Source organism: Bidens hawaiensis, unplaced genomic scaffold, assembly GCF_021521415.1.
Source record: "Bidens hawaiensis isolate Kalapana, Puna unplaced genomic scaffold, B.hawaiensis_p1.1 tig00011635_1, whole genome shotgun sequence".
In the NCBI taxonomy this organism is placed as follows: Eukaryota; Viridiplantae; Streptophyta; class Magnoliopsida; order Asterales; family Asteraceae; genus Bidens; species Bidens hawaiensis.
The window spans coordinates 353,074-425,162 of record NW_027491913.1 but is presented as its reverse complement, the minus strand read 5'-3'; the positions used below and the strand labels follow the sequence as shown (position 1 = coordinate 425,162).

Below are 72,089 nucleotides of genomic sequence, written 5' to 3'. Positions count from 1 at the left end.
CATACCTTCCAGTCTTACTATCATTTCAGTTACACACCCCCCTTCATCTTCTTACTCCACATCTATACATGCATGCACACTTGTTCCACTCAGCAACTCACCACCACAACAAACAAACAATGTCCTTAACCACCAAACCCCACCTCCTAACCCACACCACCTTCTCCCACCACCACCACCGCCGCAAACCACCCCATTTCCACCCTATTCCACCACCATTAACCACCCTTAAATTAACCCACAAACACCACCCAATTACATCATCCACCATAACCATACAAACCAAAGCCACCACTAATACACACCAAGACGACATAGAGTCTCTCTTTTCAAACAACCCATCGGAAACAACCGATCACCGGCCAAGAAGCAAACCATCAGCCACCGGAGCCTCATCAATATCCTGCGGTGTCAGGTTAGAAAACATAACCAAAACATATAAAGGCATTACAGTTTTAAAAAATGTATCTTGGGAGGTCAAGAAGGGGGAAAAGGTAGGACTAGTAGGCGTTAACGGAGTCAGTAAAACAACCCAGTTAAGAATAATATCGGGTGCGGAAGAACCTGATTTGGGTAACGTTGTAAAGGCGAAACCGAACATGAGGATATCGTTTTTGAGCCAGGAGTTTGATATTTCCGAGAGTAGGACGCTTAGGGAGGAGTTTCTGCATGCTTTTAAGGAGGAAATGTAGGTTTGGAAGCGGTTGGAGAAGGTGCAGAAGGCGATTGAAGCGCCTGTGGATGATTTGAAGTTGCTGCAGAAGAGAGCACAGGCTGTGGATTTGGATGTTGTTGATGTCAAGATTAATAAACTGATGCCTGAGTTGGGGTTTTCGGTTGAGGATTCGGATAGACTTGTTGCATCTTTTAGTGGTGGATGGCAAATGAGGATGTCACTTGGGAAGATACTGCTTCAGGTATAAATCAATTTCAAATTTTGGTTTGTTATAATATTAGACTAGTTGTATGTATATCATGCTTATAACTTTAGATCAGTCCCAGTGTTATATATTTATATACAGAACCTCTATGTAACCTTATTAATTATTGTACAATATAATCCTGGTTTTTGAAAACAGTTTGATTTCTGTTTTTTTTTGGTTTTCGGTTTTCATTGGGTTTTATCATTTGGGCTTGAAAATATTGGGCTTTGAAAAGATGGCCCAAAAAGGAATTAAAGTTTGAACCTTTGGTCCTAAATATTTATTGTTAACTAATGGTTAGTTTGCTGTTGCAAATTTGGACCTAAACTTTTTGTCCCACACCATTATTATTATTATTATTTTTGAAATACTTAAAATTTGTTTTTCGGTTTGGTTTTTTCTGTTTTTGGTTGATAGCAAAACCGAAGCTGAACCAAAAAATCTTTTTTTTTTAACATAAAATCAAACCTTCAGTTTGTTATTGGGTTTGGTTAAGTCGATTATGCTCATTACTGTTAAGTTATGCAGTTTTCTGTGCACCCTTACTCTTCTAGTGCTTGGATGTGAACTTAACATGATTTTGAATTTTTGATTATTTTGTGTCAAAATAGCTACATTTGGAGAAAATGGTAAATAGTTGCTTTAAGAAAAGATTATTAAGACAAATGTTAATTTGACTTGTTCCAAACATCAAGAACTTGATTATGCTAGCAACATATTGTTCAAGTCGCAATTGTAACTTTGAAAACACACGTCCAAACATCCCTTAATACAGGACATGAAAAAAGAATATCAGATGTATGCATGGCCATGGGGATTGAGCATGTTAACTCTTGCAGGATCCAGATTTGTTACTACTGGACGAACCTACAAATCATCTTGATCTAGACACAATTGAGTGGCTTGAAGGTTATCTTAACAAGCAAGATGTTCCAATGGTGATCATATCTCATGACAGAGCTTTTCTTGATCAATTATGCACAAAGATAGTGGAGACCGAGAGGGGTGTTTCTAGGAAATTTGATGGAAATTATTCTCAGTATGTAATTGGTAAGGCATCATGGATTGAAGCTCAGTTTACAGCATGGGAGAAGCAACAGAAGGAAATCGAGCATACACGAGGCTTAATTAGCAGGTTAAGTGCTGGAGCAAATTCTGGGCGCGCCTCTACAGCTGAAAAGGTTTCATTTTTTAAAAATTTTGACTGTTAAAACAAGTTTGATTAAATAATATTAGTCGTCTAAAAAGATTAATTATGTTGAAGTTGATTAATCGACTTCGCAGGGATTAAGTGGGCATAGGGCTGTAAACAAGACGAGCCGAGTCAGGGTGAGCTCAGGCTCGGCTCGTTTATCTTAACAAGTTGAAATGTTGACCTCGAACCAGCTCATGGCTCTTCGAGCCGGCTCCTTAATTTTTAAAATTGTTCCATTTTTTTTATTTACACATTGGTTTATATATGAACTAAAAATAAGATTTGTAACATATACATGATGCAGTTTTTATAACGTACATTATTCATAATTATATATAGAGACAGGTTCAAAAGGGAACTACAAAATGTGGGGAACGGGGGAACTCCCTTCCCAGCCCTTGATCATCTCCCTCCATCTTACTGTGCACCCTCGATCACATCATTTTTATAAGGCAAAATGTAGAGGATCATGTTAGATGTAGAGGATCAAAGAACACAAGCTTTTTGAACAACCGTAAGTGGACACTTGAGTAGTTGATAATTGATTAAGTATATAAAAATATAATTGCTTCTGATTATGTAAAAGCTAGAAGGATGAAGGTACTAATTCTTGTATAGTTGCACGGTTTTGTTACATATATTTATCTAAGTGACTAGTTAATTTTCGGTTTCATAAAAAAGTTGTTAATAACTACGTTTTTCGATCATTTTACATCTTTACACTTGTTGTATGAGAACAGAAACTAGAAAAGCTTCAGAACGAGGAACAAGTTGATAAACCATTTATCCGGAAGCAAATGAAGATTAGATTCCCGGAACGCGGAAGAAGCGGGAGAGATGTCGTGAGAATAAAAAATCTTGAGTTTAGCTATGAAGACAATGTAAATAAATAAATGATATAACCAACGTATAATGCCTTACTTTTATCTGATAAACATATGTTTGGTCATACAGGTTCTATTTGAAAAGGCTAACATAACAATTGAAAGGGGTGAAAAAATTGCAATAATTGGGCCAAATGGTTGTGGAAAGAGTACTCTGCTTAAACTGATTATGGGCATACAAAGGCCCGACAATGGTGAAGTAATTCTTGGTGAACACAACGTACTATCAAATTACTTTGAGCAAAATCAGGTAGTGCAAATTATTGGTCATATTATCAGCATTATTGTTATAATTTGCAGAAGATAATTAGTTGATCTTAATTTCAGGCAGATGCTCTTGATCTAGAAAAAACCGATACTGTAGCTGAAGTTGCAGAAGATTGGAGAATTGATGATATTAAGGGACTTCTCGGACGCTGCAATTTTAAGGCCGATATGCTAGATAGGAAAGTTTCACTATTGAGTGGTGGCGAAAAGGTGATCTATTATAATATATTTAAAATGCCTAAAATGCCCTTTTTAGTTTCTATACCAACGAAGTAACCAATTTGTAGAGGCAGACCAATATCATCGATGTACCAATTTGGTTATGTTGCAGGCGCGCCTTTCGTTTTGTAAGTTCATGGTTACGCCTTCCACGTTACTGGTGTTGGATGAGCCAACTAATCACTTGGATATACCTTCAAAAGAAATGCTTGAGGTTCGCGTCTCGCTTCGTTAACATCTTTTACATATAAACTTTTTACGAGTGACTGATTAGAACAAAGCACCTAGCGGTAACGAGCATTTTTTACAAATTGTGGACGTCCAAATGCATTGTACTTGACAGTTTAATGATCCAAAATTGGTGATTTTTGCAAACTCTGGTGTTTTTATATATCATGCTTAATGATTCCGTATGTTTGTTAGGAAGCAATTTCTGAGTACCAGGGAACTGTCATTACCGTATCTCATGACCGATATTTCATAAAACAAATTGTAAATAGAGTTTTAGAAATAAAAGATGGAAATTTGGAAGACTATAATGGTGACTACGATGTAAGTTCTCGTTTCAGTTTACTCAATAGTTATTTCTGCTCCTGCCATAAAAATATTTAGAAAAATAATCATTATTATTGAATGGATTATGGGACTTTGATTTGGGCTTTATTAGTATTATCTTAAGAAGAACATTGAGGCAAGAGAAAAGGCGCTTGAAAGAGAAGCAGAGCTAGAGGACAAGTCCCATAAAACAAAAGCCAAATCCAAGTTTACAAAGGTAACTAATTTTTTCCATTTTTTGTAGTTTGTAAATAAGTAATGTTTAAATAATGTTAAAAGAAAGTAAACGGTTTAGGACATTACAAAATCACAAACATCTGAATACACACTTTAGACTATTTTTTGACCTGTTTGATTTTAACTAGTTTTTACATTTGCCATGTTAGACAATTATAAACAAAATTAAAAATTACTTCATCTGATATAAAAATGCTGCCTTTTTGGTTTGTTGATATAAAGGCGGAAAGAGATGCTTGGAAGGAGATAAAGACGCAGGCATCTCAGGAAAAATTGGAGGCATTACAGCACGCAAAACAAAAATCAAAAGGAACAAAGAAGCTCAAGATGCAGGCGTTTCAGCAGGCAAAACATAAATCAAAGGGACTGAAAAATGCTAAAAGGTGGAACTAAAGAAGAGGGGTTGATTTGTGTACATATATCAGATATAGGAAATATAGGAGGAATAGATTATGGCAGGATGAATGAGTGGTTGGCCATGGTGTTTTTTTTTGGTGGTGTGGGCATGTTTACTCTTGTCAAACATAAATTTCAGTTTGCCTTCTTAATCATCTTATGTGTAAGAGAAAATTTCAAAATTATGATTTGTGTCCCTATGCTATATGAGCGAGCGTACTATACAGGTCTTGTTCTCAAATTGAGTGATCTATGCCATTATGTCATTGAACTTTTTCGACGGGCACACTATGTCTTCTGCTGTTAGTTGACCATCCATATACTTAATGTAACTACAGTATCAAAGAAGAGGGGTTGATTATTATTATTATTATTATTACTAGATTCTATCCCCGTACGGGTTGTTTTACGTTATTCGTTTTTAATATGTGTATTTGGATTTTAATTTTATTTATTGTAAGAAAGTTAATAATTCATATAATTGAGGTTTGATGATAAAATGGTTTCACAAATAAATAATATGTTATAATCCGGTTTAAAAGCTATCTGGGTTTGGTGATACCCATTACCCGTTTATTTTTCTTATTATAAAATTGTTTCTTAGTTATAAATATTATCTTTTTTTAAATAAATTAGGATATTAATTTTTAGTGTATCCCTATTTTATAGGATTCTCATATCAAATATTTAATGAGATTAATTTTTAATATAATGAGATGTTATAGCTCGTTTAAGAGCTATCTGAGTTTGGTGTGACATTTACCCGTGAATTCAGGTCAAATGCGTGAGAAGCCTTCATTTACAAATAAAGCAATCCGATGGCTTGAGAGAATGGTTGTTTTATATTTTTCGTTTTTTAATATTTATTTTTTGGATTTTAATTTTCTTTATTGTAAGAAAGTTAATAATATACTTAGGGTTTGATAATGAAAGGGTTTCATAAATAAATAATATGTTATAACCCTTTTAAAAGCTATATAGATTTGGTGATCCATGACCCGCTTATGTTTTTTACTATAAAATTGTTTATTGATTATAAAAATAATATCTTTTTCTTATTAAATTGGATACTAAATTTTAGTATATCTCTGTTTTATAGGATTTTTATATCAAATAATTGATAAAATTAATTTTTAATTTAATGAGATGTTATAACCCATTTAAGAGCTATCTGGTTTTGGTAAGACTCATACCCATGAATTTGGGTTAAATCAATGAGAGGCCTCCATTTAAAAATCAAGCAATCTGGTGGCTTCCATAAAAGGGAGGAGCGACCACATCGCGACACGCAGGATTTTAGGGGTTTCATTTATATATATTATAGATAGATTATTATTATTATTAGTGTCATTATAATTATTATCGAGGATAGCAAAATTATTGATATGCTTTTGTCGTCAATGAGTCAACTGATGGAAGGAGTTAAACCGTGTCCATTGAAAAAGTTTAATGGCACAGATCACTCAATTTTATAATGAAACTTGCATAGTGCCCCCCCCCCCCCCCCCAAAAAAAAAGCACAGCGGCACAAATCATAATGTTCTCTTCCTAAAAGTTCACAATAATCACAGTTTGAAATAATGCTGTAAACATCATTAAGCGAAACAGTTGAACCTTTAGTGGGAAAATTTTGAAAGAACTTGCCATAATGTATTTATTGATCTATTTGCAGTTTGAGTATATGCGTTATTATATGAATCTATTAAACATATTGTAAGGCCCCCGACCCGGGTGCCCTACTTTCTCGCTGGTTGGCTTTACTCATTCACATAATTCATAAAATCAGAGTTAATTAAAACATTTCGCGGAATTAAAAGTCATTCATTCGCTCATAACATAACCATCTTGTCTTAAAATATCATAACATAAATCCATAAAACATAAAACTTAAGACATAAAACATAAAACGACACGGGTGTCTTCTTCATAGCGATGCCAGTCTTCCTCTTATTGGTACGTGTCCCCGTCAAGCAACTTGTCACATTCTACTTGCCTGCGTGCATATTAAAAGTTAGCTACGCTGAGTGAGTTCTAGTTAATTAACACACATTACATTTACTTAGTCATCAATACGCGTCCGAAGATATGTATTAATACTTACATGTCCGTCTATCATTCAATCATACATACATACATACATTCATACATTCATACTTCTTATTAACCACATACCTCGGATACTATAAAGATCCAGTCCTAGCTTACCTTGGATATTATAAGGGTCCAGATCCTACATACCTTGGAATTATAAGGATCCGGTGTCCTACATACCTCGGAATTTATAAGAATCCGGTATCCTTCATACCTTGGATCTCCTTAGAGTCTAGTCCCTACTTACCTTGGATATTATAAGGGTCCAGTGCCCTACATACCTCGGTTATTATTAGGGCCCGGTGCCCTCTATCATACCATACCATTCTAACTTCGTTACATTTTCCTTTCTAATTCCTTCAATCATAACTAATATAACATTACGTGCATACTAGTTAAACAATCCACATCATTCACATTCATACGCAAACATAGATCTAATATACACTTACCATTTAAGTTAAGTGTATAAATCTAAACACATCATAGTATGCACACAGCCCCGAAAACGTAACACATAAAAGGGGCTAGAACTCCCCTGAATCATGTTGCGTTCACCGTCAATAGTAATTCCTTTCTTCAACTGTGTCCGACTAACTGTTTAACATATATATTCATTAATTAACCATGTACTAACATAATTAATTAAATTTGTATTTATTAGTCTAGCGTACTTGATAAGCTAGGCTCGTTTGTTTGGGCTAACAAATCTACCGAAATAACTTCATTTAACGACGGTCTTTATTTTGCGTTCATTTTCTCCAATTAGTGTATATATATTTCTCTCTTTTATTAATAATATATTTCTTTTCTTTAACGCATTATTATGTATACACACACACATATATTTCTTTGCTTTAACGGATTATTTATCTTAAAACCATATCGGGTTATACGAGGTTGGTTGGTTTATTTTGTTGGTTCATCTTGGATTAGCTAGAGAATAGGCCTATTTAGCAAGTCCATCAGAATTATGTTAGTATTTGGGCCAATTCCATTCGCTTCGCAGGCCCAAGTTCGCATAGCCCGCTTCGCATAGCCCAAGTCTGTTTCGCATGGCCTTCTTCTCATAAAAAGAATTCGCGCGAGCCAGGATTCGAACTCACGACCTCCGGTACACCCAAGCACGCCTTTACCAACTGAGCTGTTTGGGATTCCCACTTCATTTCCCTGATATTAATTGTTATAATCTAACAGTTCACCTATTTGCATTCAGGCTGTGTGAGTTGCTCGCAGTGAACATGTTCTTTCAACTCCATTATAATATATATCTTGATTTCTAGTTCAAGACATTTTCAACCACATGCATACCTCACATATAGGATAATTCATGTCTTTCCTTTCTTTGTTTTATCAATATTATTATTATATATAATATTCTCAATTATTATTATTTAATTTCTATTATTATTATTATCAGCTAAGATCTAGCTCGTTTATGATAAAGTTCGAACCTTTATCGATTTTAAAGCCCGGTTTTAGCTAGATCTATAAATACTAAACGATCCAAGCCTAAATCAACAAGCTTTCGTTATGAAACGTACCTTAAATGGTTCGTTTTAGCCTCGGATCTTGAACCACTTGGCCTAGCTCGATCTTTTGTCGCTTGATATGGACGAACACCAAACAACTTTGAATCTCTTGCCTTTGAATCCGAAATGCGACGTATAGGAGTAACGGCTATGTGTGTGTTTTCTTGAGGTGTTTGGCAAATATGGAAAGGTGGGAATATGAGATTTAGGGTTTTAGGAAAGGTTTAAGGGGTACTTATACCCTTAGCTTATGGACCTTAGGCCCATTAATTTACTAAGTCCATGTTTATTGTTAAGTCCATACCCATTTAAGCCTACCATCTCTCATATTAATTTATTATTTATTCTACGGTAATTAAATAACAAACTTTATTTAAATATTACTTTATCTTTTATTTTTAAAAGTCGGACGTTACACATATTTTAAAGGAAAGTTGGATTTTAATAATTACAACTTTCTGTAATTGGCTGATAATAATCCCAACATAGTTTATTCACACAAGTGGTCCCATATTTAAAAAAGTTGGCTCTCAATGGTCCTCCATTAAAAAAAAACCTAACGGCGTTAAGTTTTTTCCGAATTTCAAACTGATGTTTTAGAGCTTTTGATCGGAAGGAGGATACGAGTCGATTAACGTATAACTTAACTCAAAATGATGCTTCAAATAGCATGATTAGTGCTTCAAATCGGGTGTTTTAACTTCAAATTTGGAGTATTGTTTCGAGCTAAGTTTTATCGATCAAAAGCCCTAAAAAAATCAATTTGAAATTCGGAAACAACTTAACGCCTTTAGGTTTTTTTAACATAGGACCATTGATAGCCAATTTTTTTAAATTTGGGACCACTGGTGGGAATTAACTAAGTTGGGATTATTGTCGGTCAATAACAGAAAGTTGGGATTATTAAAATTAAATTTTCCTTAATTAAACCATTAATGAGTATGAGTTACAAAAAATAATTTATATATTTTACTTGCATTTAAATAATCAGAAATTAAAAAAGAAATCATGTGATTGGTTATAATCTCTTCTCGCACTAAGAAACACTTTTGAAATGAATCAAATCCTATATCTAAATCTATAATATATATATATAAATGAAACCCCTAAAATCCTACGTGTCGCGATGTGGTTGCCCCCCCTCTTATGAAAGCCACCATATTGCTTGATTTTAAATGGAGGCCTCTCATTGATTTAACACAAATTCATGGCTATGGGTCTTACCAAAACCAGATAGCTCTTAAATTGGTTATAACATCATATTAAATTAAAAATTAATTTTATCAATTATTTTGTAACAACTCGGGTTTTCCACATACCACTTAATCTAAAACCCGGCTCGTTTTATGATTCGGGAAGTTTTAACCGTGAAAAGAATCACGTTTATCGAAGAATTTTTATAAAAATTATATTTATTTAATATATAAATAACTTTGGAAAATATATATATTTAATCCAAAATACAAAGTTTAATCTTTATTGCTTCCACCTCAAAGCTCAAGGGACCAAAGTGCAATTTTTGCTTATTAGGTTCATAACCCATTTACCCAAATCCGTAACCCATAACCCGTATACCCAAATCCTACCCATTTAGATTACTTGAAGCACAATTGTCGTTCTAAATTAAGAATTGAATCGTGATTTTGATTCCCCGTATCAATATCGGCCTAAAAGACTCAAACTATTAGGAAACAAGATCAAAACAAACGCATAATGGATTTAATTTTGAACCGACTTAACCTAGAATCCAATATATAACCTAGGATGGATTATAATTCAATTAGTTTCGTCTGCAACTCCCTTATGAGCCGGCGACCAAAACCCCCACACCTAATTACATTAATTTTGGTTTTAACCTTCTGTTCGGATCTGTTCTTGCGGCCGCAACTGGACTCGCCGTTCACCCTGATTTCATCATCAACTGAGGTAATTAAGCTATGTATGTTGTTCGTCTAACAGCACCTAACGTAAGCCCTAACCTTAATCGAACGAACATTAAACGGATTGGTTGATTGATTGATCTAGGGTTCTTAATCAAGAATTGATTTAATCGTGTATGTATATAAATAAGTTTTTAGAAGCTATAGCCAACTGACGCACCAGAACAGTTGGCTGGTGTGTGTGTGTTCAAACTTCTTCGCCGTCCAAGGTCGCGGATTCGAGTCCTAGCGGCCCTACTTTTGGTATTCCTTTTTATTTTGATTATTTTAACCTATTTTAATGAATTATAATATATTATAATTAATATTTATTAATAAATGAACAATATTTTTGTTACACCGACATCATAAAGTTAACGTTTCTTGTCGACTAGTGTCGTTACAAGTTTTAATGCGTGTATATATATCTATATACGTATATATATGTATATATTTCTTATTAATAATAAATCGTTATTATCTTACTTAAAACCGACACCAATATTGATGATTATTGTTGTTAAAACATCTTTATAAGTTTGCTCATATTTACTATTTATATATTTATATATAAGCATGTATATATATATATGTATGTATTATTTTTAAACAAAACTATGATAAACATAATAAAAATATTAAAAGTATAATTATATTTTTGTCGTTGGTTTCGTTAAAAGATTTTAAGATATAAATTTATAATAATTATATATCTAAACGTTTATTATTATCGTAGGTCTTAACTCGTATTTAATTAATTGATTACTCGTAAACCCGATTTATGACAAATCATGATTTTTATAATTAAATAATAACAATAATCCGTAAAGATCAATCGTTCAATCCATAACGTACCAAACGTAATTGTAACTCAAATCATATCGAATCCGAAATTCATTATATATATTATATCATCTATAATTCACTCATCATATCATCTAATTAGGATTCTTGTTCTCGAGGAGTGTGATTATCGTCTTGTCGTATTCATTTCCGTTTGGTTTAATCGATCAGGTGAGTTTGATCATTCCCCTTTTTATACATTATTTTCAAATGTTTTGGGGACATATGCGTACTTAATCATATTTTCTATCTATATATATACACAAAATCGCAAATATAATCATTGTGTGAATATCAGTGGAATGCTATTTGCTACATGTTTAATCGTTTACTTGATAACGTTTCGGAGAGGTTCAACATATCCCCTTGTAGAGGGTTCTCATTAGTATGATCATACGACCGTCTTAGTAACCGGAGCCCGATTCGCTTGGCAAAGGTAAAACGACAACCTTAGTCATTGTAATCAATGCCCGATTCGCTTGGCAACGATTTCACTGACACACACAATTTGGTTATATGCATGATTGTTATGATTCGATTGATTATTATCACATGGTTGGTTTGCGCATTTATCATTTATTATTTATCAACTATTTACATATATATGCTATTATTTAATGATTCAAAATTGGTGATCATCTCACTCAACATGTGTTGTTGATCAAACTCCATTTTCTACGCATATGCAGGTATCCTGAGTTGAAGGACGGACACTTAGAAAGACTTTAGGGTTATATTGAAGACAAACTTAAATTTAATTGATTGTATTTATTTATTTGAATTGTATTGTTGTATTTGAATATTGTGTATTATTTAAATTAAATAATTAATTAGATATTGTCACATTTTATATATGATAGTATCTTCGAGCTGTGAGCAATCGGATCACGCCCTGACATTTCCGCCTTAGGTTGGGGTGTGACATATTGGTATCAGAGCCGAAGGTTATAAGATAGGTCGTTAGAAATTGTCCTAGACATATGTTAGGAACCCTATACGTGCTTATCTTAACTGCCTTATGTGCTATTTAATATATTGTTTACAGCTTGCTTGGATTAATTATTTAAATTGTATTTATCTTGTTTGTTTGTTGCACACACACACAAATCCTGAGGTTATGCCTCAACTTTTAAAATTTTTTTAATTCTCTTAATTTTAGTAGATTGTCTTTTATTGTGGGAAATTCCCTGAGAATCCCCGTGTTTTGCTCTTTCACCTTGAAGCGTGGGGGTATGACAAATCTCGTACCACCACATAACTTCAAGTGGTACCCATAATCGGCTAAACGGTTGCGTGGTAAACATAACCGGCTAAACGGTTATACTTCCAAATTTTTGTTTTTTAAAATTATTTTAAATTCTAAGTTGGGTGAAAAATCCATGGAAATCCATGGGCACTCCAACTATTCATTTCTTAAATAATTTTCGATTTGATTTTTGGGTTGGAACGTATCGTCCGGGGTGGTTCCCGAAATACACCAACTACTTATATTTGATTCGTTGATTTGATATTTAGTTGAGTCGGTTAAATACCATGTAACGCTCATGGTCCGAACAACTCCATTGATTCGATAATTCGTTAATTAGTTGGGTCAGTTAAATGCCATGTACACGCTCATGGGCTGAACAACTCAATTGTTTATTACCCGTTATTTTAATTGGGCCATCAAAATGCCATGGAACGCTCATGAGAGGCCAATTCACAAACTTATGTTGTCTATTTAGTTGGGCCATTCAAATTACCATGGAAAGCTCATGGGAGGCCAACTCATTGAACATGTTTCGTTATCTTATTCGGGATCTCGAGCTACCATGGGAAGCCCATGGAAAGCCCAACCCAATAACATTTTACTTTTGAATTTTTGTAAACATTAAATTAAATATCTCAAGAAAATTATTCACATTATTTTAAATCCCGACACGTCCTCGAATCTTCACTAGTACTAATACATATACGTACGCATCCCCATAATTTCATATCAACTCATTTCTACAACTCACCTGTCATCTTACATATTTTTATCCATGGTCCTCGTAGAATGTCTTCCTTAGGAAATCATGGTCGTAATCAACGTCGTCCGTCAGCTGCCTGTGATCACCGTTTGACTGCTAGGATCACTAAGGAAATTGCTGCTGCTATGCTTGGGATTGCTACGAGAATGCCATGGGAGGAATTCAAGGAAGCTATTGCTCTTGCTGCCTCACGTCTCGATGACCCTGTTGAAGATGGAACCCTACCTCGCACGAACTCTAGCCCTACCTTTGAAAACTACAAAACCAAATCCTCAACTGATGCTAAGGTTGAACCCAAACCCATTTCGCGTAATGACAACTCTTCTCGTCATAAACGTAAGTTCAACTTTGCTAACCAAACCAACCCTTCACCCTCCACCCGAAATGCTCCTAACAAGAAAACCTATATCGGACTTTTCCCGTTATGCTCTACTTGTGACTATCATCATCCGACCCAATCCTTGTGTCGTCTATGCACCCAATGCAACCGTTATGGCCACCTTGCAAATACTTGTCATGCACCATCTACTCCTAAACCTTCTACTACCCGTGCTTGCTATATTTGTGGATATCCTAGTCATCTTTGCAATGCGTGCCCTCGACTTATCCATCCACACCAAGCCCATGCTATGCCTGCCCCCTACTACATACCTAATGTGTCTCAAGTCCCGACCCATCAACCATATCCACTGCAAACTTCTAACACCAATGTGATTCTCCCTTATCCAACTCCATACCCACAAGTTCAAGTTTACCAAGCCTACACCACCCAAACCTCACTAGTGTCGTCATTCCAAGTTCAATCTGCTCCATATCCACCTGCATCGACTACTCAAGTTATTATGGATTCAACTACCTCAAGTGCTTCAAGTCAAGTGAATCACATCTACCGTAACTGAAGATGGAAGTTGGAAATGTAGATAAGACCTTAGGATATAATCAAGATAATCGTTATATGAATTCATATTTGTGTATTTGAATTGTTTTGTATGTTTGGATAATGTGTGTAATATTTGTAAATAATTAATTAGATATTGTCATTTATATTTATGATAGTATCTTCGAGCTGTGAGAAATCAATCTGTCACACCCCAACCTAAGGCGGAAATGTCGGGGCGTGATCCGATTGCTCACAGCTCGAAGATACTATCATATATAAAATGTGACAATATCTAATTAATTATTTAATTCAAATAATACACAATATTCAAATACAACAATACAATTCAAATAAATAAATACAATCAATTAAATTTAAGTTTGTCTTCAATATAACCCTAAAGTCTTTCTAAGTGTCCGTCCTTCAACTCAGGAAACCTGCATATGCGTAGAAAATGGAGTTTGATCAACAACACATGTTGAGTGAGATGATCACCAATTTTGAATCATTAAATAATAGCATATATATGTATATAGTTGATAAATAATAAATGATAAATGCGCAAACCAACCATGTGATAATAATCAATCGAATCATAACAATCATGCATATAACCAAATTGTGTGTGTCAATGAAATCGTTGCCAAGCGAATCGGGCATTGATTACAATGACTAAGGTTGTCGGTTTACCTTTGCCAAGCGAATCGGGCTCCGGTTACTAAGACGGTTGTATGATCATACTAATGAGAACCCTCTACAAGGGGATATGTTGAACCTCTCCGAAACGTTATCAAGTAAACGATTAAACATGTAGCAAATAGCATTCCACTGATATTCACACAATGATTATATTTGCGATTTTGTGTATATATATAGATAGAAAATATGATTAAGTACGCATATGTCCCCAAAAGATTTGAAAATAGTGTATAAAAAGGGGAATGATCAAACTCACCTGATCGATTAAACCAAACGGAAATGAATACGACAAGACGATAATCACACTCCTCGAGAACAAGAATCCTAATTAGATGATATGATGAGTGAATTATAGATGATATAATATATATAATGAATTTCGGATTCGATATGATTTGAGTTACAATTACGTTTGGTACGTTATGGATTGAACGATTGATCTCTACGGATTATTGTTATTATTTAATTATAAAAATCATAATTTGTCATAAATCGGGTTTACGAGTAATCAATTAATTAAATACGAGTTAAGACCTACGATAATAATAAACGTTTAGATATATAATTATTATAAATTTATATCTTAAAATCTTTTAACGAAACCAACGACAAAAATATAATTATACTTTTAATATGTTTATTATGTTTATCATAGTTTTTGTATAAAAATAATACATACATATATATACATGTTTATATATAAATATATATATAGTAAATATGAGCAAACTTATAAAGATGTTTTAACAACGATAATCATCAATATTGGTGTCGATTTTAAGTAAGATAATAACGATTTATTATTAATAAGAAATATATACCTATATATATATACGTATATATATACGTATATACACGGACTAAAACTTGTAACGACACTAGTCGACAAGAAACGTTAACTTTATGATGTCGGTGTAACAAAAACATTGTTCATTTATTAATAAATATTAATTATAATATATTATAATTCATTAAAATAGGTTAAAATAATCAAAATAAAAAGGAATACCAAAAATAGGGCCGCTAGAACTCGAATCCGCGACCTTGGACGGCAAAGAAGTTTGAACACACACACACCAGCCAACTGGGCTGGTGTGTCAGTTGGTTATAGCTTCTAAAAATTTATTTATATACATAAACGATTAAATCAATTCTTGATTAAGAACCCTAGATCAATCAATCAACCAATCCGTTTAATGTTCGTTCGATTAAGGTTAGGGATTACGTTAGGTGCTGTTAGACGAACAATATACATAGCTTAATTACCTCAGTTGATGATGAAATCAGGGTGAACGATGTGTCCAGTTGCGGCCGCAAGAACATATCCGAACAGAAGGTTAAAGCCAAAATTAATGTAATTAGGTGTGGGGGTTTTGGTCGCCGGCTCATAAGGGAGGTGCAGACGAAACTAATTGAATTATAATCCATCCTAGGTTATATATTGGATTCTAGGTTAAGTCGGTTCAAAATTAAATCCATTACGCGTTTGTTTTGATCTTGTTTCCTAATTATTTGAGTTGTTTAGGCTGATATTGATACGGGGAATTAAAATCACGATTCAATTCTTAATTTAGAACGACAATTGTGCTTCAAGTAATCTAAATGGATCGGATTTGGGTATATGGGTTATGGGTTACGGATTTGGGTAAATGGTTTATGAACCTAATATGCAGAAATTGCACTTTGGTCCCTTGAGCTTTAAGGTGGAAGTAATAAAGATTAAACTTTGTATTTTGGGTTAAATATATATATTTTTCAAAGTTATTTATAAAATAAATATATTATATAAAGTGAAATTGCACTAATTTTGACGTTATTTTACTAATCTCGTGAAATAACGTTAATAGTGGCGGAAGGTTAATCAGGCATCATGTGGTGGCGTTGATAGCCGAAAGACGAGGGTACATGCACCAATCAGCCGGTATCCCGATGATTGAGTGCTATGTGCTTTATGTCCAAGGCTTGATGCAAAACTACCATCGAGCCGGGGGTCTCACCGGAAGCAGCCTCTCTATCCCTATGGGGTAGAGGTAAGGCTGTCTACATCTTACCCTCCTCAGACCCTAACATAGCTTTGCTATTGGTGGGATATACTGAGTACGATGATGATGATGATGATGATGATGATGATGATGATGATGATGATGATATAAATATAATTTTTATAAAAATTCTTCGATAAACGTGATACTTTTCAAGGTTAAAAATTCCCGAATCATAAAACGAGTCGGGTTTTAGATTAAGCGGTATGTGGAAAACCCGAGTTGTTACATATTTGATATGAAAATCCTATAAAATAGGGATATACTAAAATTTAGTATCCAATTTAAAAAGAAAAAGATATTACTTATAATTAATAAACAATTTTATAGTAAAAAACATAACCGGTCATGGGTCATCAAATCCAGATAACTTTTAAACGGGTTATAACATATCATTTATTTATGAAACCCTTTCATTATCAAACCCTAAGTATATTATTAACTTTCTTGCAATAAAAAAATTAAAATCCAAAAAATAAATATTAAACAACGAAAAATATAAAACAACTATTCTCTCAAACCATTATATTGCTTTATTTGTAAATGAAGGCTTCTCATGCATTTGACCCGAATTCACGGGTAAAGGTCTCACAAAACTTAGATAGCTCTTAAACGGGCTATAACATCACATTATATTAAAAATTAATCTCATCAAATTTTGATATTAAAATCCTATAAAATAGGGATACACTAAAAATTAATATCCTATTATATTTTAGAAAAAGATATTATTTATAATTAAGAAAAAAAATTTATAATAAAAAAATAAACGGGTAATGGGTATCACCAAACCCAAATAGCTTTTAAACCGGATTATAACACATCATTTATTTGTGAAACCATTTTATCATCAAACCTCAAGTATATTAATTATTAACTTTCTTACAATAAATAAAATTAAAATCCATAAATATATATATATATATAAATTATTAAAAACAAATAATATAAAACAACCCCCGTAATACAGGGGATAAAATCTAGTATCTATATAACTATCTACCAAAAAATTCTACGTGTCGCTCTCAATTCGCTCCCCACCCCTTCTAAAGCCACCAGATTGTTTGATTTCTAAGTGGAGAGCTATCATGCGTTTGACCCGCTTTAGGTTTTTGGCAGGCATGGATCTAATAAACGGGTTATACTTCTCCCTTTCTTTATTCCTCTTCTATAAGCCATGGTTACGGAACAAAAACCTTAATCCTGTCAAATCAAATTCGCAAATTATCCTTCATTCCTCTCATTGCCTGTGGCCTTTACCTCTCATGACTCGCTAAATTTACCTAAACAAGAGGTTATTCAACGATTATCAGGAAATTAACTTTATTTTAGTTGTTAGGGTTACTGATTCATCAATCTCACAATTCAGTTATGTACGCATTGATGTCGTGATAATCTCATCTCCGGTACTTCTTTCTTCACTTATCTCATTAATTGCTCTTTGTATGATTATTTCTTTTGTTAATTAAAGATGTTGAATATTGCTTTTTGAGTTAACTAGTCTATATACCCGTGTGACACACGGGTTGAAAAACTATTTATAAAACATATTAATAAATATAATTTATGAAATTTTGAAAAATAAATATGACATAAAAGATGAAAAAATTTTAAAAATTATTACAAAGTATTTTGGCATCCAAGATTTTCAAGTATTTTGGTTGATCATATACTTAATCGCATATATATTCATTCAACTAATTTTGAAAAGCCAAATTAATACATAATCATAAAAGATGAAAAAACAAATATGACATAAAAGATGAAAAAATTTTAAAAATTATTACAAAGTATTTTGGCAGCCGAGATTTTCAAATATTTTGGTTGATCATATACTTAATCGCATATATATTCATTCAACTAATTTAGAAAAGCCAAATTAATGTTAAGTTCAAATATAAGTCTTTTTCTTTTGAGTTTATTTTATAGTGTTAAACGTGGAGCAACCAACAACACCGAATAAGATGAATAATTAATAACAGCCTGTTGGTATTGTAAATAACCAACACTAACAACTCATACATAATCATAACATTACCAAAACATAGACAATACATAATATGACAACATACGGGAACGGGAGGTTGCTCGAGCAAACTATAAGGTCGATGGCGCTCGGCTTTGACTTTAGAGCAAGTGAGACATTTTGCAACGTAGAGAGCAATGTCTTTCTTCATCCCGGGCCACCAAAAGACGGAACGAAGATCGGCGTACATTTTATCAGCACCGGGATGTACGGAATATCGTGACTTATGAGCCTCGTCCATTATGAATGTGCAAAGGTCATCACGATCAGGAATCCATAAACGATTAAGAAAATAAAGTAAGCCATTGGGTTTGGTTTCCAATTGAGATTCCGCACCACACGACATCTCGTCATACATATTGCCTTCGGTGATGGACTCGTGTTGCGCGTTAAAAACACGCTCTTCGAGTTCATTTTGAACGAGAACACACGTAAGCAACACGGATTTGACTTGTTTCTTAAGGCAAAGAGCGTCGGCCACAACATTCGCTTTACCGGGATGGTAGCGAATCTCGCAATCATAGTCGCTAAGCAACTCGGCCCAACGCAATTGCCTCATGTTGAGTTCCTTTTGATCGAAAATGTGTTGGAGACTCTTATGATCGGTAAATAATACGAATTTGGTACCATAGAGATAATGTCTCCAAATCTTCAAGGCGAATACGACGGCACCAAGCTCGTGATCGTGCGTCGTATAATTCTTTTCGTGAACTTTGAGTTGTCTCGAAGCATACGCTATAACCTTGTCTCGTTGCATGAGAACACAACCGAGACCTTGATTAGAAGCATCACAGAACACGATGAAATCTTCACTACCTTCGGGGAGAGTAAGAATAGGAGCAATGCAAAGCAAGTCCTTCAAAGTTTGAAACGCTTCCTCTTGCTTTGACCCCCACTCATAAGGTTTACCCTTATGTGTAAGAGCGGTGAGGGGCAATGCAATCTTCGAGAAATTCCAAATAAAACGACGGTAATATCCCGCCAAACCATGAAAAGAACGAACTTCAGTGGGAGACGTCGGTGTCTTCCAATTCTTGACGGCTTCGATCTTTGCGAGATCAACATGGATACCTTTGTCGTTAACGATGTGGCCCAAAAATTGAACTTCCTTAAGCCAAAACTCACACTTCAAAAACTTGGCATACAATTGTTCTGTCACACCCCGACTAGCACAATGCGGAAGAGTAAAACGGGAATGTAACAGACACCTCTTGTATCAACAACATTGTTTATAAAGAAACATTTCAAACTAATTTACATTATATTACATTGATATATCTTTGTGTTCAAACTAGGTGTTACAACAAAATACGTTCGTTAAACTATTCTATTCGTACTAATAACCTTGCATCTATTCACATAGCAACGAGCATGTTCCATAATAGATAGCAAGACATCACTTTATTCCAACTTCGAAAATCCTAAAAAAGTAGTTTAAAACGAGTCAACTACTGGAGTTTATGAGTTTCACGAGTTTCAAGAAAACAGTTATGAATATTCACAAGTTAACACTTGTAATCATGATATAAGTATGTATGTATGTAAATGATGTAATTATGCTAAGCTACAGTGAAGCCTTGACTGTATGTGCTGCGTGCATCCATATCCCACGCTCAATCAACCACTGTGGCTCCCCTTCCGCCCACAACATGCCCCGGTAGCTATGTCTAACACTACATAGCCTGTATATATAAGTATGGTCATGTGCAAACGGTGCTACGTGACACGGCAACCAGGCCGATTCCGTTTGGGTTTGTCAAACCAATAGTACTATTCACAAGCCACCGGCTCGAAATTAATCACTATGATCGTGGGGACTTTCGTGTGGCACTTGGATAATTCACATCATCACATGTTTCAGATAAGTATATAGATATAAGGAAACATGCTTTTCACCCCGAAAGTTCGTAAAACTGTTTAAAGAGTGGGGTCATGAAACTCACTGTTTAGTAGATAGTCAGTAGCACGTCGGTTCGAGGTTTGTGTAACTTGTAATCACGGTTTCCTATAATCAATATTATAATAATATTAATATTTTAATATTATTATTGTAACATCTATGGATTTTTCTTGCAAAAACGCTAGTCTTTTGTGCTCGTATTAATTTCATCGTCTACATTTATTAGTATTGAATTATATGTCATTTATTGAATAACATTTTCTTTATATGCGTAGTTATATGATCCTATGTTCATTTCATCATAACCGTGCTTAATCATTAATATAACACGTTGAACCGGAATGCCTAGATTAATATTTTATAACATGTAACAAAATATTTTGTTATTATTAATTTTATCCTAAGTAATTAAATTAATCATGTGATAAAAAAATGGAGCATTCTAGAACCTTGTATCTTAACCTTGTTTCTCAAATTAATTTATCTAGTTCTTTTAATTTTGAAAAAAAAAGAAAAAAAAAAGAAAAAATAATAAATGCAAAAGTGCCGTGCATTTTTTTTAACACATGCAAACACACATATTTTTTTTTTTTACTATTATTATGGTATATATTATTATTATTGTTGTTGTTATCATTATCTTTAAGGTATCTCTTAAGTTTTAAACAAGTTATATCTCAATCTCAATTGTATTCAAACCTTCCATCCTTCACTATAAATAGAGCCTCTCATTCTTATTATTTTTCACACCAAATCCCATTCTCTCTTTTCTTTCTAAGCATAATCAAGTAAGTTTTACATATTTTTCTTTGTTGTTCTTCATATATCTTTGATTTTGATCTTGTTCTTTTGAATTTCTTTTAGTTTGTTCCTATGTTCTTGAGTTTTCTTTTGAATCTTCATAATTGTTTATATACTCTCACCATGATCATCATAAATTGTTAATAAACCCTTACTTTTTGCTCTAAAAGATTATGATGATCATGTTATTCCAAGAAATCATAATTGTTTTCTCATAATCTTGGATTAAATTATAATTTTTCTATGAACAAATATGAATATTCTTATGATGATAAAAAAAAACTCATAAAGTTATCATAACTAAAAATTATATTTACATAATTGGTCCTTATACTTTCATAAATGTCAATAAATATCCTAAATTATAATATTTACACTTTAAACCCTATACTTTCATAAATGTTAATAAATATCCTAAACTATAATATTTACACTTTGAACCCTACACTTTCTTAAATGCCAATAAACACCCAAACTATATGATATTACACTTTTAACCTCGTACTTTATTATTTATGAAAACCATTCTAAAACATTTTGAGTTAGTATACAAATAGAGTATAAACCGGGTATGTATGTATTTGACAAGCAAACGGTTCTGTCTAAGGCAAGAATGGCGTAAATAATCCCATTGGACCCGTGACTCTTACCTGGGAATCAACTTGCTGGAGATCATGCTTTTGTTTTAGAACATTCTAGTATGCGACACTCTAACTAACTTAAAAATCAAACTTAATCTAGGGCATCCCGTAACCGGTTCAACAAACTCTTGCTCGTGTTCGTGTTCATCCGTCAAGCAAGGTGAGTTCATAGCCCCTTTTACATGCTTTTAAACGTTTTATACTTCGGGGTGGAAACATGCATAATCAATTTGTTTTACATGTTATTTGATTCAAGCTTTATTCATGATATTTATTGTGTGATTATTACAAGTGTATACTTAATCGCATGTACAACCATTAACTTGTTAAAGCCCGTGGTAGTATGATGATAGATCTATTGGCCCGACCCGCCCACTTAGGCCTCGGGTAGATGCATGTGTGTTCAACATCCGACGATCGTTAAACATTAAACATAATAGTCTAATCGTGGATTAGACGACTCGCTAAACGTGTCAAAGGTTTGGTTGTAATCACAAAGTATACAAAGTAACTTAACACATATGGAATGTTTTCAACATAAAACTTATTTTTTTTCAAAACCTATGTTCTCACCAACTATTTTTAGTTGACACTCTCACATGTTTTTCAGGTGATGGAAATTAAGTTATGAAGATTCTTGAAGTTTCATATAAGGCATGAGTCAGACTTAGAAGTTGAATGAATAAAGTGCTATGTCATATTTTCTATTTGGATTATATTTGAATAATTCGTTGGTTTCTTTTAATAGGAGTTTTTACATTTAATACCATGTGCATGATTTCAATTTACGCACGCCCCGGCGTTTCCGCCTTCGGCCGGGGGGGTGTGACAATTATAATCTCAATACTAAACTAGGCTGTATAACTAATCTGGGTATATTCGGAACGCCCAGAAAGTGGCAATAGGCTTAGGTTGTGATGTTGTTCAATGTCTAATACTTAAAACCGAACTTGGCTCGGATTCCCGTTTTCCCAGCTGGGCCATGTTGTTCGTTTACACGTTTTGAAAACAGTTATAGGGAAATGAGCTTGGATAAATGTGTTGGTTAATAAAATGATTAAGTTATAAAGAAAGATCACATATTGGGGTCCCGGATTAGCTACATGGCCCGTTTCCGTTTATTCAGTTTGATTTGAGAAGAAACGCGCATAATCTATCCAGATTGTCCAGGTTTCTCATAGCAAGGTTTATTTTTACTTAATTAATCCAAAAATATGATTTTTGATCACTCTTGGTGTTTTGATATTCCCGCAGGTTCGTTAGTCGCGAACTTGCCGGTTTTTATAAAAACTGAATTTGTTTAATCGTCAAATTAGCATAACTAATTAACCGTTAATCATTAAATTATGAAATTTTAGCCACTTATCAATTAAAATATGTAGATTTTTATAAAAATATTTCTGGAAATATTTACTAATTTATTAATTTATAAAAATTCATTTTATCAGCTATATTTCGCCTGAAAATCGTCCGTTTATCCCAAAAAATTTCCAAAAATTCCACAAAAATTCTTGAATACCCAAATTATGTCCCAAAACAACCTGTATCAATTCCAGAATGTAAAAAGCTCGTGCAATATTCTTTTCGGCCCAAATTCGGCTATAAAATTCACATGAACGCATATGCACAAAGCACCCCTAGACTTCTCCAAATGATCCCAAAATTCATATGTGATCAAAATACATTAAATCTGAGTTCTGTGAAAAATTTCATAATTTTTGAAGGATTTTAACTATTTTTCCCCATTAAACGTCCCAATTCGGTAATAAATTCGCCAAATATTCTCGGATGGTCAAAAAATTACCAAATTTGAACAGGGACTCAATGATATGTTCCCTGATGTCCCTGAAAAATTTAAATACCTAACAATATGCACATCACAACCTTAACCTAAACAGCCCGTAAACGAGTGTTTCGGCATTACCTTAGCGGATTTGGTTCGTTTTCGCCTTTCTAATCAACTTTTCAAGCTCTTGTGCTCCTATGTAAGCTAGATAAAAGTCTATGTCACAAACCAAGCAATTTTTCATCAACATAACAGCCCTTGAATTAGGGTTTCGGCTAGTGCACAAAAACGAACTTTTGAACCGTAAAAATGCCGTTTCAATTCTCTAATCCGTGTTTATGGCCAAAAAACCTATCAAACCAGGTTCCTTACCATTTGTATGATCAAAACATGTTTATGGACCATTTTTAGGGTTTTTACATGGTTAGGAATACTTTTTAGTAATCAAACTATGTTTACCTTGTTCTTGCTGGGTTTTGAGAGAACCAGGTTGGTGTCCAGATTTTTCCACAAAAAAATGATGTTAAAAATATCTTAAACTTATTATATATTTAAAGGAAACTTAGGGGGGGGGGGGGGGGTTTCCCCTATTACGGCCGCCCCAAAGGTGGGGTCCATGCCCCTCCCCCTCTTGTTCATTTTTCTCATGCCCTTATGTGAAATCCCGACCCCAAATTTATTTTGGGTTCGGTTTTTGGCGCGAAAAACTTATCGGGTGCGTCAAAAAGTGCGAAAACGAGTGTTTTTCGGCTAGTTTTGTGTAATTTATAAAAACATACTACATGTTTGTAAAAATCGAAAATATTTTCACGGATCGCTTAAAACATTTCAAATAAGTGTTTGGTAAGTCTTTTTCGGCTTAACGGATGATACAATGCTTGGTTTGTAACTATCTTTCGCGTTTAAGTCTATAGCGGGTAGTTAAACGAGCATGTTTTCGTTTAACTTGTTTGCTATCAAACTAAGGCCATATTACTAATATTTTAACTTATATTAAACGTATATCACTTATAGATGGCCCCCCGGGATATCTGGGTCATAACCCGACCCGTTCGGTTAATCGTTCGTTTGCTACGCAAAAAGCGTTTATTTGCTTAATCAATAAATACGTACTGAGGTGTACCTTGTTTTGGCTCAAATGTCACATGTTCCTTCCATAGGAGGTCAAGGATAGCATGTAGATGCTCTTTGTGATCGTTTTCGGATTTCGAGTAGATCAAAATGTTATCGATGAAAACAATTATGAATTTGTCCAAGTAGGGTTTACAAACACGGTTCATGAGATCCATAAAAACCTCGGGTGCGTTAGTTAGCCCAAAAGGCAAACACATAATTCGTAATGCCCATATCGAGTAAAAAAAGCAGTCTTGGGTATGTCATCTTCATTAATGTGAAGTTGATGATAACCCGAACGGAGATCGATCTTTGAGAAGCAAGCAGCTTCTTGAAGTTGATCGAAAAGATCATCGATACGAGGAATCGGGCAACGATTCTTGACGGTGAGCTTGTTGAGTTCACGATAGTTGATGCACATGCGAAACGATTCATCCTTCTTCTTCACAAACAAAACAGGTGCGACCCAGGGAGGAGAACTCGGGTGAATGAAACCCTTATCGGAGAGTTATTGCAATTGGCTTGAAAGCTCTTGCATTTCGGAAGGTGCAAGACGATAAGGTGCTTTAGCAAAGGGACTAGCTCCAGGTACAAGATCAATGCGAAACTTGACTTGACGAATAGGAGGAAGTCGAATAACGTCATCGGGAAAGACGTCGGGAAAATCGCGCACAATAGGAATATCTTGGATCTTCTTCTTCTCTTTATCTTTCTCCACCATGAGCGCCAAAAAGGCGACGTACTTCTTACGCAAATAACATTGAGCTTGAAAGAACGACATGAGATTAAGCTTAGAAGCAGGCGCAGTACCGAATACTTTAAGAATACGGCCATCTTGAAGAGGTATACAAAGGAACTTATCAAAACAAACGACCTCGACGTGATTCAAAGTCAACCAATCCATCCCAACTATGACATCAGAACTACCCATTTGCATCGGAATAAGATCTATACGGAACTTGACCTTATTAAGAACTATGACACAATCACGTATAACCGAATCAATAGTAATTGATTTCCCATTAGCTACTTCTACGGTAAAAGGCTTAGACAACCTATCCCGAGGCTTATCAATAATGTATGCAAAGTCTAACGAAATAAAGCTCTTATCGGCACCAGTATCGAATAACACGGAAGCAGAATGGTTATTAATAGAGAACGTACCATTCACCACGTCACTTGAGCTTTGGGCTTGATTCACATTCATCATGAAGGCACGACCATTCGAACCTTGAGGAGTTGGTGCAGCTTGATTAGTCGGAGGGGCTTGAATAGCAGGGACTTGCGCGGTAGCAGTCGGCGGAGCCATAAGTTGCGGAACTTGAGGAGCATAGGTGTGAGATGCAAAGCTTTGATGGATCGGAGGTTGGTATGTTTGGACTTGGTAGGCTTGGCTAGTTTAGTACGGTGCGGGAACAACTTGGGCTTGGTGAGCATAATACGGTGGAGGCATCATATGGGCTTGATTGGCACGAGCTATCAATGGGCACATACTGCGAAGATGACTAAGATCTCCACAATGGTAGCAAGCACGGGTATTTGGAACACCGGCTTGAGCTTGAGGGTTATTAGTAGCTCGAGGAGCAGACGGTGCGGGTTGTTGAGGAGCGGCACGTGCATTTGGAGGTACACGGCAAGGATTAGCAAGATGCCCATAATGGTTGCACGAGGTGCAAAGGCGGCAAGTGGTTGATGCGGGATGATGACGGTTACAGATTGAGCACAAAGGGTGCGGTCCATTATACGGCTTCTTGTTGGATGCATTTTGGTTAGGGGCTTGGTTGTTGGCTTGGTACACCGCATAGAAACAGCAAATTCCTTGGCGATTCTAGTAGTCAGACGGCGATCGTGAGAAACAGATGGACGACGTTGATCACGATGGTGAATTCTTAGGGAAAACATTCTACAGGGACCAGACGGGAAATATGATAAGAATTGGGTAAGTTGTGTAAACGAGTCAATGAAAGGCAATGAGTAAACGCGACTTATACGTGCTAGTGATTGTCATGACTTGAGAGCAAGTCGCGAGTTAAAATAATGTGATTAACTTTGAGATAGTTAATTAATAAAAATGTTTATTTCAAGTTTAAAGTGTAAAATGTTATTGGGTTGGGCTTTCCATGGGCTTCCCATGGCAGCTCAAAACTCAAAATAAATAACGAATCAAATCAAGTGAGTTGGCCTCCCATGAGCTTTCCATGGCAATTTGAATGGCCCAACTAAATCATGAAATTAAGCTTCAGGAATTGGGCCTCCCATGAGCGTTCCATGGTAGTTTAAAAGGCCCCAATTACATAACGGGACTTAAATATTGAGAATTGGGCTTCCCATGAGCGTTCCATGGCATTTTATTGGCCCAATTAAATAACGATTAACAAACAATTTGAGTTGGTCGGCCCATGAGCGTTTCATGACATTTTAACTGACCCAACTAATTAACAAATTATCAATTCAATGGAGTGGGTCGGCCCATGAGCGTTACATGGCATTTTAACTGACCCCACTAAATATCGAATAAACGAATAAAAAGAACATAAGTAGTTGGAGTATCTCGTGAACCACCACGGTGATATCCCCAACCAAATATCAAATTAAAACGGGTTGTGAAATGAATAGTTTGAGTTCCCATGGATTGTCATGGATTTTTCACCCAACTAACATTTAAAAATAATTTAAAACACAATTTTGGAAAGTTTCCGAATTTAGCCACGAACCACCGTGAATTCGGTTTATAAAAGGAATGCAACCGTTGATCGGTCACGTTTGATTCACTTAAGGTCTGGTGATATGACATGTTATCTAGCTTTGGCCTAGGGGCTCGAATATTGTGGTCAGGTTATCCTCCAGGTAAGGAATAGCGTCTTACCTTGGGTTCTCGGAACCGGTTTGCCAAGGCCCGACTCACAGTTATCGTACCCCTTACAATTACTACCGAACATGTCATACCCCTTGCCCTAAGGAGAGGGAGCAAAAACAAATCTTGGGAATTCTTAAGGAATTTCCCAAAAATAGAAAGCAAATCTACTAAAATTTATAAAAGATTTTTAAGGATTTTTAAAGATTTTTAAAGATTTGGAAAATGTTTTTTGAAAGTAAGACATAGCCTCATATTTGGTGTGTGTAATAATTACTAAAAATAAAGGATTATTTCCTAAAATAAAAGATATAATTAACTACTTTACTAATATAAAAGATTTAGTAAATATTTACCAAGGAATACAAGATATCCTAACATGTGAAATAAATAATTACCTAACATAAAAGATATCATGAATAATTACCTACATAAGCTATAAATAATTAGGGAGAAAATAACAAGTTCAAATAGGCACGTATGGGGTTCCTAACATATGACTAGGACAATTTCTAACCACCTATCTTAAACCTTCGGCTCTGATATCAATCTGTCACATCCCAACCTAAAGCGGAAATGCCGGGGCGTGAGCATGATTGCTCATAGCTCGAGGTAACTATCATGCAATAATTGTGACAATATCTAATAATTAATTTTATTCCAAATAAAACAAAATATCCAAATATAGCAAATAAATCCAAAACAAATAATCCATGACAAAACAGAAATAATCCAAATTATAACTTAATTATATTGTCTTTATGATTTCCTAGAGTCTCGACTAGCAATCCAATACTTCAATCCCTTAGTTCATGCGATAACCTGCATATACGTAGAAAATACAATAGTTTTGTCAACAAATATGTTGAGTGAGCAAGTCATTAAGTTTTGCAATAATGTATAATATGAAAAGATAGCAAAACGTAGGTAAAGTGGTAAATAAACCAAACCAATGAGCAAATAAAGTGTCAAGCGAACCATTGCCAAGCGAATCGGGCGCCGGTTAAAACAAGACGGTCGTATGATCATACTATAATGAGAATATGGTGGACCTCTCCGAATGCGCAAATTAAACAAGTAGTCAAATAGCAATTAAGTCTAGCAATTCACACACAATACAACGTTTGCTAATGATTAAGATATATCTAATACGAAATACTTTAAGTACGTATACGCCCCCAAAACGTTTGAAAATAGGTAAAAACGGGGGAATGACAAACCTCACCTTAAAGATTAAGCGACTTAATAGAATATCAAGGATAAATAAGAGGTCTTCCGATTAACGCGCCGAACGAGAATATCCAACAGAACCTGAAACTTATCAGTATGAAATTATAAGTAAAAACGAACCTAACTGCGCTGGAATCAATCCAAACGGATGAGTAGAACTCAAGTTATGTCAATTTTAACGTTTAAGCGAGTCGAGTCTGACCAGAATCCGAACTTCGAGTCGGGATTCGGATTTTGGTCAGAACCCTTAAAATTAAATTTCAAGAAGAAAAGTCTTCTGGAACGAACATTGAATCCGACCAGAAGTATGAGAAAACGAGAAGTCAAAGATGTTGACTGTTTTACCCTTTATCGGGTTTTAAAGCAATTGACCAGTCAATACCCTTCAATCTCATAAATTTATTGAAGGTTATCGACTAGAAGATGTTTATGAACAAAAACTCAGTTTACAACTTACCCGGAATATGCACGAATGATGAGATATAACGAGTCAAAGGTCGTTAAGCATGCAAAGTCAACCGTTTAATGAATGGTTCTTCAACGAAACACCAAAAACTGAAGAGAATTGAGAGAGGCAGAGAGAGTGACGTCTGGAGGATGATGATTAGGGTTTAGGTAAAGTTTTGTGGCAGGGTTTAAGATTAGTTTATATAAGAAAAGCCTAAACGAACTAATTAAGGACTTTCTGGCCCGTTTAAGCAAGAAATCATGTTTTAATGAAAGAATCACTGAATATTTCATAAAGATCTGATCTTGGTGAATAAGAAACGAAGTATAACATGTAATTCAGTTATATTAAGCTGTCTTGGCCCTTAAGTCTTGCGATTCATGCCAAAAATAGCCGATTTTATGCCAAAACGAGCTAATAAACGAAAAACGAACTCAGATTCTGCGCAAACTGACTGTGCAGCAGCACCATAGCGCTGTGTGGCCAGCTTCTGGACCACCACCGCGCGGCGCTCCGGCGTCCAGGTGGGTCAAGTTTTAGCCGTTGACAACTTTAGTCCCTAATGTTTGTATTTTGGCCATTTTATGAACATTTTAAGATATAATTAGGATTTAAACAATGAGTAAACATGAAGGGCTTGATGTGAATATAAAGAAACTAGATAACTCATAATGCAAGGTTTTTATTAATATTAGGATCCGAAATAGGTTCATACAATGATAAAGTGAAATAAACGAATACGATAAAAACCCGAAATGTTACATCAGCTGCAACCCTTGGTATTTTACTGTTGTTAAAGCTTTTAACCTAGGGTAATTTTGTAATAGGTAAGGTAAAAAACTAGTGTGTCAAGTTGTTATACTATAGATAAGATGAAATAGTAAGTTAGCATTCCTAGGTAGCAACTTGTGCAAGTTGCAAGAGCAGGTTTCTGCAGTTTTCAAGTAGTATGTTTAACTATAAATAGGTGGTTTAAGTGTCTTTGTAGATGTGGTGGTTTAATCCCTTTAATACAAAAACAGTTTTGTGCCTTTGATTACCAACAATTAGTATCAGAGCTGCAAGATCGAAGGGATGTTCTAGAAGAGAAAAAAAAAGAAACAAAACTGACTACCACCCAACCTAGAACTTGTGACTGGTTCAAGGGTTGTTGAAGAAGCGATCTGTGATAGATCGTTTGTGAAGAAGACTGTTATCAACAAACCTTGCTGTGCTCGGTTGAGGCTTCTAAAATTGATCTGTGATACATCGTATTATGAAAGCTGCTGGAAAAATCGGAGGGGCTGTGAACAGCTTCCAGAAGGTGTGCGTGAGACAGTTTAGTTGTTTGAAGCGACTGAGTCGGACTAGTTGTGTGGAACAACTGCCGAAAGAGAAGGCTTGAGTGATTCAGGTTGTAGTTTCTGTTCAGAGAGTGATCAGAATCTGAGCGAGGTTGTAGCCAAGTGTAAGTAGACAACAACCAACACTCTGCGTGGAGCAGATTTGTGACCAGTGGGTGATCAGGTAGTTTGGTATGGAGATGGCAGAAGGTGATAAGAAAATGGCAGAAGGTGCAGGTTCTGTTGTACCAACCCGTGAGCCGAGCAATGTGAGTTTGCAATGCCCAAAACTAATCACAACAAACTATACCGCGTGGTCAATTATGATGGAGACAATCTTGGCAGCGCACGGTTTGTGAGAGGCCATACATCCCGTGACGGGAGATGTGGTAGAAGAAAGAAGGAAGTTCATGGCAAATGCCATGATATATCAGTCGATACTTGAAGATGTTCTTCTTCAAGTATCAAAGCACAAGGATTCGAAAGATGCGTGGGAAGCACTACGGGTCAGATTTTTGGGAGCCAAGAGGGTTCAAAAGGCTCGCTTGCAAACACTTAGAAGTGAGTTGGAAGGAATGAAGATGACAGAGACAGAGACGATTGATGAGTTCGCGGGAAAGTTAAGCGGGTTGCAGTCAAAGTACAAAAGTCTCGGGTCTTCACTTGATGAAGAGCTAGTAGTGAGAAAGTTTCTGAATTCCATGCCAAAGAAATACTTGCCAATAGTTGCCTTGATTGAGTAATACGCAGACATTGAGAATATGGCGTTTGAAGAGGTGGTCGGGCGTTTGAAGGCTTATGAGGAGTGTGTGAAAACTGAAGACTCAACTGAAAGTGTTCGTGAAAAGTTGTTGCTCACTCGTGATAGAGAACAGATTAAAGGAAGATGTGGCAATTGTGAATGTTGTCATGGAAGAAGCCGGAATCGCGAAGTGGAAAGTGACCGTGAAAGCTTATATGGTTCGAGAAGTGAAGGACGGGATCCAAAAGGAAGACGTGACAAGTCACGGGTCATGTGTTATGGATGTGAGGAATTTGGTCACTATGCGTATGAGTGCCCAAAGGCAAGGCTAAATAGAGAAGAGGCCATTCTAGTCCAGGAAGATGATGACGCTATGCTACTGTGAACATTAAACGATTAGGGGGTGATTGTTAGTTTAATCGTTACATTCACAGGTTATGAAACGGGTCAGCTGCAACCCTTGGTATTTTACTGTTGTTAAAGCTTTTAACCTAGGGTAATTTTGTAATAGGCAAGGTAATAGAACTGGTGTATCAAGTTGTTATACTATGTATAAGATGAAATAGTAAGTTAGCATTCCTAGGTAGCAACTTGTGCAAGTTGCAAGAGCAGTTTCTGCAGTTTTTAAGTAGTATTTTAACTATAACTAGGTGGTTTAAGTGTCTTTGTAAGATGTGGTGGTTTAATCCTTTAATACAAAAACAGTTTTGTGCCTTTGATTACCAACAAAGATATAATGATTAACATTTAATTTATTAAGGTCAACACTATTAAGAGTATTACCAACAAAGATATAATGATTAACATTTAATTTATTAAGGTCAACACTATTAAGAGTTTAACTTACAATAAGATCATCGAACTTTTGACCAGAAAGTCAAAACTTTTGACCGACTGGAACAACACTTAGAATTGCCTGAAATAAATTATTTCACATCAAGCATTTCCCTTAAATTAATTAATCATCTAAGTATTATCTTCATTGTTAGTCATCCCTGCACACACAATATTAATAAATAAATAAATAAATAAATAATATGAAATTCACTTGATAAGACTTTATTTTTTTTGTTTACCTGCATTAACGAAAACCACTTTGCATTGCATTAAGTATTGCTGCAGCCAGTGAAGAAATGTACTCAGGGTCATATGTTGGTGGCATGTTCTCATGGGATGTATCGCTAAAAATTAAAGAATAATAAATAGCAATTTATATGTTAATAAATTTTTCCAATTGTAAATGTAGCTACTTCGTCCATACTCATAATAGCAAAAGGTATAATCCAATATTACAAAACCGAGCACAAGCATCAGATGACTTTTACTTAATCTCCTCTATTCACAAGGATGAATTGTTATACATAAATCACTTTCAAAACACACATCCAAACAACCTCGCAATGCATAACAAAAAAAATGTTATTCAACCCCCTGCCCACCCAACCTGAAAAATTACCCAGTTTGACCATTATTACCTAAAACGGGCTTAAACTGTTAGCCCTAGGACTCGTCACATTAGAGGCGGATTCAGACGTTAACATAGGAGAGTCAAAATCAATTGGATTCTTTGTGATAAGAAAATCGTCTAACACCACGTCGGCAATATATAGATCAATTGAATATTATGCAACAACACATACAACATGCTTGATGAGAAAAGGGCATTTTGGGAAGTAAAACTTACCTCTCCTAAAACCGCCACAGATATACAGGTTGCTGCCAACGGATGCAGCACCATGCCTTCCGCGCCGCATGAGCTCCAAAAAGGAATCTTTGGTTTGACTTTGACTGCCCTTGTTATTATTATTGCGTGTAAAAGTCAACCATCCTATATCTATTTAACCAAATACCAATAGCCGTGCCCAAAATTGCGTATGTATTCATGTTGAAAAGGATTTATATATTATTGTCAACAATTAGATAACAGTTTATGCTATGAAGTATTAATACAATAAAAAGTTGGAAAGTTTAACTGGTTAAACAGTTTTGGGCAAAATGTGTTTTAAGTCAACCCAAGTCATGTCTAACAATCAACAATAAGTGGGTGCTTGGAATTGCTTATTTTATCACATTATTACTTATAACTTATAAGTTAAAAGGTGTTTGGGAAAGCTAAAGATTGTGAGTGTATAACTCATAAGTTATAACTTTATAACTTATAACTTATGACTTAAATAAGTTATAAGGAGGTTAATTAATGAATTCCAAACACCCCTAAATGTAGAACTCAAGCTCCTTATTCTCCAAAATGTACATATGCAATTAAAAATAATAATAAAAAAGGCCAAATAAATAACTTAAAAAAAATATAACTGAAGACCAAGATGACAAACTCGTAACATGTCTTTCCTCTAATGGGTCAAATGGGTGTAGTTAACAAAAAGAGTGAAGAATCATGACTTGATTTGGTAAAACATAAAATAGATTCTTATACAGAGCTTATATTGCCAAAGGGGTAGTTAAGCTATGCACTGCATAAACTTTTGACATGCTACTCAGGGTTATTGCATTTTATAACTTATTTATATTAGAAGGTTTATAATTTAATTATGTCTAACTAAAAATGATGATGTAATTGCAGGCTCATCGTGCCTTCACAATTTATTTTCACTATCTAAGTACCCAATTCCTTGATTGCCATTTAAGCATACAACCTAATAAAAAAATACCATCTTGTTGATCAGTCATAAAATGCTCAAAACGTAAGGTTTAATTCCCTTTGTAGAGTAATCTTGCAGTCGATCTGTATTCCATAAACAAAACAATTACATGTTGATTGTTGAAAATAAACTAAAATAAGTACATTATTGGGGCAATATTAAGGTTACCTTTACATGCTCAAATCATCATAACCAAAATCACACGGAGTCAATCTGGTTGAAGAAAGAACATATACCAAACCGACCTGTAGACGCACAAACAACCAAAACCATTAAGTGCAAAAGAATATAAAAGTCCCCCCAATGATTAAATCAAAGAAACAAGACAGAATTACAGAAATTGTCCTTTATCTTTCACCCAAATTTCACTCGTTGTCCCTCATCTTCAAAATTGATCCTTTTTGTCCTTTACGTTTCAAAATCCGACACCCTATGTCCTTTTCGCCTAACCTGGTTAGATTTTCTTGTTAACTCATGTCAGCTGCTACTCACGCGAGGGCAATTAGGTCATTTCAGCTACCTTTCAAATTTCCCCCAATATATACCCACCTTAACCCCTGACCGATCATTTACTCACCTTCAACAATCCCTAGGTTCTCTCTGCAATCCAGAAACGTTCCGACCATGGTTCTCTGCAATTGTGGGAAAACGGCGATCATCCTCACGTCGTGGACCGACAGGAATCCTGGTCGGCCTTTCTATTCATGTCCTGACTAGGTAATTGATGATAATTACGGTTTTTTACATTCTTTGTCTAAAATCTTGTTTTTATGTGAAAATCCAAAATTCAAGATGTGGTTTCATTGGCTGGTACGATCGTAAGTGTCAAAGATGTGCTGACATCATTTCGGGCTTGCTTAGGGTTAAGGACAACCTTGAAGTTGGGAATGAAAGGCTTATGGGGAAACTGAAAGCAAGTGAATCCGACGCAATGAAGCTTAAGAAGTTGCTGATGGTTAGTTGGATAGGGTTTATTTTGTATCTTCTTTTGGTTCAAGGTGCAGACAAGTAATGTTGTGGGTTTGGCTGTTGATAGGTAGTCTTTTGGATGTGGGGTTGGCTGTTGATAGTTAAGTTGTCTTTTGGATGCTATCATCTTTTGGGGTTGGTTTAGGTTGGTTTTAGGTGCAAAGTACATGTCTTTTGTATCTCTTTTGTATGTCCAAGCAACATGATGTACAGTTTGTAGATTAATGAAAGTACTATAATGCACAAGTTTGTACCACAACCATTTGTCATACTCTGGTGCACAATTGCAATACACAAAGTCAAAATTATTCATGTCAAACTTAATCAAGTCAAACTTATTGAAGTCAAAGTATTTAACACAACCTCAAACATAACCAAATCAACATAAACCTCATAATTCACATAACATAAGTTGTTCACAATACATAACCATAACCAGTTACCACACCTAATAAAGTCAAGTGCTGCCACAAACTTTAAAATACACAAAATCATTAGAGGGTTCAAAGTACACAACCAAAAAACATTACTAAGGCAAGATAACCAAATGAAGATCTAGTGAAGCAGGATCCCATTAAGCTGCCTTTTTTCCCTTCTTCTTTAGTGGGCCTGTGCAAGTCCTCACATTATGGCCAGTGCTCCCACACCTGCTACATGCTCCAAAGGTGTTCTTCCTTGTCAATTTGCCAGTTGCTGGTATATCATCCTTTTCCACAACTGACCTCTTTCTTGCCTTCTTAGGTCTGCCTGCCATGGTGTGGTGCTTGGGTGCTACAATGGTTGTAGGAGCCTCACATTTTGTCCACAAAGTCATCCCATTTATTGGATTTACTTTAAAAGGAGTAAACCAACTTCCACCTGTCCATTGTGTGCACCGGGTGAACCCAACTTTCTAATGCCCCACCCTTCCTTCATTAACAGCCATGAACCAAAGTGCAGCCACAGCATGTCTGCAGGGCATACCTGTACCAAATACAAGTCTTCATATAAACAAGGCAACTTTCTACAATTAATTCAAACCAAATGTAATCAACATACCTGTAATTTCCCAGCCCATGCAACTACAAGTCCTCATTGCCAAGTTGACAACACGTGGATCAGTAGGTTTTCCACTCACCTCATATAGATCCCCTCCATTCCACTGCACACTGTAATGATTTGCTTGTTTCTGGATTGCTTCAAACAGTTGTGTGGCCCTAGGTGTAAGCAGGCCTTCATATTTATCAATAATCCCAAGCACAATCACAATCCTCCTCATTAAATACTCCCTTACATACTCAAGTGCAGATATGATGGGCCTGTCCCTGGCTTCCACAATCTTGCCATTGTATAACTCACACATGTTGTTAATCATTACATCAGAAATTGCCAATCCTGTTAAAGGATTACACAAGATAATAAGCAGACAGTCTAATTAGTATCGCAAACATACAAACTATTGATAAAGTCTTTAAATACTAACCAGAGTAGTGTGACCTGGACCAGGATTGAGGTACTATTTTTGACAACCACAAGTGTGCTTCCTTGTTGAACTCCTTTAACTCATTCATTACAGTAAGAAACTCAGGTTTGGTTGTTGAGGTAGCACATTTGTATAACATGTTTTTGTACAGCACACCTCTATATCCTGCAAGCTTCATATTCTCATGGATGTGCCTAAGACAGTATCTGTGCTTGGCACAAGGAAACAAAGTTTGAATGGCTTGAAGAAGCCCCTGTTCAACATAAACAAAGGTTAACAAATAACATAATGACAAATAGCAAGTGAACCTTTAATTTCTTACCTTTTTCCTGTCACTCATGAAAGTAAACCTTGAATTGCTTCCTATTTCCAGACCATCTGCCATAAGCTCTAAGAACCAAGTCCATGAGCTAAAACTTTCTGACTCCACAATTGCATAGCAGACAGGGTAGATTCCATTGTTGCTATCAAGACCCACTGTAGTAAGCATTTGACCAGGAAAGATGCCTTTCATAAATGCACCATCTAGACCAATCAAATTCATGTCTAATGCTTTAAACCCCTGTTTTAAAGCAGCCAAACAAACATATATCCTTTTGAACTGTCTGGTTGTAGCTTCATGAGCTGATGGTACTTCAACCTCAATCTTAACAGTGCTACCTGGATTTTTATCAACCAACTCAGCAGTATAATCCCTAAGAAAAGAATACTGTTGCTTGTAGTCCCCTTCAACTTTTCTCTTTGCTTTCATCTTGGCCCTGTATGCTTTCATCTTATGAACACTAACACCATACTTCCTTCTAAATTGATCTTGAACTGCTTTAACAGGGATGTTAAGGTTTTCTTCAATCTGTTCTAACATCTGTTCAGATAGAAAAGTGGATGTGAAAGCATATATATTCCTTGATTGAATGCATGTGTAGTTGGTATTTAATGTCCTAACAACCCAACTTTGAAAATCTTTTACTTTTGGAGAGAAACAAGACCCATGGACATTGATAAGCATGTGACTTTGTCCTTTTGCCCCTACCACTATCATGTAGTTCGGCTCTTGTTCCCACTAGCCCCTTCCCCTTTCTCTTTTTGTTCCCACTATCCCTTTTACTTTTTCCTTTTTCCTTTGCAGCCCCTTTGCCTTTCTCTTTTTTGTTTTTAGATTTCTGTTGGCTAGCAACATGCACCCCACAGTCATCAACCTCAAATTTTGGCTTAGAACCAGTGCAAACTGCCCTTACTCTTATGTGATCATCTTGTTTAATTTTAATTAACCTTCTGCTTTCAACTGCATGTTGTCTAATCAACTTCTTAGCCTCTTCTTTTCTTCCAAATACCTGACCAAGATAAAAGTTTGACATATTTTCATTGGATCTTCTTATACTGTGAAGAATGTTTTTCCTATTGCTGGTCTCATTCTTATCTGATTCTAACCCACTAAGAAACTTGTCATTGTCTATTACATCCTCAGCAAAATCTAGTGGTTCTAAATCATCCCCATCTTCAACATATGTATCAACATTCAATCTGTAATCACTTATGTCCACTTCAGGGTCTGTCATGTTATTCTCCTCATCCACAATATACGTATCATCATCATCCTCATTGTCAACCCTATTCTCTTGTATATCCTCTTTCTCATTCCCAAGCCTACTTTGCTCACTAATGTCTACATCCTCTTGATAATTCCCAAACCCACTAGAATGACCAACATCTATATCCTGATTGTCATTTCCAAACCCACTAAAATGACCAACATCTATGTCCTCATTGTCAGCCCCACTAGATTGCCCAACATCATGTCCAGCCCCACTAGATTGCCTAGCATCCAACCCAGCCCCACTAGATTGCCCAACATCTTTATTTAACTTTAAAGGCACAATAGAAAATGGTCCATGTTCATCAATCTCTTCAATAGTGATGGACTTAGACTTAGTTGGTGAGGTAAACAATTCCTTTATGTTTTTAATACCATGAGTGGTATAAACATGGATGATCTTATGCTCTTCCACATGTCTAGCTAACTCCAAACAATCTCTATCACTACTTAGGTGTTCAAGGCCATTGTCTAAGTTCTTTTCAAGATGCAAGAACTGGTAGTACATTGGCATTTTCCCATTGTAGCCTAACATATCCAACATCAGATCAAGCTCATGAATTGAAAACTTTTCTATGTCTATCAAGTCCACAAATGTTACCTTACCTCCAACATAGGTACGGTTTGGAGGTGTTGATAACCTACCACCAGTATGCAAGCACAAACTGAAATAACTAGGATATAAGCCTGCAAAAAAAAAAATTTAAGTTAATCAATGGTTAATCACACCTAGGGTTACAAATTGTTGCGGAAGACGCAACATTACCGTATAGAGCATCGAGGTCATATTCTTCGGTTGTGTCGCGTACGACCCAGCCCGAATCACCCATCGGAGTTGATGATCGGTCTTTTTGTGGCTGAACTGTAACACCCCGACCGACGGCGGATTATACATCGGGGCGCCACGTATTGTTTCATTACTCGTGACACTATTTGGGTGTCAATATTTAATAAATACATTTTCATTGCGCTTGCGCATGACACAACTCGTAAAGTAACATAAATCATATCATAACTTAAAATATTCAAATAACATAATTTGTCTTGTTACATTTTTAATCTAGGTCCAAAGAAAAAGAAACATCCTACGTGTCCTTGAGATTCCCAAAAGCAGCTACAGCAAACCTGAACATGTGTTAAAATAAAACGTCAACACTTGCGTGTCGGTGAGAAATCAAGTTTAATAGATATAAATGGATAATAAACAAACACTGCGCGCAACATGTGCTTAATTGGGGTTTAACATAGGGTGTAATCAGATTGTGATCAAGCCTGAATAGATCATAGCTCATAGTTCAATCCGTGCTCCCAATCGAGCACAAAAACGAATAAATACGTGCAAGTGTAAACAAAACAAGAAAACCGTAAACGATAGGTCTCCCGTGTTCATCTAATGGATCCATGAAAACTTCGGAATAGGCCGAACAAAGCGGTTAATGATTCACACATACAAATAAACAGCAAAGTAAACGTCCATAACACATGGGGTTTTGCGCACATAAATTTCATAAACAAGTTTAAGACTCGAGTTGTACGAACACATGAACATCCCAAAACGTTAAAAATAAAAGGGGATTAAGTACGAGATTACTCACCTGAAAAAGGTGTGTTGAAAGATAATGCAAGAACCAACTTTTAAACAAGCGAAAGTTAACCTATAAATAAGAGGTTATTGGTTTAACGATTGGTTTCTATGACTTGAATTTATGCAGTAAGTATCGATTTTAGTTAAACAAATTAAAACAAAATATATATATTTATTTTTACCGAGATTCTGGGCAGAACAGAAGAGAAGACGGAGGCAAAGAGAGGAGTTGGAGGCGCTGCCGAGAAACAAAGGGAGAGAGATTTGGGGAGAGTTTAAGTGTAGTGTGTGTAGTGTTACAAGAAAATAGTTTAATTTATAGGAAAACCCTAGGGAACACAATCCCTTAAAAGGAGGAAAAGATCTTAACAAATCAAGCAAAAGATATTAAAAAGCACAAGAAAACAAAAGCAAAAGATATCAAAAGATATGCCGGCAGCTGCAGGGGATGGGGAAAAGCTGACAGATTATAGGTCAAAGCATGGGAGAAGTCAGATAAACACTGTTCAAGACGTGCAAAAGAAGATTTCAAAAGATAATGTCAGTCACCTTTTCTGTCAACCAATAGGATTGGTGCGCATGCTGCGCCGAAAGTGGCTTTTCGGACAGATGTCGGAACTGACCTACAGTGCTCAAACCAAAGATAAGATATTTCAAAAGCATACAGGCTGACCTAAACTGAAGAAAAGACTTAAGTGTCTTAGCGCGAGAAGACTCGAGCGCGCGCGAGGGCGAAGGCAGACAGAGAACAATCCTTTGCGCGCCGCGGGAAGAACTACAATCCTTAGCGCGTCGCGGGAAAAACTACAATCCTTAGCGCGTCGCGGGAAGAACTACAATTCTTAGCGCGCCACGGGAAGAACTATAATCCTTAGCGCGCCACGGGAAGAACTATAATCCTTAGCGCGTCGCGGGAAGAACTACAATTCTTAGCGCGCTGTGGGAACAGTTCGCCTCGCGTATCGCAGGAACAGTTGGCCTTCGCGCAGGCTTCCTTGTTAGGAGTCTGGCGCGTGGAGCTGCGCAGACGTCCTTAGGCGGGAAGAACCAAAGGACAAACAAAGAGTTGAGAAAAAAGGGGTTTCAGGCGCAAGGGTTAAGCAGAGGGGCGGGACGGCGACAAGAGAGAAAAGAGGCGGGATGGCGACAAGAGAGAAAGGAGGCGGGATGGCGACAAGAGAGAAAGGAGGCGGGATGGCGACAAGAGAGAAAGGAGGCGGGATGGCGACAAGAGAGAAAGGGCGAGACGGCGGAAAGGAATTATTATTATTAGTAAGTAATATAAAAATATATAATTTATTCAATGTTAAATTTACAAAGATTAAGAATCAAATTTTAAATCATAAAAAGAATCGGATTCGAAAACGGGTACCTGGGTCGGGTCGGATTGGGCAGATGTCACATGAACCCTAACTTATCGAAGAGCGAGGATGAAGAAGATGAATTATTGAATGGTCAGGGGGTTAGGGTCGTTTATATATTGGGGGAAATTTGAAGGATAGCTGAAAAGACCGAAATGCCCTCACGTGAGTAGCAACTGACATGACTTAACGACATAATCTAACCGGGTTAGGCAAAAAGGACAAAAGGGTGTCGGATTTTGAAACATAAAGGACAAAAAGGATCAATTTTGAAGATGAGAGACAATGAGTGAAATTTGGGTGAAAAATAAATGACAATTTCTGTAATTCTGTCAAGAAACAATATGCAACAAATTCCCATTAAAAAAAGCCGATTAGGATTGATTTTAAGATAATGAATTGATTGGAAAATGAATAAGACCACAAGCCACACCAAGGTATAAAAGATTAATTAACAGAAGCAAATTGCAATGTTAACAGGGTTTCATTAATAGATAATCAAGAGAAGAGATTACTGAGAACATAAAACACCTAAACCCTAACCTGAATAAAGACGTTGAGTATCAGGTTAACCAGACTCATATCAACCCTAGAACATTTGATTTCTTTAAAAGGATGAAGTAGAGAGAAATGAAGAAGTAGATCGATTTGCATTTGAAATTTAAATCTGGTGAAGGGGCTAGAAAAACCCAGTATTTTATGAAGCTTTTAAAGGAAGCTTTGTGTAAACAGATGTGGACAAGCTGAATGAAAGCCATGTCAGCAAAATGGCTTCTATGATTGACACATGTGCAAATGCTTTATATGTTTGACAAGTGGCGGATCATATCTTCTTTTATTAGATGGTGAGAAGTGTGATGAGATTTTGAGATGGTGGATTTGATTCGTGAAGAAAAAGTATGCATGGGTTATATGTTAATATTTGTGGTCTCCCTACATTTGATCATGCTAATTCTATAGTTTGGTCTGTGGTAAATAATAACTTTTTGAATGCCTTCATTTTATGTGTTTTCTTTATTTTTTTAAGGGGATTAATTTTCAAGTCATTCCTAATCCTAATTGTGTTGAACATATGAGGAATCCTAGAAAGGTTTATATTCTTCAAGAGATGGCAGAGCATTAAGGTTAAGGTCAGCAGGTCTTGAAGTGTTGGGCTCTATGGTAAACTTCTTTTCAACTTACTATCTTTATTTTGTTTCGTATGTAGCTTCAAACCGATATTGTAACTTTTATAAACAATAACATACTACAAAATCCAATATAGTTATTAATTTCTTTAACTAGGCCCAATTCTTGGAAGAGAAGCCTCATGTCTAAAATAACTTTCAAATAAAATTCAATAAGGTAAAAATATACAAATTTGATTTTTTATTCATCTGACATTAAATTTGAGAAATTAAATTTGAGAAGTGATTAGTGAAAAAGGAACATGAAGCGGGAACACACGTACCTTTTAGAAAATTCACATGATGGCATACGGTTTTGTAGAATTTTTTTCAATTTTGTTATCATCCGGTTTAGTTTAATAATTGGATGGATTTATTGTTTTTTAGTGAATTCCGGTTTGATCCAGGCAAAGCCATTAAATATAACTTTGTTTTTAAATATGACAACTTTGTTTGCCATGTGAAAGTTGTAACTCAGCTTATGTAGTAAATTAATACAATACCTTGTAACTATGACAAAGAGAATGATATTCAAGACCTGGCTCGGGTTCGACTTTTCTTTTAAACAGTTGTAAACGGAAACTTCTTTGTTGCACCAATGTTTTTTAGGATGTAACTTGGATTTCTAAAATAGACAGATGCTTTATTTCATTTTATCCGAACATTTAAACTTTTTTGACTTATTATAGGGAGAAGACCTAAGGAATACAACTGGAGCTCCCACATAAATTAAACTTTTGACTGATTTCATGAGCTCTTTGTTACATTGAACTCCCATGCCTATTGTAGAATGCACACTAACCCTTATATTCTCATGCAGTGGCAAACCAATGCTTATAACCTGGCCCGATAAGATTGACCTGATCAACGAGTCAACAGTAGCTGGAGATATAGTGGCGATCATATCAGCCAGAGTAGCAGATACAAAGGCTCAGCAACTAATTTGATAACAATAAGAAGACGAGCAGTTTATTTTATTTGACAAAAACTGGCAGCCACACATCAAAACCAAGAGATGGTCTCACTCACAATCAACGAACTACTGAACAAGAGATCATCACACACATGGTAACAAACACCATCTGTTATAACCTTACAAATTTTTTTACTGAAACCGTAAAGTAATATATCTGCAGAATGAAAGAAAATCATACACGTGCATAGTGAGAATAAACGAAGTAGCAAAACACAGAAACTGATATTAGATAGATTTTTTACATGAATCATTAAAATTATTGAATTTATATATTTACTTTTGACCTGAATCATGCAAGTTATTGAATTTGTTATAAAAAATTGTTGAACCATGAAATTTATTGGACTTAAAAATTTTAATCTATTTAAACATGAATCATGAAAATTTTTGAATTTTGACAAGAATCATGAATTTTTTTTTTTATTTTTTTTTAAATTATTGTATCATAAATATTGTTGGTCTTTTAAGCATATTCCAGATTCATGAAACTATTGAATTTAGAAAGATTTTTACATGATGTATAAAATTATTGAATCATGAAAGTTATTGTTGTTTTGTTTTTAAACATGAATCATGAAATTGTTGAATTTAAATAGATTTTTGACATGAATCATTAAAATATTGATTTTTTATTTACCTTGATATGCAGTGTTGGAAAGATTTTTAAGAAATATTTATCAGGAAAGTTGCCATTGCCTTTTCAAAGCATACCAGCAAAGCAACATTGGGAGGAACTTTTGTATTTAACAAAACCAGATAAATGGTCACCAAATGCCGTGTATCAAACCCCAACTTCTTCTTAGAGCATTCTCATCCCACAATCTATTCTTAAACCAAAAATTACACTAAAACTCATAACATTTTCTCTTTTCATTTCAATTAAATAATACTTTTTATACCTTTTATCATTACATTTTCTCTTTCCTTCACTCACAACCACTTTCAAAATATATTAAAAAAATTATAGGGGATGAACAGTAGCTTTTTAAATATACAGAAAAATCACAACTTTTTCTAAAATATAAAAACCATTCACTCACAACAGCACCCTAAATCACTCTCTAAATTTTAAAAGCACCCATCACATAAATAAAGGGGGTTAAATGAGAATGTTCTTAGGTAGGATCCTATTTGGTAAAAATCCATCTCTACCTTCTTTTTCCACATCATCCCGTAAATTACTATTTTCCATTCATGCAAATGTTAAAAAAAAATAGTACTTTTAAGGCTTCTCAGCAAAAGGTCAAAACTTTTGCTAATTTGTCTTTGTTTGAGTTCACTTCCTAACAAAACTAAAGGTTGCTTCTTTGGAGCTCATTAGTGGTTACCTTTTCTTATTAGGAAGACTGTTTTTTCCATGTTAGCTTTTCTCCATTCGTATTCATGTTATACTACAATCCAAATTCCTTTATTTAAATCATTCTAATAAACAACTATAATTGAATATAATATAAGCAAGCACAATACATCGAAACAACTGTAATGAATTATTAAGCATAAAGCTTACCACACAAACATAAATAACACAAACCATATAGCATACTTTATACATTCATGTAAATGAACCTGATAATTCGTATCTTAAACAATAGAATGTTATGCCACATTAACTGATATACCCATGAGACCTCATTTAAAATATAAATGAAAAATAAAACAAACTATACTTTAACTGCAACTAATAAATATAATATACTTTATACGTTCATGTGACCTTTAATTTTAATACATAAACACATCATACATGAAAAATATATATCCACAATAATTTAAAAAAAATTAAAAGTAACCCGCGTAACACGCGGGCTAAAAGCTAGTGTGTATATATATATATATAGAGAGAGAGACAGGAAGTATATAATGAAAACTCACTTAAGTTATGAAAACCCTATGTAATATTTTTTTTACGCACGTAATATATGTTGTAACATTTAATACAAAACATTGAAAACTAAAAAAAATTGTTTTACTATTTTTAATATTTTTTTTTACTAATTTTTATATATGTTTTCAGGCTAGAGAAAAAATTATATTTATCTTTACATTTTTTATTAACTTTATTGTAACCCACAAGATTTAATCTTTAATTAAAAACATGTGGTTGAGAATGAGTTTCTAAAGTTTTCACAACTCAAGTGGGTTTTTATTTTAACCTAACCCATATATATATGGACTATTGTATGGGCTAAAATACATGTGTATGTGTGTGTGTGTGTGGAGTATGGATCAAGAGAAAACTCATCTTTAAAGAGAAAATTTAAAAACTTTTAAAGAATTATTTTTAATTAAAAATAAAAATATATTTTCAAAATTCTGTTTTTGCCATTATTCTTATAGTTTCTTACCCTTCACTCGAAAAAAATTAAAAAAACCGCTGTAATGCACATACGTATTATTGTGCGATACCGTTGTATTACACGTGTGTATTACTATGTATTTTTAAGTTCAATAATGTTTAATTGCATATATTCAATGTGTAGTAGTGTTATATTATATGGGAAAAAATAAAAGTCGATGTAGTGCACATGTGCGTTAATGTTATATTACACATACGTACTAATGTGTATTCGATGTGTGTATTAGTTGTCACACCTCGACTTAGGGCCTGGGTGCGACGTCCTGGGTTGGTATCTGGTTTGAAAATATATCAGAGTTGCGGGTTATTAGCGGAAGTCTTTTCAGATAAAATATTATTATATTAAAAACTCGGGAGTTGAATACCTGTTTGATAATTTAAATACATATCTTTTGAAAATATCATTCTTTATAATATTCTGAATATCTGAGCCATCAGATCACCTCTAATGACTACGTCTCCAATCTTCTATCAGTCTTGCCTGTCAGTTCTATTCTTTACAGTTCCCTGAAATGTGGGGGGGGGGGGAATACGTCAGCACACAACCGGTGAATTACGCTGACTCAGTTCAATACCATTGTGAAAACAACAATAATACCTTTGTGACAATACTCGTTAGGCACCCAACTCAATTGGGTTAAAATTACCCTAAGTACATGTACAATTAATCATATACACAATATCATTTCTCTTAACAGTCCGTAGACTTCCTGAGGCGTGTTTGATGACATGCATGGCCTCGGGGAACTCCAAGTCACCATGTATGAATGGATCCAGACACATGTATACTTTTAATCTGAGTATGCCCGTTTCTTATTATTGTAACACAAAGTTTTAAGGATTCGTAAATCCTATGTAAACAGTTCAGACTCTAAAAGAGTTGTAAAAGTTTGGGGCCTATTCACCTTTTATTATTGTAATCAGTTTCTGACACTGATTCCTGTATATTGATCAGTTTGGTTACTGACCCCTGTCTGTAAATCAGTTTCTGTTACTGATTCCTGTTTCTGATTTCAACTTTCTTGATTGATTGACTGTTATCTCGGACCTATAGTACGAGATTAACATTTGTATAAAGATCTAGATCAACGATCTAGCTTCAGACCCCGTAGTCTGTTTTGTATAGCTGTAACCTTGACAATTTATTTGTTTGTATAAAACATTTGGACCGATAGTCCTTTTGTTTATTTATTAATTATATACCAGGTTTCTTCTTCAGAAAGAAACATTACTTTAACTACAACATGTGTAAATGAATAGTATATTTCTTAATCATTAAGAAATACTATTTTAACTATACCTCTTGCATGTAAATGATTGCGTTTCTTAATCATGAAGAAACTATAATTAACTATAACCTTTGCTTATAAAAAGTTATATTATACTTAACAGTGATCAAGATTTGGGCTATACCCTCGACTATGGTCTAAGCTATTATTATAATAATAAAATAATAATTTAAACAGAACTCCTACCTCGTACGGGTATTTAGAGTTAGCTGGTTAAGACTGATTGAGCGGCACTTCTACTCTATATCGCGTACTACTTCTTAAACCGTCAAAGCTTCGGAGCTTGGCATGTTCCACGAGACCGGCACGTAAACCGAGGATTAGTGTGTATAAAAGTGTGTGAAAATGTGTGTTGGAGTTGTGAGTTGAAGTGTCGTGAGCCTCCCCTTTTATAGCCGAAATTGGGTACCATCGCGTAGCGTGATGGTCCCTTGTCTTAAGCCATCGCGTAGCGCGATGGCAGGGGGTTGACGCGTGGCTGTTAACTCAGCCCTAGCGTCTGCCACGTGTCCCTCTATCGTGACACGTGTTGCTGCGTCATCATAGACCATCGCGTAGCGCGATGGGTTCCAGAACTCAAATTTTTATTTTTAGTCCCTCGTCTTTGATAAATTGCCACTTCTTGATCATACTTCCATTTTTCAAAAATACTAAAGCGGCTCGCGGCGATGCGAGCGTGCAAAGTGCGCCATCAAAACGCCACATTACGCCCATCGCCCGAGTTCGAGTCCGAGTCCGTGCGCGTCGGGTGCTTCGCACCCTCCTCTAGGACTATGGAGAGTGATTAGCCACATTAAAACATTTCTTTGGAAACTTGCTTCCTTATAAAGAGCTTCAATTTCTTTCTTCTTTCCACGTGGGATGGAAATTTTTCTTATTTCCTTAAGATAAGATGATTTCTTTTTCTTATCTTATTTTTCTCATTACTTGTCTTTTGTAATTATTTTTTAATCCTTCAACTTTCAAAGTTGACAACTTTAATCCAAAATAAATATGGGTTTTTTCGAGATGTTACATTAGTCTTATATTGCATATATATATATAATGGTGTGTATCAAATATGTTCAATAGTGTAGTATTCTATGCAATACAACACTTTTACATATATGCAATGCACACTATTACACATGTACACTGCACCGATGAGGTTACCGACAAGGCTTTTTTTTTTTTGAAACCAATAACAACATATAAGAATAATAGAAAAAAAATAAACTTTAAAAAAAAAGTTAAAAATAATTTTTTAGGAGTTTTTAAGTTTTTCTCTGTAAAAGGAGTTTTCATTTGATCCCACCTATATATATATATATGTGTGTGTGTGTGTGTGTGTGTGTGTGTGTGTGTAGGGGACGTATAGAATGAAAACTTACTTGAGTTATGAAAACCCTATTAAACATCGTTTTTTTCTGTTTTTTTTGTTACACACGTAATATATGTTGTAACATTTAATACAAAATATCAAAAACTAAAAAAAAATTGCTTTGCTATTTTTTAACATTTTTTTACTAATTTTTATATATGTTTTCAAGAGAGAGAAAAAATTATATTTATATTTACATTTTTTATTCACTTTAATTATGGACCACAAGATTTAAACTTTAATTAAAAACATGTGGTTGAAAATGGGTTTCTAGAGTTTTCACAACTCAATTGGGTATATATATATATATATATATATAAACAAAACCAAAAATTTTAAATTGGTCAGATTTTCGGGTTTGAAAATATTAAAAAATTTTAGAGTACGAACAGTGTATTTCCAAATTTAACTATGATCAGTAAATTTTTTCTCCCTCCTCTACTTATAGCCGCTCAAAAACATACTCTAAAAAATGAAACATACACTCACATAAATTTAAAGAATCGATTAAGATGCTCTTAAAGCCACCACAAGCCACAAGTCACCCCAGAGCCATGTGGTGTTATGGTATTCTACAGGTAAGGACTTGAAAGGACTTAAAAAGTCAACAAACAAGGAAATGAGATGCATTTGTCTCAATAATGAGTTCCTAACTTAGGGTTACTATTATTATATATTGAATTACTATTGATTGATTACATGAATACAAACACTTAGCCGGACAAATATCTATGTTTGTGTTAGTTTGTTTAAACATGAACGTGTTCGTGTTTATTTATGTTTGTTTATTTAAAATCTAACAACTAACATAATTGAAAACATGTAAATGAGCATATATGGGCAAATATAAATAAACACAAATAAACATAAACGAATATAAATGAACACCCTTTAAATGAACACAAACAAACTAATATAAAACATTAAGTTGACCACTCATTCAATATTTCTTCCAAAAATGAACATAAACGTGCATAATGAAGGAACATAAACGAACATAAATGGATCAAAATAGGTCCAACTATATAACTCTGAATGAATATAGCAAACTTTCTTACAGTAAATTAAATTAAAAATCCAAAAAAATACTCACATTAATTGAAAAGACAAATGCAAAAAAAAAATGTGTAATACGGGGACTAAAAACTAGAAACAGGATCAAATACATTTTATTCTTAACATGAAAACAGTGAGAACCGATTTGCTGTTATTATTATGTTTAATTTTATAGGTGTTTGCTGTTATTTGTGTTCGTATTTGCTAATTTTCGATTATGAGACATTATAAGTATTTGCTGATTTATATTTTGTTATTATTATTAGATTTTTCTTTTGCTGTTATAAGTATTTGTTGGTACTTGCTGTTATTATTTTGTTCTTGATTTTGATTCTTTTGTTTTAATTTTTTACTTGTTTTCTTTGTTATTATAAATTATTGTTTATGTAGATTGGTATTGTAGTTGGTATTGTTTTTACGTTCTCATTTTTTTATAAATTGGTATTATTTCATACGTTCTCATGTTAAGATTAAAATGTACATGAACATTCCCCTAGAAACAGGATCAAATACATTTTATTCTTAACATGAAAATAATGAGAATCAATTTGCTGTTATTATTAGGTTTATTTTTATAGGTGTTTGCTGTTATTTTTTGTTCGTATTTGCTAATTTTCGATTATGTGACGTTATAAGTATTTGCTAATTTATTTTGTTGTTATTATTAAATTTTTTCTTTTGTTGTTATAAGTATTTGCTGGAATTTGCTGTTATTATTTTGTTCTTAATTTTGATTCTTTTGTTGTAATTTTTAGTGTTTTTTTTTGTTATTATAAATCACTGTTTATGTAGACTGGTATTACAGTTGGTATTATTTCTTACGTACTCATTTTTTTTATAAATTGGTATTATTTTCTACGTTCTCATGTTAAGATTAAAATGTACATGATATATAAATAATTTAATACAGTACATATAAATCCAAATATCTAATTGGCCAATTTTTTTCTTTGATTTGCACTTAAATGCATATATGCAATTTTGTCAATCATGATTGTTCAACAGCCATTTGGGGATATAAATGTTCGAGTTATTAGTTTTGCTTCAATAATGTTCAAATAAAGGCCTTATGGTCCAACTTTATGATGGATGCCGCATATGAGAAATACATACGATATTCTCTTTTGATAGGGAGTATTTCAAAATCAAAAAGAAAAAATTGTATTTCCTATTTTACTCTTAATGTATTAACATGACTCGCTAATTTTTTGGCTTTTCTACGCCACGTCATTAACTAATTACCCTTATAGTAATCATGATCAATTTTATTAGTCCATATAAAAATAAAATTGATCAATTTTGTTAGTGATTTTTCTTTAATAATTTATGTATGTTTTTACATGAAGCATTAAATTTGAAAAATATGAATTTTTAATAACATAAAACAATTTTGTTTTCCTCGTATTATATATTAATCCATAGATATGTGTAAGAAATGATATGTTACATGACACCTCCTTTGTATTTATTAGTTTAAATGTAATACACAAGAACGCTATGCAAACACCTCTTTCCTTCTTTCCTCTCTCACTTCTTATGTTTATATTTTATGTAGTGTGTACAGTTGTATTATAAATATTTGCAGTTCTTAATATATTATTGGTTTTAAAACGAACTTGCTCATGCTATAAATATTAAACAAAATATTTACTTAAAACCAGTCGCATTTGGTTCATGATATATACATTTTTCTGACGGACTACCAACGACCTTTCCTACTACCATGCATTTCCCACTAATAAATGCCTGTAAAGTATAGGGCGAAATCTAATCCAAATTTTATCTTTAATATCATAAACGAATTATAAAGAGAAATTATGTTGGAAATTTGTTTCCACCGATAAACACGTGAAAAGATTGAGTTGAATCTCATCTAAAATCTTTTTTTATTAGCAATGAATTTCCAAGAGACTGTCGACCAGAACTTGGTTCCAACTAACAAATATAAAATTTGGACTTGCCAGGTAATCTGCCAACGAAAGTCTCTATTAGTCTATTTTATGGTGGAAACTAACCATTTTTGACTAGTGAGGAACTGCTCAACGAGTTAGCAAACTCTTATATAGATCAGTTCGATAAAAGAAAACATGGTTGAAAGGGCCCAAAATTAAAAAAAAGGATATAACTTAAGCTACGGGTGGAATTACAAGGCTCGCTAGCAGGTAAAGGAAAGGACTTGACAAACCGAGTTGCGTGGCAACCTGTTGAGGCGATTTGGACTAGTTTTCAGGCCAAAATTCTATCATTTAAGCATTTGATTTCATCAACAAGCTTTCTCCTCAAATATCACAACATTGAAATCTTTCCATAATTAGCCTATTTAATGTATTAATTTCAGTTTTCATTTGACATTTTATAATTTTGAAATTTTGATGTACTTGTCAAATTTAGAACACCGTTTATAAGGGGCTCATTTGTGTAGATTTTAGCATTCAAAAATTCAATAACACTTTATTTTATAGTTTTCGTTTTACATAATTGGGCCATGTAATTAATTACTGAATTATTACCGACGGATAATTATATTTTTCACTTTTCTATGGTATTCTAATTTCTAATAGTATATGCAATAATATAAGTACTTAATATTTTTTTTAATATAATAGAGAGATAAGCGATAGGTAGTAATTGACTTTATATCAATGTTGTAAAACTCTTGAGTAGGCGGCTGAGTACTTCCGATTACTCCCCGCCTAGATCGAGTACTCATCGCCTCGGTCGAGTACTCTTTAGGTATTTTCCGAGTAATCCCCGACTACTCCAGAGTACTCGCAACTTCCCAGTCGACCGCCTAACGACTTTTACAACATTGCTTTATATGGTACAATTTTCTTTTTCAAGATAAAGACCACACGTGTTGCGACAGCTCCATTCGTCAAGAAATCCTAACGTCTTTGGCTACCTTGTTGAAAAACCAAAACATGATCCAAACTCTCTATGTAGCTGCTTTAAACCGTTCCGTTGTGACGGAAACTTGGTCGGTGTCAGTTCAGTTTGTTACGGTACTACAAAAATAATTATATCGTCACAAAAGATGAAAATGGAAAAGTGTTAGGGTTTAAAAGTGAAAAATTATTTTGTGGCCGGTTTATAATAGTCAAAGTTTTGTGAACAAAATTATAAGGCTAAATACTTTGTAAAGTTTGTGAAAGTTTAAATGTTTTGAGGTCAAAGTTTAAAAGCTAAAATTTTTTTTAACAAAAGTGTATATTTGTGAAAGTTTGGTGAAAATGGTAAAATGTCAAAAAAGTATAGTATGATGGCTAGAGAAGAATAGACTAGATATAGAATTCTTTTTTGAGGCCGATAAAAAAAAGAATTGTTTTTAAGTGAAGGTAAGTAAATATTACTGTAAATTAATTACGAAACTATGTTTAGGATTTGGATTAAATATAAATTAAATTATCATATTAATCGTAAGAATTAAGTGTAATTATATATAGACATGGTGTAATTATATAATTGCATCGTAGTGTAATTATTACACTAAGATGAAATTGCACTATTTTGTATTTTTGTATATATAATTATGAGTAAATTGTCATTTTCGTCCTTGTGATTTGGCATATAATGCGAATTTAGTCCAAAAAATTAATTTTTTGCATATGGACCATCCACGTTTCCTAATTCTTGCCAATTACATCCAAATCACTAACCCTGTTAAATTTAATCGTTAAGTCAGGGATAGACATGTCTTTTCCCTCTTTCTTTATTATATGAGTAAAGTGCCAAAATTGTCCCTAAGGTTTGGTCATATTTGCGAATTTCGTCCAAAAATATTTTTTTTCGCAATCAGACTCTCGATGTTTCTCAACCGTTGCCAATTCGTCCAAATTGTTAACTCGGTCTAAATTCAACATTAACTCAGGGGTGTTACTGTTTTTTATATGTTTGTTAACGTTGTTATTATTATTATTATTGTTGTTGTTGTTATTATTATTATTATGTGTTTGATCGATGACATATATAACATCTCACGATTTCTATGTTTGAATCGAATATAGTATCCGTTAGTTTATTCTTCTTTATTTTTAGTCATACAAAGGGTTTAGCTGAGGGTAATAATAATAACAACAACAACAATAATAATAATAATAATAATAATAATAATAATAATAATAATAATAATAATAATAATAATGTAAATGAACATGTAAAAGAACAACAACACCCCTGAGTTAATATTGAATTCAGACCGACTTAACAATTTGGATGAAATTGGCAACGGTTGGGAAACATCGAGGGTCTAATTGCGAAAAAAAATATTTTTGGACGAAATTCGCAAATGTGACTAAACCTCAGAGACGATTTTGACACTTTACTAGTAATAAATTAAAAGTGAAAAAGCATGTCTATCCCTATCTTAACGATTAAATTTAACGAAGTTAGTGATTTAGATGTAATTGGCAAGAATTGGGAAACGTGGATGGTCCATATGCAAAAAATAAACTTTTTGGACAAAAGTCGCATTATATGCCAAACCACAAGGACGAAAATGACACTTTACTCTATAATTATACTACTTGATTATCACAATTAGCACAATAATTTAATTTATACGTTAACTTTCCTCGTATTTTAGTATTCACTATCTTTGTTGTTTTTAATGTTTTTAATCAAGTTGTACAATTGTTTCATTAAAATTACTCAATTCTTTTGTCTCGAAATGGAACCTTTCTTTGTTATTTCATTCTTACATAATTATCAGGTTTCCATGATAACGTGTTAGTTTATCAGTATTATTTTTTATTTCTAATGCTTAAATGAATTATATAAATTGTGAAAAACTTTTCAATAAAAAAAAGATTAAATCACAAATAACATGCTTTTTTCATTCTTGAAAATAAGAATGGTCCAGCATTTCTCAATGCTATGTGGTCTCTCTAATGTGTACCCATCATATCTGACTTCTTGCTCGGTTGCATAGGTTTAATGATAACGATTCATCAATCTCCTTATTTCCTTGAAAGCCTTATTGTAGCAAAGGATATTTGCATCATGAGAAATTATTAAAAAAAAAGAAAGAGATCTACAAGATTAAACATTTAAACGTACAATAATGCCTATCGCTCCCCATTTGCTTAAGCTGTGATAAACTGAAATAACGCCCACTTCATCGAAAAAAACTGAGCATTCTTAGCTTTTAATCAAGCTTTTTCCTTATCGTAACTAAAGTCCAACCATATTTTCAAGTGTATTCTGTAGTGAATTTAGCCGCTAGTCCATTTGAAGGATTCAGTAATCATTGACCGTACATATATATATATATATATATATATATATATATCACGATCATATACGAGCATATTTCTAGTAGTTAATGTTCAATACAACGCATCAGGTTGAATTCTAGCTCGAGCATCTCTAACAGGAGGATAAGAAAACACATCTAGCTTGCAAATTCAAATTTCGACCATTTATCATTTAAAAAAGTTTATTTTCTCTCCGGTTATACATTCATCATTGCATTTCCACTCATCATTTGTTATATTTATTTTCTCATAAGCAAACAAGTTATTATTGGAAACTATTTATTTTCTAATTTCATATTATTTGAGTTAATTTAAAAATTTTTATAAGAGATTAAAAGTTTAAATTTAGAAATAAAAAACAAGCATAGCTCAAATTTTAAATAAATAGAAAATAAAATATAAATAATAAAATTAGAAAAAGGAAAAAAGAAAAAGTACAAATAAAAATCAATGTTCCCCAACCCCCACCCAATTTAATTTTTTTTTCCCAACGTGATGGTGTAAATTAAATAATCCCTAAGGACTTCGATACTGAAGAATTTTAGAAAAGATAAAAATATGTAGACAACAACAAAAAATGAAAATGCAAGATTTAAAAAAAATCAAGAAAAAAGTGTATAATATAATTTTACCGTATACACACACATCTATTTCATATTAAAATTGGAATTTGGTTTTTCAATTTTAGCCCAAACCTAAGAGTGCCAAATGAATTTTGTTACAGGTGAAATTAAGATACTAATATAATAGACAAAATAAAAGAAGAGAAGAAATTATTTGGAATAAGATTTGAATGTGTTGCTATTTACACTTCTTGGAAAAAATATAGCGATACAGGTGTAAAAGAGAATAAAAATCAATGTATTAACAGTACATAATATGTTACATTTTCTTTAAAATAAACATAGATCTAAGTATAAATCGTTAAACTAGTCAAATAGGTGTGATTTTAATTTCATTTAGTTTTGTCGGCTCTTAGTAGTTGGCTCTTCTCCGGTTGTGAAGGGAGTTTTTCATTGTTTTGATGGCAATTTAATATAAAGTTCGAGAAAAGAAAAAAAAAGTAACTGATTGAAATCGATTGAATTTACACATTACAATCTTACAACACTCGTCTACATGTTACACACATTTTCATTCTTATTTTTTTATTTTGTTCAACCTGAAAGCAAACATGAGTGTTCTATACGATAGTTGCTTTTATTTAGAACAACCAAGCATGATAAATACCAAATCAAGTCAAGACCATCTTGGTGCAACCTTTACCTTGAAGCCATATCTCATGTACAGAATGACCGAAACATTAGGAGCCACAATATGACCTTTAGCCATTTCAAATTTATAATTGTGCAAAATGGTTGCACCTACTGCCTTCACTTGTGTCAAGGCAACTTGTTTCCCAATGCATGTCCGAGGGCCCGCATTGAACGATAAGAACTTGTACGATGGCTCGTGTCTTATCGTCTGGTTGTCAGTAATCCATCGCTCTGGCTTGAATTCCATGCTATAGTCGCCCCAAATCGTTTCCATTCGTCCCATTGCATATAATGAGAACATAATCTGAATATTGTAAAGATCATTATGTGTTAGTTTCACATTAATATATTATTTACTACCTTGAGACCCGTGTACTACACGGGTAATTGATGAAAAAAATAATATTTAATTATTAAGCAAAATACAATAAAACAATAAATTATCATGCATGTTAATAGATAATCATTGTACAATAGTTTTTAAAACAATCTATTAATTTATTCAATTCTTTGCTATCCTTCAAATTAGTATTTAATAGTTATTAACAAATAAATGGCAATAAAGGATTTTAGAGATTTAATTGGTTTTAAATTACAAGAATTAAGGATTAATGTGGAAGTGACAAGTGACAAAACATTGTAGGTTTTTATTAAAGAGTATAGATTATAACGCTAAATCCTGAACCCTAAATCTGATTTAATCAATTCTCACCTTCATATCAGGATCAACACGAAAACCACTTGGGAGTACATCTGGTTTAACCGGAGCCTTATGCTGGAATGGAACGGGCGGGTAAAGCCTTAACGCTTCACATATTGCGGCATGAAGATAGACCAATTTATTGGTTTCTTCAGCTTCGAAAATTCTAGGTTTTCCAACTTCACTCTTTGGAATAACCGAGCTTATTTCATCTCTAATCTTTTTCTCGATGTCAGGGTGGGACACAACGAGCCAGAGAAACCAAGTCAACGATGAGCTCGTCGTGTCCTTACCCGCGATCATCAAGTTCAAGATAGTGTCTCTTAAAAACTTATCATCTTGTTTGATCCCCTCACTATACGACCGTTGCTCCGTTATCAACGAAGTCAATAAGTCAACACCATTCGCGTCGTCTCCTGACACGGCCCCACCACTCAAATCTCTTCGCTTTTGAGCGATAAGACCCGTGATGACGTCATCTAGCGTCTCCCAAGCCCGCTTCAGCTTCTTCTCTTTCCCGACACCTAACCACCTTTGCAACTTCCACACGGCTTTCGGCATAACATGCCGAATAAAAATCACTTCTTCGGCGTCGTCCATTGCCCGAGAAAAAGGTACGTCTTTAAAATCAATAGATAAGCACCCGAGGTCATATCCTGTTATAAACATACACGTCGTGTCAAAAGTGAGGCGTTGAAACACGTCTTGCATGTCAACAACAACCCCTTTTGACGCGACGTGGTTAAGAACCGGAACCAAACCGTTAGCAATTTTTTCATAATTCATCCGAGCCAAAAACCGGAGAAACTTTTGATTATTAATCAAGGCATTAGTAATCTTCCTATGACCCCTCCAGACCTCATCATCAGAATTAAAAATCCCATCACCAAGAACTTCGAATATCTCCCGAAACTCGTTACCTTTTGGGAAATTTACAAAGTTTGAGCTCATGATATGGTGCACATCGTACGGATCGGCAGTGGCTAGCATGTCCATGTGGGTGAACCAAGGACCCTTGAACAAGAACGTGCCACCAGTCTGCTTGAAAATCTCGGTGCAGCGTTCGTGGACTCTGCCCGCACCGCGGAAGAAGGCCGGAAGCATGCCGAGCACCGGCCAGTCGTAAAGCGGTGCATGGCGTTGCCGGAATAAAAGGAAAGAGACGTAGCATATGACGGAGAGGATGAGCTCAAAGTAGCCGAAAGGTAATACCATTATTATTAGTTTTGGTGAGAATGAATATAGACAGAGTGAGAAGATACGAGGATTCACACGTACTACTTATAACGGTGAAGCTGGCTAATTATTATTAAGGTATTGGTTGAATGGTTGGTTGTTGGTTGACGACGTATGCTTGAATCACCGTGCATGAATAGAGGTGGGGCAAAATCGAACCGACCCGAAAGTCAAACCGAACTGGTTTAAAACCATATGTTTAGAACTGGTTTCTAATTATCTATATAGAAACTGGTTAGCAGAATCAAAACCTGACAAAAACGGCCAAAACCAGTTGAAAACCGATCGTAGACCATTCAAGAAACCGGTTTCAACCCGAACCAAACTGACAATTATAAACCGATTTTGACTTTTGTTAAACCAAGTGAGCCTGTTTAAAAATGAACAAGTATTAAGGGCCGGCCAGCACAGCTTTACCACCCCTTTGACACCCTGAACGAGTGGCGTAATAAACGAGAGAAATTCAGTTTAACTTTTTTTTAGATAGGCGGGATTTTATAAAAAAACAAAGACTTGTTTTTTTTCCTTTTCTTTTTATGAACGCCTAAATGTTGCATTATACAACGACTAAATGTATTCGGTCATTTAACTTCTTTTATATTTTCCATATGTTTGATACTTTGACTGCTTTCATCTTGTAAGTAGTCCTTTTTTGTTTTTAATATTATTTGGCCTTTAATAGAAATAAAAAACAAGGTTTGAAACCTTCACTTCTATTTCACATAATCATAACAACCTTATTATCCCACCAAAGTAGAAATGGCATAAAAAATATGAAGACTAATTAGCAAGAAGTAAGATTACAAAAAGGAACATTATGCATATAAAGAAGATTTTTAAGTCACTCGATCCTAGATATATTGCCTTTTCGATTCCTATTGCTATACCACAAGTACGAAAAGTGTACAATTTCATCAAATAATGTTTCTTAATACAACGATTCTTCTCGATAACCAGATCATTTCTAAATTTCCAAATAACCTACCAAGTGACAAAAAAAAAATAACCAAAACAATCAAATCTTTCTTACGAGATTAACATGTCCATCAAGAAAATACAGTTTTAACTTTAACTGAGGAGGTGAATAGCCGACACTTTACTCTCAAATTAAATTTGGCCAGTATAAAATATAAATGATATAGACAATGTATAGGCGAGGAGGGGTAATGATGTTTTCAATTAGAGGCCCACCAGAAATTTAATTTTTTTTATAAATCACTAGTGTTTTGTAGTACTACCCAACATCTGTTTGGCCCCTCTAATTTTAAATCTATGAAAGCAGCATGCGTGCTTAAAAAAGTAGGTTGCAATGATAGTTGTATGAGGACTAGAGTTGTCATGGAGTGTAGTTTTAATGAATCGACGTTAGATTGGTTGAGAACAAATTTAATGATAATTGTGTGAGGACTAGAGTTGCCATGGAGTGTAGTTTTTCAATTAACCGGGAAATATTTGTTATGGAACTAGGGTCGTAAAATAGACGCTTAAAAGAAAACTCGAACAAGATCCCTGGCTCTTCTCAAGAAGACACCTATGGGTTTCTAATAAGTTTTAATGTATTTCAGTTTTAAATATTAAGCTTTCTTACGGTCACCTAATTAACTATGAACAAGTTCCTTTATGTGTATCCCACCTTACAGCGCGGAAATCAAAAGCAATTTAATATATTCAATTGACTCGATGGACAAAGTTGACCAATCAAACCTAGACGGACTCCTTACAAAGAACTTAATCTATCAATCTTAATCAACAAAGACCTATCAATAATCTATCACCTTAAAGATATTTAGATTAGCAGCACACTTAGGTTAATTTGATTAATTATTATTATTTCTATGATCTTATTACAATTCAATTATAAACTAGTAAAAAATACACACTAGATGACCTAATAGCAACCTATTAGATGACAGGCAATCACCAAGGCAACTATAGAATAATAAAACTCATCAAACAATCCAAAGTACACATATGCATCAATTAAATATAATCAAACTTTTTACTAATTCATAAAACCATAACGCAAACAAATCCCAATCAAAATCAAACGTTTAATGAATGTTCATCATAAGCCTAGGTAGTCTATAACGTTTAGCCTAACATCATAAAATCAAAAAAAATAAACTCAATAGAAATCATGGCGAAAAATAATGTAAACGAAAGATAATAGGTGATAAAATTCGTAGTATTCGTCCTTGATCGAATAGCACTTCACCAGCTGATTCCTTGCCTTCAAAACCGCCAAAAAATGCAATTCTAAGCTCCGAGAAACTCCAAATTCAGTTGTGGTTCGTCAGGTATGTTTAGGGTTAAGTTTAAGAGTGTTTATATAGTGTTCTGGGCCTAAAACCTGATCAAATTAATGGAATCTTCTGGAGCAGGTCCTCCATGCACCGCAAGACTAGAACCTCCCCACCTGGCCACGCGGCGCGGCGTGCTTCTAGGGGAGGGTAAGGCCGGTCCTGTCCGGTTCAATCCTGGTTCATTTCCAGTTCATTCCTGATCCTTCCGGTTCTTCATTTTAACTCATTTTTGACTCGTTTTGACCCTTTTTAATCACGTTCAACTTTCGGAACCTAAATCGCACAAATATTTTAGTAGTATAAAAATTCTAAATAGAACCGAAAACTAATAAAATAATATACGAAATATACAAGGAAAAAATATATATTTATCAGTATATCAAGAGATTAGGCTGTCGTGTCTCGTATCCAGCCCGTCTTAAACATCATAAATTCACTATAGAGGATGAGCACTTCTTAAACATGTCCAGACAGCTTAAGGTTTATCCTCCTATTATCGAGGCTCTCCAGCATATGCCGAAATATGCCAAGTTTTTGAAGGATCTTTTTAAACGTAAGGAAAGTCTGGAGGAGCTTTTACCATTCCACTGAATGGAGAATGTTCTGCGGTAGTTCTCAATAAGCTATCGGAAAAATTACCCTATCCCGGCGTTTTCACTATTCCATGTTTATTTGATAGGGACACCACATGCCTAGCATTGGCAGATCTAGGAGCTAGCATAAACCTAATGCCCTATTCGTTGTATGAGAAGCTAGGCCTAGGAGAACTCACTCCCCCTGTAAGTCATTGTCCTCAATCGACCGCTCGGTGAAGTACCCTAGGGGAATCATAGAAAATTTGCTCGTTAAATTCGATAATTTGATTTTCCCCGTTGATTTTGTTGTTCTTGATACAGAGGCCGAAGAGAGAGTTCCTATCATTTTAGGTCGTCCATTCTTGAGTACTGCTAGGGCATTCATCGATGTTTTTAAAGGAAAAATCACTCTTAGACCCGGGCCGACGATAGTGCCACAAATATTGCTAATCCATGAGACATCCAAGTGGTCAAGACGGTCTCATTGATCCATGTTATCTTGTTTACTCGATAGATTCTATTATTCCGGGCATGGATCCACATCTTGATCATTTCCGTTCAGTCAGAATTAGTGTGGAGGATGAACAAGAGGTTATGCGTTCTCGAGTGATAATGGAGTATGATTGAGAGAATGGTGGTGGTAAGCGAAAGTTTGAGGAGGTTAGAGGAGTTGTAGAGAAGAGAAACAAGATTGGTGAATGGTCATATCGTGATGCAGTATCTTGGAGGGCACTAGAGTTTCACCGAGGTGGAGGAAGCTTCACTCAGACAGCCGAGTAGATCACACAGCATGAGTGACTTGAGTGAAAACTCAAGTGTAGATTTTGTATTTTTATCCCATTTATATTTTTTGAGTCTTGTCGAGTCACTAACGTATCTTTTTTGTAGTTTTTCTTTGTTTTTGTGTTTTTTTTAGTTTTACAGGTTTGAAGAACGATTGAGTGAGCTAGAAAGAGGATCCCCAAGAAAAGTATAATGAAAAAGACAAGTGTAGGGATGGAGTAGCTGAGGTGTATATTTTATGTTTATTATTTGCTGCTATTTATTCATGTTTTATTTATCTGTTGGTTTGGTGAAATACTTTGAATGCATAATATCTATCAAATTGATAAGATAAATTATTAGATGTGATTTGTTATATTTTTGCCGCCTCCGTTCGTGTGTGAGAGGAGACACTATTTGTTGACCACGTTCGGAGTAGGAGGACAGCTTTGGAAAGAAGACTTTAGCATCATTTCATGCGCATATTACCAGATAAGTCTTTTCCATTATCTTACATTTTATTTTTATTTCTAGGTTTTTAGTTTTTTTGTAGTCCAACTTTATTTTATTTTTATTTTTTCGTCTTTATCCTTGCATTGAGGACAATGCAAAATTTAAGTGTGAGAATAGGATTTTTGAGTCGTAGTTATCTTTATTTTATTAAAAAAATAATAATAAAATAAAAAAAGGTTTTTTTTTAAAAAAAATGTCCCTTAAATATAGATTTTGCACTAAAAATGGAAGATGATGATCAATATCAAAAATTGGTTTTTCAAACTACTAATAATAAAAGATAATTTAAAAGAAAGTACAATTAACTTGGAGTGTGTCGGTAGGCTCAGCCTTGATAATAAAAGGGCAGTTTGATGGTTGATTATAAATTAAGAAATATGATTGTTAGTGGGAAACATGTTAATCCGTGAAAATATGAGATGAAAGGTCGGGCCATAGTCAAGCCTCATTTTTAGTTTGATTGTAAAAGAATTATAAATTTTGTAGAAATTTGAATAATGTTAATATACGATGCTTGGGTAGGTCAAGTAGCCGGTGATATAAACTAAATCGTGCATTTCTAGCTTTAGTGGTTAAACACTTCATAGGTGAAGTCTTAATTCTTGTATTGATGGGATGCCTCGGGTCCAGAGACCACGGGTCTTTTTACGGTTTATCATCTGGGCATCTTCGATATTTACACTTATTAAGCATCCACAGTTTACTGCCATTGATCAAGTAGCCGATGATATTTACACTTATAGTGAAGTAAAATCTATATGATCCAGTGATCATCTTGCTATTAGTAATACGTGGTGCTCTTACTTGCGTCTTATACCATTAAGAACATGATCAACTAGAGACACGACGTGTATAAGCCGACAGATGAAAACTTGTAAAATCATGGGTGGAAATGAGCCTGAGGTGTTACTTGATAATGGGAATATGTCATGTAGTGGGGAACACTGGCTAGATAGTTGAATTAATATACCTTAATCATATCTAATGGCTGCTTTGGTGTACTTTGATGCTTAAATTTAGGTGGATGAACAATACCCTTAATCGTCTTAACTGTTCATATAAAAAGAGCAACAAAGTTTTGATCTACTAATTATGAGGTTTAAGTCAAGTTGAGGTGGTCTGGTCCGGTAAAAACTAAAATAAAAGTTCTTGACTGTAGGTTCCAATAGATTATATAAAATAATGAAATTGTTGGATCTTACATGTTCTGGTAAAAATCAGGGCATGGGTTTAAGTGGACAATGATGGTTGGGTAAAAGTTAGTTATTATGATATATTAATTAGTTAATTTTAGTTAAATAAATGAACAAACATTGGTACTTCAAGAGTTGTTGTGTGTTTTCAAGACATTGGAAGTTATGGAACTTAAACGAGCTAATTCAGAGTCATTCAGATGAAGATTAAGCAAGCCTCAAGAAGATGGAAGGATGGGGAAACATGTATTGAGGGTTAAGAAGGATTCGGGAGAGGATTGGATGAGAAACCTGAAGCCGAAGCGAAAACTGAACAAGACGGGTTACCAGGAAAGTGTCTTTTAGTAAAACGGGCATATCTCGGCCTAGAAAATGAGTTACGGAATCCACAATATATGAATTTCATGTTTCTCGACGAGACGAATATGAATTTGAAGTCAGTTGCATCTTCGCGATATGCGAAGATGCTTAAAGTCGGCTAAAGTTAGGTTTTTCATTATATAAATGATTTTTCGACCCTTTTCGGCATATTACCACTTCCAGAGGCGGAAGAGGTGTTCTAGGGCGACTTTCATCCATTCCGAAGCTTCCGGTTCCATCATTGATCGTATGTTCATCAAGATAAGTGTTTTAACAATTATGTCGATGCTCGGCTAAGTTACGTGTTCGTTCTAGGCTAAGGTTTTGTGTGAAATACTGTTATAAACAGATTCTTATACTTAATGAATATAGCTTGATTGATTTTATATGAATTTGTCTTGCTTAATTAGTTATTTGGTTGATTAAAGGTTGTGTTTGCGATTATTGATTTGTGTAACGTTTGTTTGGTTGTTCATCAAAATTTAGGGTTAGGCTCTAATGTCCTTGAACTATAATCATCAAACCTTATCATTGAGTTAATTATCCTAGACATAGATTTGGCAATTGTGTAGTCCGGGTTTATTTGTATCAACAATTCGGTTGAGTTATCGTTTGTCATTATAAATCAAACCATAGGATTAGCAATTATTATATAACCAAAGACAAAAGAATCTGTGATTAACGTATGGAACACATAACCCGAACCTAGAATGAATAATTTTTAATTAATATTGTTTACAAATCTTTTTAAGTAATCGTTTAGTCTTAATTAAATCTTTTCTCAAAATTGTTTGACATCGTCTGTCCGCCTTAGTTTAATAATTAAATTAGTAGTATTAAAATTAGCACTTTCCTTGAGTCCCTGTGGAGACGACCTTACTTACCCGTACTTATTATAGGTATTTAAGTCTTAAAATTAATTTTTTGAGTAGACCGCGACAGACTACGTTAAAATGGCGCCGTTACCGGGGAATCAACGAGCAAAGTGCTAGTTTAGTCTAGTAATTTAGTTTCAGTTTTTTTTATATATATTTTTTCGTTTGATTTTACGCGAAGTATTTGTATGTCTCATGTGTGTAGGTAACTCAAGATAAGGTTGTGGAGGATGATTATTCGGACTATCTACATTCATATAATGAACCATCTTCATACAATCTTCAAAGCCACTACGAGTCAAGTGAATATGATAGTGATGGACCTGAGATGCAAACTTTTGTAAGTTACCAAAAGGAGGAAGACTACTATTATGATGAGTACCCCCAACCGATATACGAAGAAGTCCCTTAATATTATAATCATGGTGGTACTTATCAAAGGAATTATCCGCAAGATCAAGAAGATTCCTCCGGTAACAATGAAGAGTCTATGCAAGACGTTATGGATTTTCTGAAGGAGATGAAGAAAGATCAAGAAGCTCAGAATAAGGCTATAAATCAAAGGTTAGAGCTTCAAGAAACGTCTAATGCGGCCCAAGATGAACTGATGAGTCAACTATTAGAAGAGGTGGCCCAAATTAAACGAGAACGAGAGAAGTTGGGTAGTGGTGTCGTGGTGGATAATGAATTGATAGATGAGGTTCAAGGACTTTTTGAGCAGGAAGTGGAGGAAGAGGCTGTGGAGATTAATACCACACCAACTCCGTTAATTATCAATGAGCCAATGAATGTTGTGGTTGTGGTTGAACAAGATGACATTGAGGGACAAAGTTCAGATCTTTTAGGGCATGAAGTTGAAAATTTAGACCCGGTTGAAGGCATATCAACCTTTGAAGAGCATGTGATTGAAGTAGCCCAGGTCATTGTTCTCTTATAATAATCACACCAATAAACAAAGTTGGGGGAAATGGTTCAAGTTCAAGGAAAAGGAAAGTAGAGGTGAAGGATAGTGGGCATGGTATTAAGAAATGGGCCTATATTGGTTCTACAGACAGTTTAACCACAAAGAAGAAGGTGTTGACACAACACCTTAAATACCGAGCTTACACGGGAAACTCGGTCGGAAAATGCTCGGTTCGGCCCCGATCAATATTTAATGTCTCGAAGATAAGAAAGAGTGTATGGGCTCGACGCGTTCTCTACCGAGCATATGTTGGAAATTCTGAAGGTAAAAATGCATTCACAGCGGATCGTTTTAGTTTATTGTGCATGCTAATCATGAAGGAGGAAGCAAAGCATTAGGACCCTACCTACTGAGCATATGTGGGAAATTCGGTAGGCAAATGCTCCATTAGACCACCATAACCAAGAAATCAAGTAACGGTCCGGCTGAAGACCTTAACAAAAACTTAGCGCTAACCGGGAGGCAACCCGGCCTTGTATTCAGGTACGTGTATATTTTTGTTGTAGTTAAACTTTGTGGGTGTAGTTCACTATAAACCCTCACGAGACCATACTCGTCCACCCGGGCTACCGGGGGGTTTAAAGGGTTTGTTGCATACGCTAAATGCAACCGTGATTCCTACGAAAGTGAGTTAGGTCTTTTAACATTTTTACTCGTTTAACAAATTTGGTTATGAAATTAATTAATCTTGGTTGGTAATTTAAAATTAATGGTTTTGCAAACGGTTTAAAAGACCTATATTTTTAACATTTGTGAGAAGCTTGCTTCTACATGTTTGAGAGTTTGTAGATTTTATTTTGAGAGTTGAAGAGGTAAGTTCACCGAGAGATCACCGAGGGCACGAGAGTTGCACATGAGAGTTATATTTTCTATCAGGTGATTTCGTTTTCATAACCTTCTTTGTTTTTCTAGTTTTTGTGTTAAAAGTGTGTAATTAGTTACAACCATCACATTAAGCCCAGTTTTAAAATTGTCAAAGTAAAATTTAACCCCGTCCTTATTTTAGTTGTCATATTTTTAAACATTGAGGACAATGTTTGCCTCAAGTGTGGGGATAGGGGAGAAACTGAAAATTTAAAAGTTGTCATGTTATTTGAATTAAGATTTTTTGCACAATAATGGAAAATGATAGAAAAATCGGGGATTATTTTTCAAAATTATTATATATATGAGATAATAAAAAACGGGAACGCACTTAATTTGGGATGTGTCGGTAGGCTCAACCTTGAGAATGAAAGGATAATTTGGTTGTTGACTTAATTGAACTTTAAATGCTTGATTTTTAGTGGGAAACGCCTTCAGGGTTTTGTTTGTTTAGCTAAGCCCGTATGAGGACTGGAATGAAAGATTAGGCCATACTCAAGCCTTTCTATTAGATTTGATTACCAAAAATATATTTTAATATGAATAGTCTATTGTACAATGGTTGGATAGGCTTAACATTAGAGTATGGTAGATGGCTTGTGATATAAACACAAATGAAAATACTGCTAGTTTAAGTGGCTAACACTTCATAGGCGTATGGTTTTATGGCCTTAAATCCTGTATTGATGGGATGCTCCGGGGTTCGGAGACCATGGGTCGGTATGCGGTTTATCATCTGTGTATGCGTAAATCCTAAGTGGATTTATGTATATTAAATAAGCTTAAAAAAGAGCAAACCCGCAGTTTATCTGCCAATTCATAAGTCAATAAACATGATCACAAAAAGGTGCTTTCAAAGTACAAATTCACTATTGACTTGATCATCCACGCTGTTAGTCATATGTGTTCCTCGTGCTCGCGTCTCATTACCATTAAGAAACGGACCACACGGGACATGTCATATGTAAGCCCTACAGATGAATTCGTGCCTACTCACATATGGTGATGGACTTCGGGGTATTGCTTGATAATGGGGGTATGTCATGTAGTGGGGGCTATTTACTAGTTGGTTACCTAATTGCACCTTAATTGTATCTAATGGCCATCCTGGTAGACTTTAATGCTTAAGTTTAGGTTTTGGTTCGATAAAAACATCCAAGATTGTCTTACTTATTACATATGGGCTTGAAAAATTGTACACATATGCAAAATTTTGATCGTCTAATTTTAAGGTTTAAGTCAAGTTGAGGTAGTCTGGTTCGGTAAAATTATAATGAAGCATGGTAAGGCGGCTTCAGGGCTTTGAGGTGTGGGTTCCATTTTAATCATATGAACTAATAAAACTGTCACACTTTTTTTCCCAGTAAGTATTGATGTTCGGGTTATTTGTACATATTTTAGTATGTTAACTTAGTCGTTTTACTTGTTTAGTTTAGTAACTATGGTACTTCATACATGTTTATCGTGTTTCAGGTCCCAGGTACTTAACGCGCTTAATTTGGACCTGTACGAGCATGGAATGAAGACCCGGGATGTCCAGCACGAGAATCGAGACATCGATATGGAATTGCTGAGAAAAGAGACCCATCGCGTAGCGCGATAGGTGTTGAAGGTGGGGCATCGCGGTACGCGATGCCCTGTATTTCACTGGTGTTGACTTTGGTACATCGTGTAGCGCGATGGACCAGGAGAGAGGACCATTGCGCTACGCGATGGTCCCCAGAATCGTGAAAGTTAGGGTTTTGTTTTATATTACGTTTTGACGACCCTAGACGCCATTCAACACCTTCCAGGCAATTTTCAGAGCAGAAGAGAGAGCCCCCATCACTTCCAATCATCTCTAAGCATCATACATGGCCTACCAGATCATAACCGAAGCTCGAGAGATGCCGATGCGCGGCTAGTTCCTTCGAGTCATACCCGGGATGTATAGTTTGTAATCTTTCAGTTTATTTCTCATGTACTAGAACAACTAATTGTAATTGCTTTGATGTTAATCTATGAGTATTGATGTTTAGTATGTTCGTACAATCAGTCGGTTTAGGTTTATTTCGATCAGAACGATTAGTTTGTCGATTGCTATAATAATTGCTCATAGGATTGTTTGACATATTAATTGCAATAAAGCATACGTTTGCCCTTAGTTGAGTCACACTGGAAGGGACAGTTTGATAACCAGTTCCGTGTGTTAGCGAGCGTGGATGCCTGAGGTTTAACCGGTTAGTCAGTCTGTAGTTGACACGAGATAATTAATCTGTTAGGTTGCATGAGATTGCTGTTAGTTACTTGAAATCCCGGGTGTGATTTGCTTTGTTTTGTTTGATTGAATATTTGCTTAAGTTAATCGTTTATTATTAAAACCCAATCAATTGCTAGTGTGATCAGCACTGTTGACAGTTACTTCATAATTCTAGAAACTAGTTGCACATTACACTGACCACATACTCCTGGTGGATACGATACCTGACTTACCCTAGCTACTTAGGTTAATTAGGTTTTTGCATGACTCAAACGACGGTCATCAAGTATTAAGGCATGGGTTTAAGTGGACAACAATATCGACAATCGCGATTTTTGTGTTCTTTGTGCTTAATTCAGATAATCTATGAAGCATTTTGAGAATGATCTCTGATTCTGATTCCATTGCAAAATCTTTTTCGGGACGAAAAAGGATAAGTGTGGGGATGTGATGGTTGGGTAAAAGTTAGTTATTATGATATATTAATTAGTTAATTTTAGTTAAGTAAGTGAACGAACATTGGTACTTTAAGAGTTGTTATGTGTTTTCAGGACATTAGAAGTTATGGAGCTTAAACGAGCTAATTCAGAGTCATCCAGATGAAGATTAAGCAAGCCTAGAGAAGATGGAAGGATGGGGAAACATGTATTGAGGGCTAAGAAGGATTCGGGAGAGGATTGGATGAGAAACCTGAAGCGAAGAGAAAACTGAACAAGACGGGTTACCAGGAAAGTGTCTTTTAGAAAACGGGCATATCTCGGCCTAGAAACTGAGTTACAGAATCCATAATATATGAATTTCATGTTTCTCGATGAGACGAATCTGAATTTGAAGTCAGTTGCATCTTCGCGTATAATGAAGATGCAGGACATGCAACTTCGCGATACGCGAAGATGCTTAAAGTCGGCTAAAGTTAGGTTTTTCACTATATAAATGATTTTTCGACCCTTTTCGGCATATTACGACTTCCAGAGGCAGAAGAGGTGTTCTAGGGCGACTTTCATCCATCCCAAAGCTTCCGGTTCCATCATTGATCGTATGTTCATCAAGATAAGTGTTTTAACGATTATGTCGATGTTCGGCTAAGTTCACGTGTTCGTTCTAGGCTAAGGTTTTGTGTGAAATACTGTTATAAACAGATTCTTATGCTTAATGAATATAGCTTGATTGATTTTATATGAATTTGTCTTGCTTAATTAGTTATTTGGTTGATTAAAGGTTGTGTTTGCGATTATTGATTTGTATAACGTTTGTTTGGTTATTCATCAACATTTAGGGTTAGGCTCTTGTGTCCTTGAACTATAATCATTAAACCTTATCATTGAGTTAATTTCCTAGACATAGATTTGGCAATTGTGTAGTCCGGGTTCATTTGTGTCAACAATTCGGTTGAGTTATCGTTTGTCATCATAAATCAAACCATATGATTAGCAATTATTATGTAACCAAAGACGAAAGAATCTGTGATGAACGTATGGAACACATAACCCAAACCTAGAATGAATACTTTTTAATTAATATTGTTTACAAATTTTTTAAGTAATCGTTTAGTCTTAATTAAATCTTTTCTCAAAATTGCTTGACATCGTTTGTCCGCCTTACTTTAATAATAAAATTAGTAGTATTAAAATTAGCAATTTCCATGAGTCCCTGTGGAGACAACCTTGCTTACCCGTACTTATTATAGGTGTTTAAGTCTTAAAATTAATTGTTTGAGTAGACCACGACAGCCTACGTCAGACAACAATATCAGTGATCGCGATCTTTGCGTTTTTTCTAAGTTTTAAGATAATTCATATGTTTTTGAAACCGCATTTTCTGAATTTGTTTCCATTGCATAAGACTTTTTCAGGGACAAAAAAAGTGTGGGGACATGTAATGTACTGCTAAATACACATGTTATCCCTTGTATAGTTTGTTTCGTTTTCGATTGGTTTTGGTTAGTTTTCGTTTAGAATTTGTATATTACTAACTTTTTAATGTTTTGTAGGTTTTGGTCGATAAAATAGCAAGAAATGGAGCTTAAACAAAGAACCGGTCGAACCATAAAGAGAACCAGTCCAACCGGCAAAAGAGCCAGGCTAGATTTACTTGACCGCCACATGCGACCAAGTAAGGGTACTTGGCCGTGCTTGGCGGCGTGGTGTTTTTTGAGTTCTAGGCTGGTCGCAAAGTGCGACCAAGTCTCATTTCCTCGTCACGCGACACGATGAGACCTATTTTCCAGAAAGTTCCATCGTTTTGAGGGTTTTGGGCCTGCAATCACTATATAAACATGTTTAACCTTACCCCTATAATAATCAGACGATTACTAGCCAAAAGACACGAAATTTGGAGCTCGAGAATGGAGTTTTTGAAGCTTTGAAAGGCTCGGAATCATAATGTGACGTACTATTAAAGCGAGATCGAAGACTATGGGTTTTATCACCTTTAATTTATCGTTCTTTATTATTTTGCACCATGAATTCCATCTTTCTTGTTTTGTTTGATTTAATAATGCTAGGCTAAACTTATGAGACTGCCTAGGCTTTATGATGAACCATCGTTGATGTTTGATTTTGATTTGGCTTTGCTTTTCGTTATGGGTTTTATAAATCAGTAAATAGTTTGATATTATTTATTCGATGCATATGTGTGCTTATGATTGTTTGGTGAGTTTTATTGTTTCACAGTTTCCTTGGGTGATTGTCTGTCATATTCTAGGATTCTGTTAGGTCATCTACTGTGTGTTTTTGGTTAGTTTGCGGTTGATATGCATTAAAACCACATAAACAATAATAATTAATCAAGTAGACCTAAGTGTGCTGCTAACTAAATAGCTATAAGGTGATAGATATTTGATATATCTTTGTTGATTAGGATTGCTAGATTTAGTTCTTCGTTAGGAGTCCGTCTAGGTTTGATTTTTCAGCTTTGTCTATTAATGTCGAATAAATTTATTAAACTACTTTTGATTTCAATGCTGTACGGTGGAATTTCATTTAAAGTTACTTATTCATAATTAATTAGATAATCGTAAGCGGGTCTAATATTAAAACTAATGTTTTTAAGAACTTAATAGAAATCCATAGGCATTTTCTTAAGAAGGGTTAGTGATACTGTTCGGGTTTCCTTTAAGTGATTATTTTATGATCCCAGTTCCATAACAAAATATTTTTTCGATTAATTGATAATTGAAACTTTGGGGATACTAGCCTAGGTGGTTTTTCCATCATCATATGAATTAAGTTAAGTTCTAAGTCAAATTGTCTTTAGATTTATTAATTAGTTTTAATTAGTTTAAAATTAGTATTTTAGTAAACCCCCTTCAAAATAATAATAAAATAAATAGTCGTGTCTGTAGTTGAGTTTAATTTAGTTAGTTTACGTAATTAAAAGAGTCTCGTAGGTTCGATATCCGAATTTACTTAGCTGTACTAGAGTCGACTAGTACACTTGCCCGTTAGTAGTTTTAGTTAAGGTAATAGTCTAGAATTATTACTTAGTGTCTAGATTAGCATATTTTAATTAATAAATTATTTAACTACTTTTAGCACATAAATACACAAATACATGACACGAACCTAGACGACTTTAACTGGTATCAGGTATGGCCTTAATAGGTTTCGT

General features: G+C 34.7%; 2 protein-coding genes and 1 pseudogene across 2 annotated transcripts; 1 reads left to right on the top strand and 2 right to left on the bottom strand.

The window, feature by feature from the left end:
- The first annotated feature begins 119 nt into the window (after positions 1-119).
- On the top strand, positions 120-4,673 carry LOC143538508 (ABC transporter F family member 5-like; annotated as a pseudogene).
- Positions 4,674-36,078: 31,405 nt separating this feature from the next.
- Positions 36,079-37,510, bottom strand: LOC143538507 (uncharacterized). Its single transcript, XM_077032060.1, has 4 exons — positions 36,971-37,510; positions 36,649-36,901; positions 36,225-36,560; positions 36,079-36,149 (listed from the first exon to the last, which is right to left on the bottom strand). Exons 1-4 carry the CDS (start codon positions 37,508-37,510, stop codon positions 36,079-36,081), a joined length of 1,200 nt encoding a protein of 399 aa, XP_076888175.1.
- Positions 37,511-55,879: 18,369 nt separating this feature from the next.
- LOC143538493 (alkane hydroxylase MAH1-like) lies at positions 55,880-57,973 on the bottom strand. The gene is made up of 2 exons (XM_077032049.1): positions 56,609-57,973; positions 55,880-56,200 (listed from the first exon to the last, which is right to left on the bottom strand). The coding sequence occupies exons 1-2, from the start codon at positions 57,809-57,811 to the stop codon at positions 55,880-55,882; spliced, it is 1,524 nt and encodes a 507-aa protein (XP_076888164.1). The 5' UTR covers positions 57,812-57,973.
- Positions 57,974-72,089: the final 14,116 nt, after the last annotated feature.

Excerpts from the sequence above, each read along its gene's own strand:
- LOC143538507 (XM_077032060.1), bottom strand. The coding sequence starts at position 37,510 with ATGTTAGAACAGATTGAAGAAAACCTTAACATCCCTGTTAAAGCAGTT. Across the intron at positions 36,561-36,648 it reads GTCCAGGTCACACTACTCTG|GATTGGCAATTTCTGATGTA; the intron begins GTTAGTATTTAA and ends ATCCTTTAACAG. Across the intron at positions 36,150-36,224 it reads CATGGGCTGGGAAATTACAG|GTATGCCCTGCAGACATGCT; the intron begins GTATGTTGATTA and ends TATTTGGTACAG.
- LOC143538493 (XM_077032049.1), bottom strand. The coding sequence starts at position 57,811 with ATGGTATTACCTTTCGGCTACTTTGAGCTCATCCTCTCCGTCATATGC. Across the intron at positions 56,201-56,608 it reads GTGTTGATCCTGATATGAAG|ATTATGTTCTCATTATATGC; the intron begins GTGAGAATTGAT and ends TACAATATTCAG.